Below are 72,089 nucleotides of genomic sequence, written 5' to 3'. Positions count from 1 at the left end.
ACAGTCCAGTTAGACTGATGCAAAGGTCCAATTTAGACAAATAAACCCAAACCAAACTGCAGTTTAGGTAAAGTTTAACTTTGAAAAATGCATAGCGCGTGCTCTTCAGGAGCCGCCGATATATATATATATATATATATATATATATATATATATATATATATATATATATATATATATATATATAAATGAAGTAGGGTGAGTCAGTCACTCGTGCCGTGCCATAAATAAGTGATTTCACATAGATCTCATCAACAGCGGACTTCCAATTAATCCTCCGATATAAATCAGCAGAAAACGAGGATGAGATCTCTGTATGATGCAAAAGTTTTACTTAAAAAAAACATCTTCGTGGAAAGTCAAATAAACTCAAACAATCTGTTGTACAATTTCAAGCATTACAATCCTCTTCATCAAGATATCTCATTCACTCATAAAACAAGACTTTCTTTAACAGAAAGCTGGTAATAATGAGTTCAGTAATCTGTAATGTGAGTCAGTATAAGCCTAGGTTTCCACTATTGCGATTTTTGCTGCGATTTTAAATGCGATTGAACCCATGCCTGTGTATTCTTGAGTTCTATGGACCTCAAGTCGCATCAAAGTCAGACCAAAGTAGTGCAGGGACTACTTTGAAGTTTCTGCTGCTTGAAGTCACACAAACATGAGCAGTGCTTGTTGGAAATCACTGTGTACAACTTGTCCTGCAAAAATCGCACGACAAGTTTCACAAGTGGAAATGGAGCCTTATAGGTTGAAGAGAAGAAAAAGTAAATTGTTATACCTCCAGGGTGTCCACGAGACTCTGCACCTTGCCCTCGTCCAGTTCGGATGGGATGGGTCGGATCAGCACTCTCATAGGAATGCTGTGCACATCGGAGATATTACCCGAGTGTATACTTCTGCTATCCTGCGTAGTATTGCCTGTCGCCATCCTGCGAGCCTGGCCCATTCTCGGTACCCCAGACCCGCTTATCCAGTTCGCAATATGTCTGAGCTGTCTGTGATACATGGATACAAGCTTCAGGGCTGCCCCACTTTTTATCAGGGGCCTACCACCACTATTTCCTCAACGGGGATCAGCAAGACTGCAGAAATAAAATGCCAGAGGGAAAAATGTATTGGGAAACATATATTTTTTTTTATCAACCATGACTGGTAGATGGTAAACAGAGATTATTGCAGCGTCTGTGTGTTCCACACACCCCCTTGTTCACTTGTTATTGGTTTAGCCCGACAGCTCAGTCACAGTGATTCAGCAAAGCAATGTCCGGAATCCTGAGCTCAGTGTGAGCTGACACAGCGACCTGGTGCAGCTTACACAATCCCATTGTGCTTCCTCCAGCCACATGATGGTGTGTGTGTGCCTCGCACTGTGTACACTTGGCTCAGTGCCCCTAATTTGGTTTCCATAAAGAGCCATCAGTGTGCCTCTGCACCCATAGGGTCATGTCAGGCAGGCAATTTATTTGCAGCAATTCTCTTCATTTTTCTTCTCACTAAAAAAATCATAGTTATTATTATACAGGATTTATATAGCGGCAACAGATCGCGTAGCGCTTTACAGCGTAAAGGGGGACACTACGCCAACAGTACAATTCAAAACAAGAGGGTTAGAGGAGCCCTGCTCCTGCGAGTTTACAATCTAAAAGGGAGGGGCTAGTGAAACAAAAGGTAGGGACTGTGAGGGATGAACTGATGAGGGGAGTAGTAGATTCAGTCGTTAGTTGGAGGCAGGATAGGCCTCCCTGAAGAGATGAGTTTTTAGGGATCGCCTAAAAGTGGACAGAAGTAGGAGAAAAACAGACAGATTGGGGTAGTGAGTTCTGGAGGATGAGGAGAGGCTCTGGAGAAGTCCTGGAGACAAGCATGGGAGGAGGAAACAAACGTGCTAGAGAGTGCTGGATGACATTGAGAGATGAGATTGGTGATGAAGCTCGGGGCATAACTGTGAATGGCTTTTACTTTGCATTCACCTCTGGCTACAAATCACTTAAAGGGTAACTCCACTATCATGGAAAAAAAAAAAAGATATAGCAAACAAAAAAAATGTGTGTGTATATATATATATATATATATATATATATATATATATATATATATATATATATAAATAATATAGCAGGGTGGAGCTTAGCGGTTTTCTTAAAAATTACTTTTCCATTTCAATATGCTGCCCTGTAATTTTCTGTAGAATTCAATGCAGTATGGCAACTGTTGGTTGGTGTAGAGAATGCCGAAAAAAATGTAAATTCCTGCTTGTGTGTGTAGCTGGGTCTTGGGTCCCCAGAGGCCTAATGCTGACCTCCAGCGTTAGGGCCAGCTGACAACTTTCTGTGTAGAGTGGGTTACGAGGCATGGTGGGTGCAATGCAAGGTAGATTCGTGGGTGCCAGACACTTCTTGAATGCAAAGAGATTTATTGTCTCTTAAACAGAACTGTGGGAGAGAGGGTTTAGGGCCAGGACACCCTTAAGTGGTTGCAATGTTAATTGGCAGACTCTGAGACTTCTATAGGTAGACAGCCATGCAGGGGAAGGCATCCAGCAAGACACCACATCTGCAGATGTAGGAACGCTGTCTCCTATGGCAACAGCCTTGTAACAGTTCCTAACACAATTTGTAACAGACTTCTTTACCTCCTCTATAATCTCCTCTTGTAGACCTTCGCTCAACCGAGCTCCCAGTCCTTCACTAGACTTGCTGATCCAATGCCACTGGATCCCCTGAGCTCTTGCAACCTTCTCACTCAGTATCTTCCTCAAGCGTCACCCCCATGTCCCTGCTGGGTCCCTAGCTTGGCATTCACAGATACTCCTCAAGCGTCACCCAACTGGTCTGCTCGGTCCCTGGCTTGGCACACAAGACTGCTCTGCAAGCGTCACCTCCGCTGGCTGGGTCCCTGGCTTAACACCTGATGTAGTTTCCCAATTTATCACCGTCCCTGGTTGGTGAAAATACTGCTCTAGTACTGGCTTCATTTACTCACGGTGGTCCCTGGTAACAAGGTGGTTGGTCTCTTAGTGCCGACAGCTTCCCCTCTACCTCCTACCACGACAGGTTCTCCAGGCCGACAGAACCATCACTTCTGGTTGGACTGCAAGCCGCAATCCCAACCCTCCGCTGCTCTCTTGCTTCTGGATAGGCCCTCAGACAGCCTAGCAGCCAGATGTCCCCGGGATAAGCCTCAGGCTCTGGCCTAGCAGCCTGGGGCAGCACAACACAGGTCCACTCAGACAACTGTCCAGGTGGCACAAAACCCTGATCACCTGACGCCACCCAAATAAATAGGCTCTCCCAGCAGGCCAACGGACCCAAGAAAATCTATGCCCATTGGCTGAGACACCCCATCTATTCTTAATCTGTCCTTGCAATGCCCTTGTCTTATCTAATGCCAACAGATACCCGGCCATCTAGTGACAGAAGAGAGGAGTGCAGCAATTCCAGGATTAGGGTGAAATCAATTGACCTCCTATCAATTGGCCAAGGAAACTATCACTTGGCAGATACATTTAAGAGCAACCCTGCCTAAACATCAGGGTGCTACATGTGATTGGCTCAGTGATTTTCCCAGAAGTCTACACTGAGATATAAGTCATATTTGAGACATCCTCTGCAACAGAAATTTAATTGTTAGTGAGATGTTCCTTAGGGGTTTCGCACTTTTAAAGGAATGCAGACACTGCAACTTTTCTCAGCATACGCCAGGTAATTTTAATGAACCAGATCCTCCCATTCAGAATCAATCTACACGGGAAATGATCAAACAAATAACTATTTCTATAGAGCAGAAACAGGTAAGAATCTACAGAGGGGATTGCTTATTTCTCAACAAAAGTGGAGGCACGCTGCCTTAGTCTATATATTGATTCTTTTGTTTTGTGATATATTTATACCTGGGGTTATATGAATGAGAGCTCCTTATTCCCTTGTTTTTGTTTGTTTTTTTATGTACACTTTTATCAAGTTTTGTAATATTTAACAAACAACCTTTTTTGTTAAATGATATAGTGTTCCTAATCCTTTTTATTTTAGCCGTGTGACATTTTCTAATCTCATTGGACTCAAGTAAAAATAAGAAAACTCATATTAGTGTGTTAGCTTAGTGAACTGAGCGGATTGTGTCGTCGATCTGAAGATATGGGACCTGGCTAACAAATAGAAGCATATAGTAAAGCCCCGTACACACAGGCCGAATGTTGGGCGACATTGGTCCTGTGTATGCCAGCCGTTCCGACAGAAGCCGCCATTTGGGAAAACCAGCAGCCGACTGGCCGTCTCTGTCAGAACACAACAGCAGAGGGGGGGGGGGGGTCGCTGTACTAACATCAAAGTTGCCAGTTTATTTTGTTCAACTCGCTGGGTTGAAAAGAAGAAAACGAATAGTGTGTACCAGGCTTCCCCCCTGCATCTCCTCCCACGTCCCAGCGGTTGCTTGATAAGATATATTTAGAAGAGATAGCTAACTAAGGGGATATCACATCCAATGTATGTTCAAAAATTTGTTTTGAACATTTGAGCCAAAGTTTACCAGCACCAGAAAGGATTAGGAACACTATATCATTTAACAAAAAAGGTTGTTTGTTAAATATTACAAAACTTGATAAAAGTGTACATAAAAAAACAAACAAAAACAAGGGAATAAGGAGCTCTCATTCATATAACCCCAGGTATAAATATATCACAAAACAAAAGAATCAATATATAGACTAAGGCAGCGCTCATATAAGATATATCACATATTGTGAGTAATCCTATTTACCACACGTCCATTTCATACAATCCGTACACAATATTAGTGAGGGTTGTAATAAATGATATAAAGAGAGAAAATCTAGTCCTTCAAAAACACTTGATGAGAATTGCTGACACCGAAAGTTAGCACCTTCAAATGTGCACACAGCCAAACGAGGGGGGGGGGGGGGGGTGGAGAATGACCCCCTCTTAAAAAGCCTCTTACCAGATATACGCGTTAACTGTGCATTTCAATCTCAAATGGACTGTCTCCACATAGGTCTTCTCCCCTGTTCCAATCTTTACCAGCGTCTCTGATCACTCAGTTAATTAAGTAAAGGAAGGAAAGATCGGACATAGTGTAATCTTGTTTTAAACAACTTTAATGCTGTAAAAAAAAAAACACCCCTTTAAGTTGTGCACTACAAAAAGGCCATATCTTAAAAACAGTGTTCACAAAAAACAGCCAGCTTCCAGCTCACAGATCGGCGTCTCCTCCGCTCTTGGCTTGTGTCACCAGTGGGGATTCCGGCCATATACCGTCGTCATTTAGCTCCAGCCTGACACGTTTCGTCATCATCTAAATGACAAAATGTGTCCCTGCCGCTCGCTTTCAGAATTCCGCTTCTGGATCAGGGCGTCCCACGCTGCCCGACCGCTACCTAGATGGGTGCCTGCATACCTTTGTCTATATAGTAGGTGTGATGTGATGGTAAGATGTCTAAAAATGTTTACCCATGTAGCGTATATTCAGACACAATACACATAAACAAGAGTTTTAAAACATTAACCCCTTAATGCCTCCCTCTGGCAGCTTTTTAATAGGCTTTATTGCCAAGGAGGTGACATGGCTTCTTCATCATATGACTGCTGTGATTGGCTGTCCCAGAGATCATGTGATTGGGAGCCAATACCTCTTGCTCCCAATCAGAAGTCTTGACCGAGAGCTGTTGGTGACAGCTCGGTTATTGTGCTGGGAGTGCGCTTTCAACACACAGCCTCATGCCATCCTGGACACACGTGTGCAGCAGCTGGGCATTAAAGCCCACCATATACAGTGGTGTGAAAAAGTGTTTGCCTCCTTCCTCATTTCCTGTTCCTTTGCATGTTTGTCACACTTAAGTGTTTCGGAACATCAAACCAATTTAAACAATAGTCAAGGACAACACAAGTAAACACAAAATGCAATTTGTAAATGAAGGTGTTTATTATTAAAGGTGAAAAAAAATCCAAACCATCATGGCCCTGTGTGAAAAAGTGTTTGCCCCCCTTGTTAAAACATACTATAACTGTGGTTGTCCACACCTGAGTTCAATTTCTCTAGCCACACCCAGGCCTGATTATTGCCACACCTGTTCACAATCAAGGCATCACTTAAATAGGAGCTGCTTGACACAGTAAGGTCCACCAGAAGATCCTTAAAAGCTACACATCATGCCGAGACCCAAAGAAATTCAGGAACAATTGAGAAAGAAAGTAATTGAGATATATCAGTCTGGAAAGGGTTATAAAGCCATTTCCAAAGCTTTGGGAATCCAGCGAACCACAGTGAGAGCCATTATCCACAAATGGCGAAGACATGGAACAGTGGGGAACCTTCCCAGGAGTGGCCGGCCGCCCAAAATTACCCCAAGAGCGCAGCGACGACTCATCCAAGAGGTCACAAAAGACCCCACAACAACGTCCAAGGAACTGCAGGGCTCACTTGCCTCAGTTAAGGTCAGCGTTCATGCCTCCACCATCAGGAAAAGACTGGGCAAAAATGGCCTGCATGGCAGAGTTCCAAGGAGAAAACCACTGCTGAGCAAAAAGAACATCAAAGCTCGTCTCAATTTCTCCACAACACATCTTGATGATCCCCAAGACTTTTGGGACAACATTCTGTGGACCGATGAGACAAAAGTGGAACTCTTTGGAAGGTGTGTGTCCAAGTATATCTGGCGTAGAAGGAACACTGCATTTCATAAAAAGAACATTATACCAACAGTAAAATATGGTGGTGGTAGTGTGATGGTCTGGGGCTGTTTTGCTGCTTCAGGACCTGGAAGACTTGCCGTGATAAAAGGAACTATGAATTCTGCTGTCTACCAAGAGATCCTGAAGGAGAATGTCCGACCATCTGTTCGTGTACTCAAGCTGAAACAAACTTGGGTTCTGCAGCAGGACAATGATCCTAAACACACCAGCAAGTCCACCACCGAATGGCTGAAGAAAAACAAAATGAAGACTTTGGAGTGGCCTAGCCAAAGTCCTGACCTGAATCCTATTGAGATGTTGTGGTATGACCTTAAAAAGGCCGTTCATGCTCGAAAACCCTCTAATGTAACTGAATTAGGACAATTCTGCAAAGATGAGTGGGCCAAAATTCCTCCAGGACGCTGTAAAAGCCTCATTGCCTGTTATCGCAAACGCTTGGTTGCAGTTGTTGCTGCTAAGGGTGGCCCAACCAGTTATTAGGTTTAGGGGGCAATCACTTTTTTACACAGGGCCATGATGGTTTTTCACCTTTAATAATAAACACCTTCATTTACAAATTGCATTTTGTGTTTACTTGTGTTGTCCTTGACTATTGTTTAAATTGGTTTGATGTTCCGAAACACTTAATGCCCCGTACACACGAGAGGACTTATGTCCGACAGACTTCCAAAGGAGTTCCGCCGGAGTTCCGACGGAGTTCTGACAGACTTTTCGGCCGAACGGACTTGGCCACACACGATCACACTAAACTCCGACGGATTCGAACGTGATGACGTACGACCCGACTCGAATAAGGAAGTTCATAGCCAGTAGCCAATAGCTGCCCTAGCGTCGGTTTTAGTCCGTCGGAGTAGCATACACACGAGCGGAGTTTTCAAAGGGGACCGGGTCCGGCGGAGTTCCGTCGGGAAAATTTGAAGCATGCTTCATTTCTAAAGTCCGTCAGACTTTTGCGAAGCTAAAGTCCGTTGCAGCCCACACACGATCGGATAGTCTGACGGACTCGGTCTGACGGACTTTGGATGTTGAAAAGTCCGCTCGTGTGTACGGGGCATAAGTGTGACAAACATGCAAAGGAACAGGAAATGAGGAAGGGGGCAAACACTTTTTCACACCACTGTATGTGTCATGTGGACAGCAAGAGGGTAACATTCACAGAAAAGATAGGTTGCACTAAAGTGGTTCTAAAAGTTCAAGTTTTTGTTTACCCTGATGCATTCTATGCATTAAGGTAAAAAACCTTCTTGGTGCAGCTCCTGCAGCCATCCCTTATACTCACCTGAGCCCCATCTTGAGCAAAGTGCACAAGAGGAGCGGCTCTCCCAGATCTCTCTCTCCTCATTGGCTCACACAGCTCCGGGAGCCTTTGGCTCTTGCTGCTTTTAATCACAGCCAGTGAGCCAATGAGGAGAGATTTGGGCCTAGCTGTGCTCTATGTGTGAATGAACACACAGATCATGGCTCGGTAGTGCCCCCATAGCAAGAGGCTTGCAATTGTGGGCACTCAGCAGGGGGAGGAGCCAGGAGTGCCGGCGGGGGGCCCAAAAAGGATCAGAGCTGCTCTGTGCAAAACCATTGTACAGAGCAGGTAAATATAAAGCGTTTGTAATTTAAAAAATGTAAAACGATTCTAGTTCCCCTTTAACTTCACGCCAACGTAATGCAAATATGCAGCCTTCGTCTTTGCATCACCCCGGTACGGATTTTAGAGCCCACGGTTGGCTTTCTTGTGATGACAACCGATGCGGCTAAGCAGCCGCTCAGCTGTTATCCCAAGTAGCAGGAGGGGACTCCCCCCCCCCCCCCCCATGCTGCCTTCCATGGCTCTCCCGTCCCACCGGGAGGCCCGAGCGACCAGCCAGCATGTCCACCGTCTGGCCGGAGACCCGTAGGTCTCGGATCTAGTAACCCGGAAGCGATGTCATGACCTCACTTCCGGTTTACGAAAAACTTAAAGGTGCCAAATTTTTTTAAAAAATGACAGTATTAAAAAAAAAAAACTGCCAAACTTGGCGTTTTTGAATGCTTTTAAGTGCAAAAGAGGGATTTGGAGTGTTCTAGACCTCAGCTCTCTCCATAAAGAGTACCTGTCACTGCCCTTTACTGTGACAAGGGAAGTTTACATTCCATCTGACAGCAATAAAAGTGATCAGAAATTTTTTTTTTGTAATAGAGGGACAGTGTATAAGTGCCCCATCCCTCCGTGCTTGTGGACAGAAGCGAACGCATACATAAGTCGCGCCCGCAAATGTACACGGTGTTAAAACCACATAAGTGAGGTATCGCCTCAATCGTTAGAGCAATAATTCTAGTACAGGACCTCCTCTGTAACTCAAAACCAGTAACCTGTAGACATTTGTAAAACTTCACCTATGGAGATTTTGAGGTACCTTAATTTGTCACCATTCCACAAGTGTGCACAATTTTATAGCTTGGCATGTTAGGTACCTATTTACTCGGCGTAACATCATCTTTCACATTATATAAAAAAATTGGGCTAACTTTACTGTTTTTTATTTATTTTTTAATTCATGAAAGTGTATTTCCTCCAAAGAAAATTGCATTTGAAAGACCGCTGCGCAAATACAGTATGACAAAAAATATTGCAACGATCTATATATATATATATATATATATATATATATATATATTTATTTATATATATTTATTTATATATATATATAATGTTTGGGGGTTCTAAGTAAGCTGAGTTACAATTCTTTTTTTTTTTTTCAGATCCTCCTCAGAGAGTTTTTTGCCATGAGGTGCCATGTTGAACTTCCAATGACCAGTATGAGAGAGTGTTAACACACCTGCTCCCCATTCACGCCTGAGACCTTGTAAGCCCTTGTACACACGGTCGGACATTCCGACAACAAAATCCGTCGGATTTTGTCTGACGAATTTTGTCCGAAACTGGTGTTGCATACACGCGGTCGGACAAAGTTGACGGAAAATCCGATTGTTCAGAACGTGATGACGTCATTTCGTTACGACGAGACTACGTTCAGGCTAGTAGCCAATAGCTTTGGTCTCGTAATTTGATCTGAGCATGCGTGGCACTTTGTCCGATCGGAATTCTCTACAAACAATCGGACAAAGTCCGATCGTATCATGTTGTCGGAAAATTTTATAGCCCAGCTTTAAAACTTTGTCGGTCGGATATTCCGATGGAAACAGTCCGATGGAGCCCACACATGGTCGGCTTATCCAACAACGCGGTCCGATCAGACATTGTCCATCGGAATGTCCGACCGTGTGTACAAGGGCTAACACTAACGAGTCCCATGACACTGGGGAGGGAAAATGGCTAATTGGGCCCAATTTGGCTTTTGTTGCCAGCGGTTTAGACATGAATGGCTGTGTGTTGAGTTATTTTGAGGGGACAGAAAATTTACACTGTTATACAAGCTGTACACTCACTACTTTACATTGTAGCAAAGTGTCATTTCTTCAGTGTTGTCACATGAAAAGGTAGAAGAAAATATTTACAAAAATGTGAGGGGTGTACTCACTTTTGTGAGATGCTGTGTATATATACTTACTTTTGTACATTCATTCCACAGTTTATTTTTCTTTGAATGACATTGTGTTCATGTTGTGTTCATTTGATTTATGTACGTTCCCCTTACTTGTCATATTGTTGACTAAGGGCATGGGATGAGTGACTGTTGGCTGACCTGCAGTGATCTGCCCTGGGCCTCATTAACCCCCCTGGCTGCGATGTGATATACAGAACAGCAGCAGCATCTGCAGGCGATGCAAAGTCATCATTTTTATTTCAGCAATTCCTCTCATGTGTGGAGAGGATTCTGGGAAAGGGAAAACAGACAGCAACATTGCATCCACATCGGAATAATCTGCAGCTTGGAAATCATAATCATCTCTCTTGACATGTGAAATCTGGCAGATCTCTTATCTCAGCCTAGAATAAAAGTCAGGGGCCTTTTCATCTCCTCTGGGGTGCTGCATTTTTGATCAGCTTTTTTTTTTTTTTTGTCCTTGCCCAGTGACTGCGCATATTTAGAAATGGATCCCTTGCAGCACTCTTTTGTCCTGTGGGCCCCCCGTTTAATAATCTGCTTGCTTTTGTGCTGCCCGCTCTGCATTTCTCTGCAGAGGGGAACGTACAATTTTATAGGAGCCCATCAAAGCCGGGCTGCTTGTAATGTAATTCAGTCACATCATCACACAAAGGACTGCAGGTGGCACATTCTGTCCTCAGAGCAGCCAATCAGAGCTTGTCAGTCTCCCCCAGCTGCCTCCGTCTGCATCCCTTTTTTTTTTTTCTTCTCCTGCTAGAAATAGCTGCTGCTCCCAGTTCACACAAAGGGCTTTATTCCCAATCGGATTTTTACAGATAGGCCTTAGATATTTTACCCCTCCCTTTGCCCCCCCCCCCCCCCCACCTTCATGACCCCTGGAGCGTGATACAGCAAGCTGGGGGGAAGTCGCCGCAGCTGAGTCGTGCAGAGGCCAATTAGGCAAAGTGGTTGCTTATTACTACAGAGGGGCTCGCACGGAGGACAAGCTGCCCCTAATGTAGACAGGCTACCATATGTGGAGAGCTTTGTTATGGAAATTCAGGTCTTAAAGGAGTCTGTGTGATAAACTGGTCGCTGACTTCATATCATCAGCCCCCTAGATTAAAGAACAGGTGCAGACAGAAAAAAAGGACACTTATTAAAGAGGCACAAGGGAAATATTGGATGTTTTCTGCATTGGTGCAAGTGATATTTGCATTTTTTTTTCATAGTATGTTTGTCATGTCAGCAATGTTTTATTGATGTCATTTCTACTAGTATTTAATCATTTTTTTTTATACATTTTCAGCTTATGTATATCCTCACCCATGCACCTGAGCTTTCCTCACTTGTAAGTTTTCTTTCAGTAAAGAGATAGCAGACATAACATTTGTTCCAGGGGGAGATTTACTAAAAGTGGTGCACTCAGAATCTGGTGCAGCTTTCATAGTGGCCAATCAGCTTCTACCTTCAGCTTGTTCAACTAAGCTCTGGCAATAAAACCTGGAAGCTGATTGGTTTCTTTGCAGAGCTGCACCAGATTTTGCACTCTTCAGTTTTAGTTAATAGCCCCCATTGTCTTAAAGGATAACTTTACCTTTTAAAGCGGTTGTATACCCGCAGGGGGAAAAAAAAACCTGTAAGGCAAAGGCATAATGAGCATAATGCAGCGCATACTAACTTATTATGGAATACTTACCTTAGGTGTCGGTATATAATCCCAGTCCACGCTGAAGGAGCAGACATTTGGCCCTCGCCTTGTCTTCCGGGTTCGCGGCTCCGGCGCTGTGAGTGGCCGGAGCCGGTCCTTCAGCCGGGCATTCACAGTGCATGAGCCACTGACCTCAGCGGCTGCATGCAATGTGAATATCTCCTAAACCGTACCGATTTAGGAGATATTCATTTTACCTACAGGTAAGCCTTGTCTTCCGGGTTCGCGGCTCCGGCGCTGTGAGTGGCCAGAGCCGCGATGAGCGTCTGCTGGTCCTTCAGCCGGGCATTCACAGTGCATGCGCCACTGACATCAGCAGCTGCATGCAATGTGAATATCTCCTAAACTGTACCGATTTAGGAGATATTCATTTTACCTACAGGTAAGCCTTATTATAGGCTTACCTGTAGGTAAAAATTAATAATTAGGTTATAAAACCACTATAAAAGAAATTAATAAATGCACTTTTTTTTCCTGGGTAAAAAAAATGTGCATTTATTATTATTTTTTAGTTTTTTTGTTTTGTTTTTAGGAGCCTGGAAAACATTGCACCAGCTATCAGCAGGACCCCTGCAGACTGTCAGTGTGAATTGTCTGCCCATAGATCGTACAGAGAGGCAGGAACAATGAACTGCCAGAGAGCTCAACAGTGGTAGTTCATTGAGAACTACAAGCCGAAAGCCGCAAAGGATGTCGGTACATGTAGTTGATTAATTCACAGAACTCTGTGAATGAATGATCCAGCCATGTGGGCGGAGCCCCGCATCGCTGCGCTCTTTTCAAAAAGTGACAGCTGGTGTAGGGAACTTCTCCCCCTACTGCTGTCACACAGAGGGCTCGGATCATCGAGCCATTGCAGGAGTGGGAACATGCAACATGTTCCCAGAGGTGAACTTATCCTTTAAAGTATAAGTTCACTTTTTAGAAAAAAATAGTAGGTAAAAAAATGTGTGTTTTTAATTTATTTTTTATCTTTTGAGCCTGTAAAGCATTGCACCAGAGATCAGTAGATTGCTGGTGCAGGTCTGCAGCAGATCTGTCAGTGTATCTGCTTGGCCGTACTTCCAGTAAGCAGATACAATCTGACAGGAAGAGAGAATGCTCCACAGCGCCGTGGTAGTTCAGTGAAAACTGTAAGCCGTCAGCCACAAAAGACGGTTGGACCTTGTATGGACCAGCCCTGTGACGTCAGAGGACAGCTGATTTAAGCCCGCTGTCTGCTGAAAATGGGACACAGGAGAACTGCACTCCTGTGACCCACAGGAGAAGTACAGCCGAGCTTTGGCTATACTTCTCCTTTTTACTTCAGCTTGTTCAATTAAGACGAAAAAAATCTGGAAGCAGATTTTGCCCTCTCCAGTTTTAGTAAATCAACCTCTCTTTAAAGGAGAAGTTTGCCTGAGTCTAAGGCTGGGATTACACCATCTTTGCATGCATCTCACAGCAGGGGTCCCGCGCGTCCCCGTTCACCGTTTCAGGTCCGATTTCAGCCCGAATTTTTGGCTGAATTCGGACCTAAAATGGACCAAAAGATGCACAGGATCCCTCTGCAAATTTGCGCCGGAGCCACAGCGGAGATATGTGAACCGGCTCCATAGAGAGCCCGTCACAATCTCCTGCTATTGGGAATTGGATGCGGCCAACCCGTATCCAATAAGCGATAGTCTGAACCCGGCCTTAAGCCTCGTACACACGATCGGATTTTCGGCAGGGAATCGCGTGATGACAGACTGTTTGCCTAAAATCTGACCGTTAGTACACTCCTTCAGACAGTTGTTGTCCAACTTTCCGCCAACAAATGTTGGATGGCAGGCTAGTGTTGTCAGATTTTCTTATCGTAGGTACACAAGTCCGTCACACAAAACTCCAAAGTACAAACACGCATGCTCGGAATCAATGCTCACCAAACACAATATTAGCAAAAGGTGCCCAAAGGGCGGCGCTCAAGAGCTGAAGTTCCACGTAGTACGTCACTACGTTTGTGTTTGTTGGCCGACAGTTGTGTGCCGTTTGTATGCAAGACAAGTTCCTGGCACATTTCCTTCGGGGGAAAAAAGTATTTTTCCGCTTTGTCTGCCAACAATCCGATCGTGTGTACGAGGCTTTAGTCAACTTCAAAAGGAGAAACCTTCCAAGATGCCATCTTGATGCTGAGTGACTGTCAGATGATTGGCCACATTTTAGTCTGGTGGTTCAGGCTCATTGTAATGCAAAATACAAATCATACCCACATGGATTTAAAGAATTAAGACTCCATCACAACACAGTTCTATTGAATAATAAACTCTTTATTTCCCTGAATTGCATGAGGATTCATACAGTAAAGATGGCCTGTACAACTGGCTTTTTCAGCTTCAGTTACAAAACCGTTCAGAATAAAGAAACACCCGACATGCACTTCAAATTATTGCTGCTCCTTTCTATTTACATTATAAATATCAAACTGGGGAAGAACTACTACAGCTATATATAAAAAAGCCGCATACAGTATTGTATGGAGATAACAAGGCAGTCAAAAGGGCCACACACACTGGCCATCTCTTGTCAGTTTGCGAAAAAACATGAAAGGGAATTATGCAAGCAAAAAGGTATTTTTTATTTTATTTTTATGTTAGTATTGTATGTTGTCATATAAGGAGTCAACCCGCTCACGTGCCAGCACTCGGGGGTCCGATGAATTGCCGCTTCATGCTGAAACTTTTGTGTTTGTGCTAACAGGAAAAAGATGCTACAAATCAAACTCTATGGCAGTTCGCTGCAGTGAAACGAAGTCATGTCAGTCGGGGAGGGGACTGGAAGAGAAATACTTCCCTACTACTTGTTCGATACCGGTGATTGCAGGCATTTTCTACACTCGGATTGCATATGTAAAGAGCAGATCAAAGCACGGTAATTGAATGAGAGGCTAGTCAAGCTAGCTGCAAATGTTAAATTCTCATCCTTGGTGTACAGAGATGTCTGGTCATTATTGGGCTGCTTGCTATAGTGCACTCAGGGAGATTAAAGGAAAACAATATTCTGGTCATGTTTGCAACTATTGATCAAAAGATTAACTATAAAGTCTATCCAATGCCAAAACTCTTTCTGATTTTGGATAGAGTAGGGGAGGGTTAAACGCTGTCAGCATTTTTTATTTATTTTTGTCTTTTATGATCTCTGTTGCTCATTAGGGAGATTTTCCTTTACCTCTTGCCCTGTAGATGCAACAAAAAAATGGATACCTTTCCAATGTGAGGGAAATCTCCTTTTAGGCCCCTTTCACAGGTCTTTCTGCATATCTTCCAACTGTATCTTCCAACTTCCAACTGTCCCTGATTTCAAGGGACTGTCCCTCATTTGGAGGGACTGTGCCTGATTTAAAGGGACTGCCCCTGGTTTCAAGGGACTGTCCCTCATTTGGAGGGACTGTGTCTGATTTCAAGGGACTGCCCCTCGTTTCAAGGGACTGTCCCTCATTTGGAGGGACTGTGCCTGATTTCAAGGGACTGCCCCTGGTTTCAAGGGACTGTCCCTCATTTGGAGGGACTGTGCCTGATTTTGAGGGACTGCCCCTGGTTTCAAGGGACTGTTCCTCATGTGGAGCAATGTCCCTCTGTCCCTCATTCCTCCTCATTTATATAGATATATATAAAAATGCACTTTTTACTTATCAAAAAGTGTTTCCCAGCGCTAAACCTTTCATCTGACGTCTAAATTGTTGCATTTGTAAATTCCAAAAGCCAATATAAAGGAATAGTAGTGGCATAAAAAGCACTTGTGGGTTTAATCAACCCTGTTTTTTTGTACAATTCTCCTTTAAAGGGGCGTGGCAAGGGGTGTGTCCTATGACTGCATACTTTTGCTGATAGGTGTCCCTCATTCCCATCTCAAAATGTTGGGAGGTGTGATGTCTGTCATTTTTTTCAGGCAGACCCAATAGGACCCTCCATTATCCTCCACATTGGAGATTTCTCTCACATTGGAAAGGTATCAATTTTGTGTTGCATCTACAGGGCAAGAAGTAAAGGGAAATCTCCCTAATGAGCAACAGAGGGCATAAAAAAAACAAAAAAACAAACAAACGCTGACAGCAGTCTTAACCCTCCCCTACTCTATCCAAAATCAGAAAGCGTTTTGGCTTTGTATAGACTTTCCCTCCGATCCACCTCCATGGAGCTGTGGATGTGAACAGACATGGGTCCGCTTAAACCCGCCGATGTCCAATCCAATCTGATCCAGTAAATAAAACTGTTGGATGGGGATCCATTCCATCTATCAGATCGGATGGCAGTCGGGTGTAAACGGACAAACTGCGCATTTACATCTGTCCACCCGTAGAGGACAGCGGTCTGTGTCCGCTCTGCATATGCCCCGCTGACTCCTTTGCCGAGTCCTCCCCGTGTGAAAGGGGCCTTAAGCCAGCCATAGATTTGTCAAAAACCGAATGTTCTGTCGATCAAAAAACTGAAATAGCTCATACGATTGTGCCATCATCTATATTGTTTTTCCAAAATAAGAAAAACAAAAAAAACAGCACGTTGGATCAGGTATTTTCGATTGCGGCATGAAAATCCCATGTTGCAGCTGGCACAGAAATGATGCGAAAAATTAACAATTCAATGATCAACACAAATTTTGTTCTGTTTTCCACTCATCTATGGGCAGCTTTAGACAGCTGTCATAGGGAACATGTGTCCCCTGTTGGAAGATTTTCCCTCTATTGCTGTGCTGGTGGCATCTAAAAATATTTTGATTTTACCCTCACTTTTATTTCCCCTGACAATGGTGATCAAGGCAATTAGAGAGAGTTGAAGTAGAATTCCAGCCTTAACCTAACTAGTCCTAAAAATATTCCTTCCCCCTCCTCCTAATGCCTATTCCGACTAGCCTGTGTAAAACAAAAAAAAAAAAAAAGATGATCTGTCCTCGGCCAGCTCTGGTCCAATCATGTTATCCCCTGGGCAGTGGCAGCTGCAGGGTAGAAAGCGCATGACAATGGCTGGGAAAGCCTAGGAACGGTGATGTCACCCATAGGTTCCCATGTCCCAACCGTTCTCCTCTCCCCTGAAGCTACTGCTGGCTGACACAGGGGAGCCGGATCATATGACCGAACTGGAGTGTGATGAAAATTGTTCATTTTTTTATTTTTTTTACACAAGTTAGTCAGCATAGCTTTTAGGTTTAAAATGGAATTCTACTTTATAAGCTAAGGTCACCTTTTGGAACATGTTCCATGCCTATTCCAGCTCCTGCCCCCATTTCCCCAGATCCACTGCTCGGTGTGACAGCGAAGTGGAATCTTCTCCCCGCACTTGCTGTCACAATTGGAAAACAGGGCGGCCATGCAGGGTTCCACCCACACAGTCGTTGCATTCATTCAGAGTTTCCAATGAATGATTGAACTGCAACTACTTTCAGCCCCCCCGTGGCTGATGTCTTGTAGTTCTGAATGAACTGCAAGGGTGCTGATGAGCACACACATAGTTCATTCTAGACATGTGCAGAACGAAAAAAAATTGCTTTGTTTTGATTTGTTATCTATATAAATTTGTTTAGTTAAATTTGTTTAATTCGTTTTGAAAAAAGTTTTCAAATCGTTTTTGGATTCGAATAGTTTTCCAATTTCCAAAAATAATAAAATAGAATAGAAAATAAAGGAACGATTTTTTTTTCTATTCTATACCTTTATTTTTCATTCTATTTTATTCATTTTGGAAATTAGAAAACTATTCAAGATCGAAAAGTTTTCGAAGTTGAAAACTATTTGTATTTGAAAAGTATTTTAAAATGATTCAAATGTCATCCGAAATGTTTTTTCGTTATTTCGGATTTGTTTAAATTCGGTACTATTCTACTTCGGCAATTCGGATACATCAGACTTTTCGAATAATGAAAATCTGCCTGAATTTATCATTTGGAACGAAACGAACCGCACATGTCTAGTTCATTCACAAGCCCTGCACCTTTCAACAGACAGGCCATATGAAGGTATGGGCAGAAAGCTGCAGAAGCCTGACCATTGCACCCCTCACCACATTTCCTGCAAAAAATAAAAAAGGCCATTTATTATTTTTTTCTTGAAAGGTGAACGTATCCTTTAATCTCAATAATGGGAACACAGACAGCAGCCTTTAGTTATATTTTAAGCTCTGATGTAAATTTCTAGATGTAGATGATCAATCTCAGAAAATTGTCTTCCTTTTACAGCATTTCCTTACTTTTAATATACGCAATGCAAGCTTAGATTGGTTGTCCTCAGAAGGAAGCTAAAGTAAACCTGTCGGGAAACAAATATGGAGCAACCATTGCTGACCTCTCAATATAAAATATAAATGTCTGGCTGAGTCCAGCTTTGTGATTTTAGTTTCCATGACCCAGAACAAGCATGCAATGAATCAAAGCCAGAGATTACGGTAGTTGCTTTCTTTTTTTTAACTTGGTGGTGAATCAAATAGTATTGAAATCGAAGCCCATATCATGACAGCTAGGGAACTAACATTTCAGACATTGGGGTCAGTAATTGCAGCCTTTATATTTCTCCCATGAAAGGTATCCTTTAAATTTGAAAGAATACAGGCCAGCCAATTGATTATTGCTAATCATGGAAAACAAACATATTCAGGAAGAAGTTGCATATTGTGTTTTTAACTGTAACCTTTTTTTACACAAATTTAATATTTCCTGATCACCCAGTGAACATGGGTCCTCTGGGTGGCCAATAAATGTTTCGTTAAAGGAATCCCTCAAAGTAGTTTTTTTTTTTTTTTTTTTTTTGCAGCTACCTTAAAGAACAGAGGCCATGATTGCTGACCTCCACTGAAAATACTAGTGCTGTAGTGGCTTTAGTGGTTTAAGGCTGGGCTCACACTATGAGGTTGATTTACTAAAGGCAAACCTTGCAAAGCACAGTTGCATTCTGCAAAGTGCAGTTACTCCATAGTTTAGTAAATGAGGTAAAGCTTCACTTTGAAAAGAATACCCAATCACATGCAGGGAAAATTAGAAAAAAAAAGGCATTTTTGCTTGCACATGATTGGATGATGGAAGTCAGCAGAGCTTCTGCTCATTTACTAAGCTCTGGAGTAACTGCTCTTGCAGAGTACAGCTGCAATTTGCAAAGTTTGTTCAGGGGCGAATTAGGTCTGAATTTTTGCCTGAATTCTGAGCCACAGGGCCGGTGCAAGGATTGTTGACACCCTAGGAGAAATCTCATTTTGCCACCCCCCGGCTCCACCCCTGACCCCACCCCCTTTCCCCTACCCATGTATATCCCACCTTTTTAATGAAACACTCATCAAATGTAGCCTACCAGTGCACATTAAATGCAGCCTACCAGCGCACATCAAATGCAGCCCACCAGCGCCCATCAAATGCAGCCTACCAGCACCCATCAAAAGCAGCCTACCAACGGCCATCAATGGAGCCCACCAGAGTACATCAAATGCAGCCCACCAGAGCCCATCAAAAGCAGCCCACCAGAGCCCATCAATGAATGTTTGCGTGCTTCCATTCATTCGGGAGTCAGGACACAGACACAGTCCTCTGCCGCTGCTGCTACTTTGACACTATGGGGGTTATTTACTAAAGACCAATCCATTTTGCACTACAAGTGCACTGCAAGTGCTCCTGGAAGTGCACTTGCTGTAGATCTGAGGGGGGACATGCTAGGGGAAAAAAAACAGCATTTTAGCTTGCACATGATTGGAGGAAAAAATCAGCAGAGCTTCCCCTCATTTCAGATCTTCCCTTCAGATCTACAGCGACTGCACTTCCAATGCACTTTCAGTGTACTATCGAAGTTCACTCGCTGTGCACTTGTAGTGCAAAGTGGATTTGCCTTTAGTAAATGAAACCCTCTGTGCGATTGGAGCGGCAGCTGCCTGCTGATGCTGAGACTTAGTTGCTTTCTGCAGAGAGAAGAGAGTAGGAACGCCAGTGGCCAGGCACCCTATGCAGCAGTGCTCCCTAGGCGGCTTCCTAGTTTGCCTAGTGGCAGCACCGGCCCTGACAGGAACCTTCTGCTGTGCTCTTCGCGGCCACCCCGGAGCTGTGTGAACTGGCAGTTTTCTGCCATGCAAATTTGTTGGGAGGGAAACCCACATCCAATTCACATCAGTGTGAACCCAGCCTCAGAGTCCCAAATTCAGAATAGATATTCAGATTTCTGATTCTACTTTCACTTTTCTGATCTGATTTCTGTGAAGCTTTTGAAGAAAGAAATGTCCGGGGGGACTTGCAATTTCAGACCGGACCGAGGTTAGCATTGCCAGCCCCATATTTCTCTACTTACAGGTTTCTTTAAGTAATATGTGCTTGTTTGTCCACAAAAGACTAGTAACATTAATGCATATAACTATACCACAGTTTTTTATTTATTTTTTAATTGACAACCTAACCCGTGATGGCTTTCAGAATGCATGTGTAACAGGTGCACATTTGAAAGCTGATATTTGGGTAATGGAGAGACTCTGGCTGAAATCTTAACGTTTGGGAAGTCTGCTGGTGAGAATTCCTTGCAGGAATAAGGCTGGGTTCACACTATTGCAAATTGGATGCGGATTTCCCACAGTCTTGTTAGCATAAGTTTCGGCCCTGCTAGATGGAGATATGACACTAGATCTTGAGTCTTCTAAAGACCAGCCCATGCAGTGTCTAAACAAAGCTAAGGTATTGGTTTTGGATGAACTAACCTTGGTTAAACTAGATGGACTTGTGTTTTTTTTTCAACCTAACTATGTAACCTTTTTAAAAAAACTGTATGATTTATAATCATGTCTCCATTTCTCAGATCCTGGTCTGAAAATGTGCTCAGCATTTCTAAGAGATCGTAATTTGGAGATGCAGCTAAACTTAATTGGATATTGTTACTATTTGCATTTCATACTACCGTAGCTGCAAAGCATAGAGTTGCTTCTTAGTTTTTTGTCATTGGTCAATATGACCAGGGCCGGGGCAAGGGCTGGGCAGAAAGGGAGGCTGCCTGGGGCACAGCGTGTATTTGTAGGGATGGTTCGACGTAAGGTCCTTCTACTATAAGGCTGACAGGAGTAGTGACAGCGGCATCATTACTTCTGCCAGCCCAGCGCTAGAAGCAGCAAGGAGAGGAGGAGAGAGCCGGAAGTAGGTGCGGGCTGTGCTCACTCTCCCCCTCCTTCTCATAAGCGTGCAATTTTGAATCTTTGCCCTGGGCACTGGATGATCTTGTACCGGCGCTGATTATGACACAAGGTAGACAAGCAAAAAAAATGGGAAGAGCATCCAAAAGTAATACCTGCATTATGGCTTTGAGGTACGGGTGAAGATGCAAACTACTGGAGGAATATCTCATGATTGGAGAGAATTATAACCAATGGGTGATGCAGCCGACCAGTGTCCACCCAAACTGCAATATTTAATTTGCTTGCTGCTCGCAGCTAGAGACTGACTTGCTTCTGAATTCTGCATTATTATGTTTTGATTTCCCTATATCACTAGTCATTCTTGAACAACTCTAGACTTCACCATAGCACAAAACTGTCTGTGTTGCCTATGTCAGTAAGGAAGCAAATTGACAACTTGCATAAAATATTGCTACACTCCCCATCTGTAGGTGTGGGACAAGTTTAGTACAAAAAAAAGAATCCTGTATATAGAACGTGAATGTTACATAAGTGCCAGTATTGCTTGGATTGTATTGCCAGATAGTCAGGGACAGAGGGCCTATTAGGCTGGCCATACTGATATGCTAGAAGAATTTCATTTGAAAGTTTTTGATTCAAGAACATTCATTCGTTACTGTCTGCCATGGATCAAAGTTATGCATTGCCATCGTGCAGGCAAGCTGCCCGCCATAGCTACAAATTACACTGCGTCCTGGCCCTAGAGCAGTGATGGCAAACCTTGGCAACCTCAGATGTTTTGGAACTACCTTTCCCATGATGCTCTCGCACTCTGCAGTGTAGGTGAGCATCATGGGAAATGTAATTTCAAAACATCTGGAGTGCCAAGGTTCGCCGTCACTGCCCTCGAGCATCATTGGTTGTAATGGTGCAGGTGGGCCTGTCCTGATCCAGGGCAAACTGGGTCCCATGTTCACGGGAAACCCAGTTGGCACTGTGGTTAAGAAACACTGCTCTAAATGTTAGTGGAGCCAAACTGATGTTCGTTTTTAATCCGCAGTGATGAGAAAATTCAAAGGAACAGGATGAAAAATTATTGTTGACTGGTAGTTTTGGTTCAGGAAAGTTAATTTGTTCCAAAATTGACTGTTAATAGCAAATTGAGCTTTGAAGTACTTTCGAACAACAGCATTCATTAAAGTGGACCTTCGCCCACCTGCGGCATTCTCCATCCTCCTCCCCCTCCACAGCGCTGATATCAGTTTTGGGTTTTTATTTTATTTACTTGTTTATCTTTACATCAAAGGCTCGGCCTGCCCCCCCCCCCCCCCCCAGTTTCTGGAATTTGCCTAGGCGTATAACGCAGTGCCCCCAGTGCCTCCTGGAATGCATGACACGCAGTCCCATTCAGCAGAGAGGAGGGGGGCAGGCCTAGCAGCGTCAGCACTGCGGGAGAGCCGCCAGCTGTCACAGCCAACATGGCGCCGCCAGAATCATGCAGCAGCTGCAGAGAAGAGGATCCCAGCAGCTCAACGCTGGACCCCTCTGGCTAGGTGAGTGTCCTTACTGTGAAAAAGTGAGCAGAGGAAAAATATTGGGGGGTCGGAAGGCTGCAATTTCTCTTTTAAGTCATCGAATGTACTTTTGTTTGAAAATCTACTAGCGTATGGCCGGCTTTACTGTTTAAATATACAGTCATTTATATTATAGTCGTTTATCTAGGAAGCAATAGCATCTGGAAAATAAATTTGAGATAACATGAGTACACACTAAGAACCTCTGTCAGACTGCTATATGATCAATTAAAACAATACTTTTGGAATGGCACAGCCCTTATTAGTGGCATGGCTTTTAAGTTGGGGTTTAGAGATAAGGGAGGCACCACAATGATTATGCAATGGGACCCCCCACATATAGGTGTTTTGTCATTTAATAGACATATATCTTTGTTGCATTAGACATCGTCTCTCTTTGTTAACACTATCACGGCTTGTCTTCAATTCGACTTCTAATTTCACCATTTTGGGAACTTTACTAAATTTTACTAATACATTCTCTGCTGCAATTTTCTAACACTGATGCAAAGAAGGATCCTACGATCTATAAACGCAAGGCTTGCTTCATTCAGGCATGCAGTAATACTGAGCATTATTTTTTTTATTTTTTTTTTCCCCCAAATATATTAGGTAACAATTGCAATTTAAAGCGGCCCTTGCACCTTAAAGATCGGTATGACTTTTCAGTCACCTAAAAAGCATGGCGAGACTTGTAGCATGTAATAATAATGCAATGTAAATAACATTGGGATTACCCAAAACGCTGCTGCTGCAAGTGCTGTCAGTATACAAAGAAGTTGCAAGAAATAAAAAAAAAATAATAATAATAATAATACTCTTGCACTGAGAATCTCAGTGCCATCATTCATGTGATCACTGAATAAATTGCTGTTGGATCATCATGTGAGGCTCTGAACCTGTTCTTGCCTGCAAGCCCAGGGTGTCTTGGCATGTCCAGAGACCCAAACCCTGGGCCGTGCATGGCTTTGTAAGTGAATGTTGCTCACAAACGAATAAGCTGTCCCTCACTTTGACAAGTGCAGGAGAGGCTGATGAAGGGCTATAGCGCTTCCTCTGTTTTGCCATGAGGTAAAGAACTCATTGAAAAATTGCATAGGCTTTTCCCGATTTTATTCTTGAATCGTGTTCGGAAACATAGGCCTGGAAAAAAAAAAGTCACTTTTTTTTTTTTGCTTTTTTAAAGTCTGTTGCACTCAGGAGGAAGACAATTTACCACAACAGACAAGGCTTGTCCCGCCATCTGCTGCAACGTATTCCTGTTAATGCCATAAAATTAACCACGATCTGTACGTTCTTTTCCATCCTCAAAAAAAAATAAAAATGTTAAATTATTAATAAAAAGTGTAATAAATATAATAAATAAATCATATAAATTACATAACATTATTAAATAAGCAGGTTAAAAAAAAAAAAAATAGGCACAAATGTCTTGGCTCCAGATGGTCACATTTAAAAAAAAAAAAAAAAAATCTTCTTAGTATATAATGCAGGTCACGTTGCTTTGTGAACCAACCGCTGACAATACATAATGAATACTGGAAGAATAGTGCATATTCTCATTGCCTTTCAAAATTTTAGAGGTAACACTGTTTTTTTGAACAAAAATTCAACAACTTAATTCTACTGGAGTGCCACAAGCTCTTCTTCTGGTTTAAAACAAGTGTTGGCACAATTTTTTTGCCCTGTTTTTATACTGTACATATGTGCTTCCAAACAAGACGCAGCAAACTCCTCTGTATTTATTACAGTTGAAGTTGGCACAATGCCACTTGCAGATCCTTTCTTGACATTTGTGTATTTTGTTCCTGGCTCGCATGATATTTATTGTGCTGCAAAAAAGAAAAAAAAGAAAAAAGTTCTTTCTCCTTGTCTGCATTATACTAAGCCTTGTTAACCACATGGCACAAATCATAAAGATAAAATAAATAATGCAATTAATGCTTCTTCAGCGACAAAGTCATATAACACACAGTGGGAAAAAAATAAGTAACATTGGATAGAAAATGGCACCTGAGTCTGTGTTAGAGCCCCTCCGTTTAATTTTTTTTCTCCTACTGTTACTCTTATATTATTGTAAGACTTTCACATTTCATGTGTTGCACCACAGAAAGCTTGGCTTTGCATGTAAAGGGTTCTTTAAGAGTGCCAGTAGAGAGGCTTACAAGTTTCTTTTCTTTGTGTGTATGGGTGTTTAAAGAAGAGAGAGGTCACAACTATCCATGATCCATTAAAAAAAAGAAAAAAGTATATTGCACGGTTTAAAATAAAGTTGTCAAGCTTCAAAATAAATAAATAATAAAAATGCAGTATGTTTATATAAAAAAAGATGTTTGCACAGTCTATGGTGAAGTGCAACCAAGGATAATACTGTTTTGATGCCAAGTACCCTGATTTTTGAGTTTCTGGTGTGTTGTGCCATCAATTAAGAGTAGGTTGGCACAATTTTATTAAATTTTTTTGTGCCTCATTTCTTTTGTGTACCGTCTTTCTCCTCAAGTCTGAAATTTAACCTTATGGGGAGCACTCATTATCCGAGCCCTTGAAACAAGCCGACTCGTAATGTTTGTTAAGATATGACTTGAGAGCGAAGGTCTTCTCGCAGCGTTTGCACTTGTAGTGTTTAAAGGCCGAGTGCGTCTGCATGTGGGCGCGAAGGTTGGATCGGTCGGCAAAGGCTTTCCCGCAGTGGGCGCAGCCGAAAGGTTTCTCGCCGGTGTGGGAGCGCATGTGGCCTTGCAGGAGCCATGGGCGGCTGAAGGCCTTGCCACACACATCGCACTTATGTTTTAGATTGTGTGTGAGAAGATGCATGGCCAGGGCTGGCATAGAAACATACATTTTTCCACATGTAGGACATTTCCTTGCCATCTTACTGTCCAGGCTCCGGTGGGTTTGCTTGTGCCGGCTGAGGTTGGAAGAGGTGGCGTAGGTTTTGCCGCACTCACTGCATGTGTGACGCTGGTTTCCGCGACTCTCGACGCTTCTTCTCGAGCGTCCATCTGTGATGAAGAAAGCGTCTATTGAGTAGCTGTCCGTGACGGCTGCTTCGCCGCTGAAATATCCTGCAGATAGACTGGACTGGGGGCTGTCGGGCTCACTGTAGTCATCGTGGTTTGGTGTGTATTCAGCATCTGAGGATGAAAACTTGTCTCCGCTCTTCTTCCCATCTTCGTAGTCAGGTGATGCAATGCAGTGCTGTACAAAGTCTGTGGCACAAGAAAAGAAAGATATTGTTTATTAGAATCAATATATATTTTTTTATCTAGCGTGAGGGTTGTATTGCATTTTCACAGTGAAAAAAACTCAATAAAAAGAATTTACAAAAAAAAAACTTGAGGGTTAAAAGAAAACGGCTGTGTTTCAGGGTTGTGAATTTGCAAACCTATGGATTTTGATCTCTTCTATTTGGTTTAAGAATCCTTAACTTATTTGTGTCCTAGAACAATGGCTCACCAACACTGGATCTAAAAACTATGACCAATCATCACATAAGGTCCCAGAACATTGACACAATGACACTTTGAATGCCACAACAATGATACACTGATGCTTGAGATCTCTAAACAACCTCACAGTGACAATCTGTATCTCTCAGTAACATTTGGGATCTAAAAAAAATGACATGCCAAATCTTGGGGAGTCCCAGAACAATGATAGAGTGATGCTTGGGGGGGGGGGGGGGGGGTGTACAGAAATGTCACACTGACTTATAGGATCCTACGACAATATCACTTGAATTTTACAAACAATCACACACTGTCGCCCTGGTCTCCATTATAAGCTCGCACTGCCACATGGGGCTGCTTATCAATAACGTGTCTACACCCAGAGTCCCAGAATAGTGACATACAGACACTTTGATCCTGGAACAATGACACGCTGACTCTTGGATCTTGGAACAATGACATGCTGACACTTGGATCCTGAAACAATGACACACTGAAACCAGGGCCATCTTTAATATTAATTGGACCCTGGGCAAAACTTTTCTCGGGCCCCCCTCCCCCCATGCGGTTTTGCTCTCCACCTGCTCTGAGACATACAATAATTAGCAGCTAGATTCAAAATAAGTTTACTGAATCAGATCGGGCGGCTATTGCAATTGGTTGCCAGAGGGTACCGTGTATCATTACCGCTCACTGACTGGTTGCTAGAGGTTACAGCACATATTATGGCTCACTGATTAGTTGCTAGAGGTTAGAGCACATGATTTCTGCTTGTTGATTGGTTGCTAGAGATTACTGTGGATATGACCTCAGGGGGGCATGATATACATATCAATGCTGCCGACCGCCGCTATTTACATATGAATGCTGGCAATTTACATGTAAACACAGGGGCTGCAGGTGAGTCATCTGTACACAACAATAAGGCAGAGCTGGGCAGCATTAATACTTAGACTTGGACCCAGAAACAATGTGACACACTGACAACTGGGGCACTTGGACCCAGGAACAATGTGACACACTGGCACTTGGGGCACTTGGACCCAGGAACAATGTGACACACTGGCACTTGGGACACTTGGACCCAGGAACAATGTGACACACTGGCACTTGGGACACTTGGACCCAGGAACAATGTAACACACTGACACTTGGACCCAGGAACAATATGACACACTGACACTTGGACTCAGGAACAATGTGACACACTGGCACTTGGGGCACTTGGACCCAGGAACAATGTGACACACTGGCACTTGGGACACTTGGACCCAGGAACAATGTGACACACTGGCACTTGGGACACTTGGACCCAGGAACAATGTGACACACTGGCACTTGGGGCACTTGGACCCAGGAACAATGTGACACACTGGCACTTGGGACACTTGGACCCAGGAACAATGTGACACACTGGCACTTGGGACACTTGGACCCAGGAACAATGTGACACACTGGCACTTGGGGCACTTGGACCCAGGAACAATGTGACACACTGGCACTTGGGGCACTTGGACCCAGGAACAATGTGACACACTGACACTTGGACCCAGGAACAATATGACACACTGACACTTGGACTCAGGAACAATGTGACACACTGGCACTTGGGGCACTTGGACCCAGGAACAATGTGACACACTGGCACTTGGGACACTTGGACCCAGGAACAATGTGACACACTGGCACTTGGGACACTTGGACCCAGGAACAATGTGACACACTGGCACTTGGGGCACTTGGACCCAGGAACAATGTGACACACTGACACTTGGACCCAGGAAAAATATGACACACTGACACTTGGACTCAGGAACAATGTGACACACTGGCACTTGGGGCACTTGGACCCAGGAACAATGTGACACACTGGCACTTGGACTCAGGAACAATGTGACACACTGCCACTTGGGGCACTTGGACCCAGGAACAATGTGACACACTGGCACTTGGGGCACATGGACCCAGGAACAATGTGACACACTGACACTTGGACCCAGAAACAACGTGATACACTGACACTTGGGGCACTTGGACCCAGGAACAATGTGACACACTGGCACTTGGGGCACTTGGACCCAGGAACAATGTGACACACTGACACTTGGACCCAGGAACAATGTGACACACTGGCACTTGGGGCACTTGGACCCAGGAACTATGTGACACACTGCACTTGGACCCAGGAACAATGTCAAAGTGACACTTGAGACACCAATAATACATTGACACTTGGTTTCACAGAACAGTGACACATTGACACTTGGATCTTGGAATAATCATGCACATCACTTGAGAATGGGACAATATTACACTGACACTTTTGGATCTTGGAACAATGACATACTGACACTTGTAGTGCTGAAACAAATCACACTGGCATATTTGATCACAGGACACTTGCACACTGACACTTTTGATCCAAAGAGAGTTGTATCCAAGAACAGTAAAGATTAAAAAAGCATGCAAAAAGGGAAACTAATACAATATTTCACATTTTTTAGTTTTGGGTTTAGATATACTTTAACATCTTCAATGCCAGGTACTTTCACCCCTTTCCTGCCCAGGCTAATTTTCAGCTTTTAGCATTGTCACACTTTGAATGACAATTGCGCGGTCATGCACCGCTGTACCCAAATTACATTTTTATAATTATTTTGAGGAAAATAGAGCTTTCTTTTGGTGGTATTTAATCACCACTGGATTTTTAAAGAAAAAAAGAGACCAAACATTTAAAAAAAAAATGTTGTTTTGGTTTGTGTTAGAAAAAAATTGAAATACAGTAAGTCATTTTTCTCCTTCATTGATGAGCAATGGTAGGCTCCACTGATGGGCACTGATGAGGAGGCACTAACATGCAGCACTGAGCACTGGTAGGCTGCACTGATGAGGAGGCACTAATATGCAGCACTGATAGGCGGCACCAATGGGTACTGATGAGCTGCACTGATGGGCACTCATGAGGCAGCACTACTGGGCACTGATAGGCAACACTGATATGCAGCACTGATGATCACTGGTAGGTAGCACTGATGGGCACTGACAGGTGGCACTGATAGGCACTGATTGGCAGCACTAATGAGCAGGCACTGAAAGGCAGCACTGACGGGCATCACTGGGCACTGATTGGCATCGCTTTTGGGCACCGTTGGAGCGGCACTGAAAATCAGTGCCCTGATTATATGTGCAGATCTCCCCTGTCAGGAAATGCAACTTTTTGGCCCTCCTCTCCTCACACGCTATCAGTGTGAGGAGAGGGGGATCCTATAACCAGCATTTCCTTGTTTACATGTGATCAGCTGTGATTGGACATATGGCTAAAGAGCCTTGTCATTGGAACACCGTCCCAGAAGGACAGAGCCACCTTCTGCCCGTCATTTTACTTTATGGCGGGCGGGCGGTTAAAAAAAGAGAGATTCGCTCTATGCTTTATGCCCTATATTCAGAAAAGTATGCAACAGTGTGTATTTATTTGCCCCTGTAGACTTCAGTGGATGTACTTTTGTTTTCTTTTTTTTTACAGAACTGCTCTCCTCTCCTTGACCAGCCCAGGAAACAAACACTTAAAGCTTGATTCATGTGCAAAAATACTGGTAAAATGCCCCAAAATTGGCTAAAATTACTAGGAATATACTCTACTTTATGCCAGTGGTTGTCAACTTATGAGCTAAAAGGGGGCACAAATGGGGCGCTAATCATTTATAATATATGTAATGGCCGAGAGGACTGTCAGAGACTGGAGACCTAATAGAGGAGATGAGGGTCAGAGAGTGAGGACAGGATACATTGTTGGCTGGGGGATATGCTGCAGAAGACAGTACGAAACTGGGAGCATGTTACATGAGGCTAGGAGAGATCAATTCCATTACTCTAATGAATGTTCCCACTACAGACTGCTGAGGTCTGAGGAGCAAATCATATTCCAAAGGGCCGCATGCAGCCCTTGGGCGCCACAGGTTGGTCACCAGGGGTTTATACTCTGCTCAGGTATGAGCCAAAGTGGAAGAAAGTTTAGAAGCTTTGGATAGTGTTTATTGTTCATGTATACGAATTCTCCTGGCTTCCTGTTTTGTCTAGAAGCTTTAACTTGTATAGGAACTATCTAAAAATCTCCCCCAGTAGTTGGGTTTTAGGGGGCATTTAGCACATAATCATTATGTTGTGTTTTTGTTTGTCCAACAATAAGGAATTAAATGCCATTATTGTTGAACAGCATACATGTTCATCCTCTCTAGTTTTATACATGTTGCTGTTGTTCAGCATCACGCCGCCTTTTTGGTCTACAGAAGTAATTTATAGACTAGAAGTCCATTTCACCCTGGGGCTAGGAATGTGTATATAAAGAGACGTGGCATTTAAGGAAACACCAAGAAAAAGCTGTACTATTGAGCTACCATACGTTTTTTCCTTTCTTCATCTATGTCTTGAAAGACCAGCAACATTTTACTATACCATCTCCTTTGATGACCCATCTGTGACAACATTTACTGGACTGCTCTGTCGATAGCAGTGACCTATTGATTGGGGAAGATGAAACCCTCTCAAGACAAGCGCAAAATAATGATGTGTGCATGGACAGCAGCTCATTCCTTCCTTGTATTTATTCGTCTTCTAGATCGGTGGGCCTTTGGGGTGCTGCGAAGGCACGACTGGGAAAGTAAAAAATAGGGCCATAATGCTGAACTATAGTTGCTTTTCTCTCCTATTTCGATGCCATTTGGTCAAATTACAGAGTATAGCAGCATATCCTCCATTGGATGGGATACAGTGGATAACTGTTATCTGTGCACTGTGCTAAGCAATATATACCCTGAAGTGCTACTATTTCTACACTGTGCTATACGTTAACATCCTCCAGCCTGCTGAGCTTTTTATTTTAGGTTCATGCATTTGATGGGGCACAGTGAGGCTGCATATGATGGGGCATACTGAGTCTGCATATGATGGAGCACACTGTGGCTGCATATGATGGGGCACACTGTGGCTGCATATGATGGGGCACACTGAGGCTGCATATGATGGGGCACACTGAGGCTGCATATGATGGGGCACAGTGAGGCTGCATATGATGGGGCACAGTGAGGCTGCATATGATGGGGCACAGTGAGGCTGCATGTGATGAGGCACAGTGAGGCTGCATATGATGGGGCACACTGAGGCTGCATATGATAGGGCACACTGAGGCTGCATATGATGGGGCACAGTGAGGCTGCATGTGATGGGGCACAGTGAGGCTGCATGTGATGGGCACGTGGCTGCATTCGATGCTGCAGAGTGGCAGCATTTGATGGGGCACAGTGGCTGCATAAGATGAGCACAGTAGCTGTATTTGATGGGGCACAGTGGCAGCATTTGATATGGCACATTGTCTGCGTTTGACGGGCACAGTGGCTACGTTTGATGGGGTTGTTTTTTCAGAATTTTTCAGTTTGTGGGCACCCCCCCCCCCCCCAAAGCACCAGCCACCACTGCTATGTTGCACACACATACCACTAGTAACGTGACATTTCAGGTTGTTCAATGAACGGCACACTGTTGCTGGTTACACACTAAAGCAGCATCTTGCTTCACATCTGAGCCTCTAGTAATCTTATATAAACAATGGAAATGATGCTGTGTTTTGCTAAACCCTGCCATCCGCAGGGCTGAATGAAACAATGCACCAAGTAGCTTTTGTAAGAGGGGACCTCTCTTAAAGCTGAACTCCAGCCTTACCTTCTTGCACAGCTGCAGTCTCCTCTCCTATACTACAAATTGCTTACTTTGATGCCACTGCACACTGTGAGCATCTCACAATATGCATTTAGAAGTCAGATATATCATTTCTAATTTCCTGGCTGGAGGACATCCACAATCTTCTAGTTCTTTTCATCACAGCCCATCTGTCCCTGGCCTGCACCTTTCATTCCTTGTATGTTACTTCTTTCGATCATGGAGGTTTCGGCATCACAGATGGTCATTAGCTTTGGTTTGCATGCATATGCAGTCTGCCTAGGTCCTCCCACTCCTTCAGACTGACATCCACCCATCAAGGTGTTTTGATATTTTGCATAACTCCTCTCAAGAGCCATCTCACTACTTGCATCGGGGCTGGGGGTACTTGAGGGAAATACTGAGGAACGGTGCTTTATTGTTTTTCAGGAAGCTATGTGCAGCACCCTTCTAGCTCCTCCCACCAGCCATAATCTGCCTGCATTGTATTGCTAAGCACAAAGACCTACCGACAACATAAATAAGCTCCCAGAATTAGCGTAGATTCACCCATGTGCGGTGCGGGAAACGCAGCCATCCCAGCATTTTTCTTGCATCGCATTGAAAACACACAGTATTTTTTATCCACTGTGGGTGTCAGTACAAACTTAACGAAAAGGATTGCAGATGCAGTGTGTTTTGCCCATACCGGATCTCATGGTTACAAAATTAATATTGTAAATATGTGACAATATTTATTTACTGTGGATGTGGGAACACATTTGGTGATAGCAGCAGCCGTACATACTTATTACTATCACTAGGTGGCAGCACTCTACAACTTCACTTACATGCTACAAAATGCCCATGCGGTGTGGCTCCAGAAAAGGTGCCCGCACTTTGTGGATGCGATGCAGTGTGATTTGAGCCCATTCAAAATGAATAGGGCTCAAATCACACCACACTGAAATGCATGTGAATTGCACGGGAATGTGGCACGGTTCCTGTGCGATTCACATGTGAATTATAGTGTGAATCAGGGCTTAAAGGTCAGCCATGACCCAAACAGGGTCAGTTGCAGGCGTAAGTATTTATTTATTTATTTATTTGTTAAGCTCACTGTGCAAGTTATAATTCAGTCCTGTGTGGACGGCAACACGTTGATATGCTATGATATGGTCCTATGCTGGTTTCTTATATCTTTGTGGAATTCCATTTCTGAGATTTCCCTTCCAGATGTAAAGGAATCACCCAACCGCCTCAGTATTACTCCAAATCAATGTGATGTGTCATACTCCCTTGAATGATTTAGTGTAGAATAAAAAAAAAAAAAAGAATACAAGTAAATAGAAATTTCCTGCCCAGCTATGAAAGAACACCACCATAATAACAACATTATGGAAAGGGGTGAAAACACAAACTGCAATGAGGACATCTCTGGTCTTTCGTATATCTACCCAGCAAACCAGGTACTAAATTTAAAGTGGTTGTAAACCCTTACAACACACTTTGACCTACAGGTAAGCCTAGATTAAGGCTTACCTGTAGGTCCAAGAAATATCTCCTAAACCTACACGGTTTAGGAGATATTTGCCGAAAGACAGGCACTGCATGCGCCGAGCGTGGCGGCTCCCGTGCACATGTGCGGGAGTGACGTCACGCGGCTTCGCCGAATGACAGCGGCGGAGCGGCGAGACCCACCGAGAAGATGGATGCGCCGGACTACAGGGGACAGCGGTGACTTCGCTGGCTCTTGTGTCAGGTAAGTGACACATAATGGACTACTATGCGATGCATAGTAGTCCATTATGCTTTACCTTTGCAGGGAATCAAAGAGGAAGTAAACCCACCTATCAGTTTTCAGCCAAGGAAGCTGCCATCTTGGCTTCTGTTTAATCTACAACTACCATGATGCTGCACATGTGATCAGTTATGACACCAGCCATTGGATGGTTTGACAGTCTGGGTGAGAGCACAACCAATGAAAGGGTTACATTCCCGGTACATGCCGGAAATGTAAATGTTATTTGAAACGGTTAAATGGATGGGCTTACTTCTGCTTTATTAGCCATAAGGCCTAGAATGTCAAGACATATTGGGAAATTATAATTCCACATTTGCTTTTCCAGATCCAAAAAAAAAAAACCTCTGTTGCTGTCTGTTTCCAGTTCACAGAGCAATGCAGTTCACTCCCCTTTGCAGTGGATCATTTCAGCAACGGCCAATGTGACCCCATAGCTCCTTGCATCTCTTAAACCATTAGTGTGTAATCAATACTCCATTTTAATGCAAGCATTAGCTGGGGTCAGGCAATTTAAATGTGCTGTCCACTCAGTTTTGCCTCTCCGGCTGTAGTCTCTGTTATGTAGACACAGTATGCTCCTGTGATTCACGCTTCAGCGTACAAAAAAAAAAACATAGGTGAACTTCATCTCTTCATTTGAAAATGAAATAAACCCTTTTCCTCCTGATGAACGGACTCAGCACTTCTCTTTCAGTTATGCACACATCAGCCTGTACCACTCCGAACGCCACATGTTGATGCTGTGTGACGTGCGGTGTGTGTGTGTATATGTGTCATTGGCCCCGATCCCAGCCCTCCTCTGCAGTTTTAGTGCATGTGGCTGTGTAGTCAGCAGATGATGCCGAATTCTTGCTGTCAAGGTGACACTAGACGGCACGTGGACAGGCAAGCCTTTTCCTTCCTGTCCTGCAGCGGTGAGGGGAAGACAGGATGTTACTGTATTCAAATCTGCTGCCCTAGCCATAATAGATCAGGATTGCAGATGACTAGACCACTCTCCGGTAAAGCAGTCTGCATTAATGCTCTTAAAAGAATGGTAGCTTGGTGCTATTGCAGGAGTGGCACAATAAGTGTAAAAATCTGCATCCAGTGAGTCTGATTTAGAAGCCATCAAGCACTTAGGAGACAAGGGATTTTATCATTCATCAACCACAGGCGTACAGCAATTGGCTGCCATTTTTGTTTTTAGGTGTATGTTCTTCTTAGACCCTAGATTTGTCCAGTTCTGTGTTATTGAGCTCAACAGGAAATGAAAGCAGAACTCTTGTTTTTAAAAATTCCCTTCATGTGTATCTTTTTTCCCAGTGATCCCTTGGCTAATCAAATGACTTGATATAGAAGCCAGCAAGCACTTATGAGCTGAGTCTTTCATCAATAACAGGCGTACAACAATTGGCTGCCGTTTTTCAGGTGCATTTGCTACCTGGTCCCTAGACCCCTTGTCCAGTTCTGTGTTAATGGTCTCAACAGGAAATGAAAGCAGAACAGTTTTTTTTTAATTCCCTTCATTATTATTATTATTATTATTATTATTATTATTATAATACACAACTTATATAGCGCCAGCAGTTTACGCTGCGCTTTTTCTAAATTGGAGTAACTGGAAGAAGAATTTCATGCTTATTGTGCCACTATGGACTTTATAGGCATAACACAAGTCTATATTAAAAATATATTTATTACAAAAATAAAACCAAAAACAATTACATAAAATTTCATAAATGATTCACAAAATGTGCCTAGGAGCATAGATAACACACCACCTACATATATAAAGAGTATTGATAAAAAATTTGAAGGACCAAACAAATCACTCTACAGTGTTGGCTCTACAGTATTCATACTGTAGAGTGATTTGTTTGGTCTTCCGAATTTTTTATCAATACTCTTTATGTATGTAGGTGGTGTGTTATTTATGCTCCTAGGCACATTTTGTGAATAATTTATGACATTTTATGTAATTGTTTTTGATTTTATTTTTGTAATAAATGTATTTTTAATATAGACTTGTGTGTGTTATGCCTATAAAGTCCATCATCCAAAAATTAATCTTTTAATAATCCAAATTATCGGGACGTGGCATTATATACAAAAGTGTCGTATCCACAGCACCACTCTGTGGTGATACGAATCTTTAATAACTCCTGCAATAACACCAATCTACCATACTTCATGCATACCTTTTTTATTTTATTTTTTTCCTGCAATCCTCTGGCTGATAACATGACTTGATTTAGATGCCAGAAAGCACTTATAAGCCAAGGAATATTATCTTTAATCAATGACAGGCGTACAACAATTGGCTACCATTTTTTTTAGGTGCATGTGCTACCTTGTCCTTCATATGTACTTTTTTTTCCTGCGATCCTCTGGCTAATCAAATGACTTGATTAATGCCCCGTACACACGAGCGGACTTTTCGACATCCAAACTCCGACGGACTGAGTCCGGCGGACTATCCGATCGTGTGTGGGCTGCAACGGACTTTAGCAAAGCTAAAGTCTGACGGACTTTAGAAACGAAGCATGCTTTAAATTTTCCCGACGGAACTCCGCCGGACCCGGTCCCCTTTGAAAAATCCGCTCGTGTGTGTGCTACTCCGACGGACTAAAACCGACGCTAGGGCAGCTATTGGCTACTGTCTAGGAACTTCCTACGTCGAATCCAGTCGTACGTCATCACGTTCGACTCCGTCGGAGTTTGGTGTGATGGTGTGTGGTCAAGTCCGTTCGGTCGAAAAGTCCGCCAGAACTCCGTCGGAACTCCGGCGGAACTCCTTTGGAGGTCTGTCAGACTTAATCCCTCTCGTGTGTACGGGGCATTAGAAGCACTTATGAGCTGAGTCTTTCATCAATAACAGGTGTACAACAACTGGCTGCCATTTTTTAGATGCATGCGCTACCTGGCCCCTAGATTTGTCCAGTTCTTTGTTAATGGTCTCAACAGGTAATTAAAGCCGAACTGTTTTTTAAATTCCCTTCATACATACCTTTTTTTTTTTCCTGGAATCCTTTCCTGGAATCCTCTGGCTTGATAACATGACTTGATTTAAAAGCTAGCAAGCCCTTATGAGCCAAGGAATATTATCTTTAATCAATGACAGGCGTACAACAATTGGCTACCGTTTTTTTAGGTACATGTGCTACCAGGCCCTTCATATGTACCTTTTTTTCCTGCGATCCTCTGGCTAATCACATGACTTGATTTAGGAGCCAGCAAGCACTGAGTCTTTCAACAATAACAGGAGTACAACAATTGGCTGCCATTTTTTTAGATGCATGTGCTACCTGGCCCTTTTCCAGTTCTGTGTTTTTGATCTCAACAGGAAATTAAATCAGAACTCCTGTTTTCAAAAACTCCCTAACTACATTCATTTCATTTCCTGGGATCCTCTGGCTGATCAGATGACTTCCTAGGGACTTCTTCTTCTTCTCCGTGCTGTGGTCGTGTGCGGTCTTCAGCACCACTGACGTTATGATGTCAGCGCAGCTGTTTGCAGTATTGTACTATAAACCCAGGCTGACAAGGTGACGTTCTCCCATGGGGTGTGTCGATGACAGCCAGAGCTCATGGGAAGTGGGTTGAATGATGCCAGCCATCCAGAAGAGGACTGCAGCAGGGTTTCCTTGGTACAGCACTAGAGATGAGCTGCATTTTTTATTTTTTTTTCCAAGTGGCTGGGCATGTTATAATATCAAAATATGAAAAACTGAAGATGTGCCTTGATGTAATCTATGCAATGGGTTTTATAAAAGCAAATCCACTTTTCACTACAAGTGCACTTGAACGTGCAGTCGCTGTAGATCTGAAGGGGACATGCAAGGATGTTCATTTTTGCTTGCACATGATGATAAATAATAAAATTAGCAGAGCTTCCCCTAATTTCAGATCTTACCCCTTAGCCCTTGTACACACGGTCGGACATTCTGGCGGAAAATGTCCGATCGGACCGTGTTGTCGGATAATCTGACTGTGTGTGGGCTCCATCGGACTGTTTCTGTCGGAATATCCGACGGACAAAGTTTTAGAGCTGGGCTATAAAACTTTCCAACAACATGATCCGATCGGACTTTGTCCGATTGTGTGTAGAGAATTTCCGATCGGAAAAAGGGCCACGCATGCTCAGTTCAAATTCCTAGACCAAAGCTATTGGCTACTAACCTGAACGTAGTCCCATCATAACGAAATAACGTCATCACGTTACGTACGATCGGATTTTCCGACAACTTTGTCCGACCGTGTGTATGCAACACAAGTTTCGGACAAAATCCGACAGATTTTGTTGTCGGAATGTCCGACCATGTGTACAAGGGCTAAGATCTACAGCGACTGCACTTCCAAGTGCACTTGTAGTGCAAAGTGGATTTGCCTTTAGTAAATCAACCCCAATATCATGTATTATTTTCTAAACAGGATCCATACTCGTCTTTACATCTTCCCTCTTCCTTTTATCTTATCCTTATCATATACTGAGCTTAGGGGAGACTGCTCGGTGAGCTTGGCTGGGTATGTGGCATCGTTAATGACCAGCAATCATGCTTTGGGTAAAAATGGTTCATTTAACAGATTCCACATGTTAATTAGGACATTGTGGAACTTGCTTGCTTAGGGCACAGGACACCGATAGTGTACAAATACAGTAGCTCAGAATAGCCAATTACTTTTATACCTTTCATAAGTTCAGAATAATCAGAACAATGAAAGAGGGTGTTTGATTGGGTATATAAGTCAGTTTGCATTTCAACATTTCCTTTGCCATTGTAATATAATGCCTGTGTGTAAATGGTAAGTAGTAATCTTATAAATCTCTAGAAATGTTGTAGACTTTATCCCAGCCATTCTCAACCAGGGTTTAGTGGAACCCTAGGCTTCCCCCAAGAGTTACCAGGGGATCCCTGGGCTGTGGCCAATTTACCTTCCATTTGAAGGTGCATACACGCTGGGCAGGCGAATGGCTTGTCCGTGTCCGCTCCGCTTATGCACAGTGGACACAGACACAGCCCACTGTCCTCTATTGGTGGTCGGATGTAAACATACTTCCTGTCCCTTTACACTCGATGGCCATTTGATCCGCTAGACAGATGGGGAACAGATCCCAATCCATCTGTTTTTATTGAATAGCTGACACCCGCAGCTCCATAGAGGTCAATATATGGCCCGATCAGGTCCCCCTTAAAAAACTGACAGGCAGTCCCGATCGGTCTGCCCATGTTGAAAAGGGGCCTAGGAGTGTCAGTCTCCTAGCTGCCCACCAATGTAGGTGGCATTTTCCCCATTGACCCGCAATGACTTGGTTTAGTAAGCATTCCCCAGAGACCAAAAATGTATTTTGGGGGGGGGGTTCCTCTGGGGGAAAAATGTTGAGAAAGGCTGCCTTAAACCGCGTACACACGGGCGGACTGTATGGCCAACTTAGTCCGTCAGACAATCCGACGGACAGTCAGTCCTACTTTCGAATGAACGGACTTGACCACACACGGATGCACAAACAGTCCGTCGAAAGTTTGCGCGATGACGTGTACAGCACGTACGACGGGACTAGAAATAGGAAGTCCAATACACAGCAATGCAACCTTTCGCCGTGTAAATCCTTTCTGAGCATGCGCCATACTTAGTCCGTCGAACTAGCCTACTCACGAGCGGATTGTCCGCTGAAACCAAAGTACGACGGACAATATTACGGAAATTCCGAAATACTTAGTCCGCCAGACTGCACGCTGAAAAAGTCAGCTGAAGCCCACACACGAGCGGACTGTCCGCTGAAATGTGTTTCGACGGACTAAGTTGGCCAGACAGTCCGCCCGTGTGTACGCGGCTTTAGCCTAACTTAACTAGCAATATATGTTTTGCCCTGCATAACTATGAAAACAATCCAACAATATCTCAACTAGACACAGACATCTTTCAATATTGGCCCAGGCACAAACAAAAGAAAAACTGGAACACAACAAAAAAACAAATGTAAAACCACGGAAACTCAACAACATACTCAAAGCTTGAAGATACCGAAGCGTGGGACAATACCATAAAAACAAGAACACAAAACAAATACTTATTCAATTTTTCACAACAGCGGTTGATTAGTAATATGTCCATAAAGTAGCCAGCTAACAGTACTGAGCTGTCATGCTGGGATTTGTGGTTTCTAAACATTCGAAGGCCAGAACGTTTGGAGACTACTACCTTAGGAGACTACTGGTTCCAGCATGGAGTTTCAGCATGCTAGGATTTGTGGTTTCTAAACAGAGGAAGGACAGAAGGTTTGGAGACTGCTACCTTAGTAGACTACTAGTCCCAGCATGGAGTTTAAGCATGCTGGGATTTGTGGTTTCCAAACAGATGAAGGCCAGAAGGTTTGGAGACTGCTACCTTTTTAAAGCATGCAAGAGTAAAATTTAGAATGTCCTCCTAATGGAGCTGGTCCCATTGTTTCTGCACAAATTGTTCTATAGATGGTTTATGGACCGTGACTGAAGCAGTAGCTCTCCCTTTCTGTGGCAGAGGCCGTGTGTTGTAATAATGGGATTGGTCACATGTAGCTCTGAATCTGTTGCTGAACTACTAGTTCCAGCTCGCTGGGATTTGGGGTTTCTAAACAGATGAAGGCTGGAAGGTTTGGAGGCTGCTACCTTAGGAGACTACTAGTTCCAGCATGGAGTTTCGGCATGCTGGGATTTGTGGTTTCTAAACAGATGAAGGCCAGAAGGTTTGGAGGCTGCTGCCTTTTTAAAGCATGCAAGAGTACATTTTAGAATGTCCTCCTAATGGAGCTGGGCCCATTGTTTCTGCACAAATTGCTCTATAGATGGTTTATGGACCGTGACTGAAGCAGTAGCTCTCCCTTTCTGTGGCAGGGGCCGTGTGTTGTAACAGGGACCTTAAGCTCTGTTCTCATTCTTACACTTAGGCTTATTTATTAAGGTGTTTCACAGAGCAACAATGTGCAAAGTGCAGTACTCCATAACAGCCGGACTGTTTCAAGCAATTTAGAGCAGTCAGAACAATTGGTTGTTTCATATATTATTTAGCGCCTTAGTAAAACAGGGCCCATTTAGTGTATATAGCACTTTAATGATGGGAAGTAGAATTGGACAGAATGTGGACTTTGCCCTACTCTCGTAAAGCAGGATATAGTTGGTATAGGATTCTACACTTTGAACATAATCATTGAGTCTTTTTTCAAGACTGTAGGGCTAGCAGACGTATCGCCATAAAACACAAAATTGTCTGGCGCTATGTTCAGTGGCAGAAGCTAGAAGGGCCACAATATTGGAAACATAGGTGTGCTCACAGGGTGTGCCGGGTGTGCGTGGGCACACCCTAATCACCCTGTGTGAAGATGATTCCTCCGATTTAGAACCCTGACATTTCACCAAAGCCCCCTAACGTGGGGCTCCTAAAAAAAGGATTTACAAAATAAAATTGTAAAAAATAAAATAATAAAAATAAAAACTACTGACACCGTCCACTGCCCTACTGGCACCGATCTCTGAACTAATAGCACGTCCATTGCTCTACTTGTACCATCAGTATATATACACATGCACACATGTGTGTTTGAGCTTTGGGATGCACACCTATGATTGGAAATAATGTCCACACACATTTCCCCACGCCAATGCATAGTCTTACAATATTATTAAAACCCATTCCCCAGTGTAACTTTATCCTAGCAATTTGCATGCTATGCCTTCTTGAGGCTCTATGTTTCAAAATTGCCTGGCAGATTCACCAACGAATGTGTGCCATAGACTCAGAATGAGGCTCCTCTATCTACACCACCCCCCTCCCCCCCTTGTCTGGCACTCTATTTCTGCAGCTTGCTAAAGTCATCTCTCTTCCCTCCTTGTTTGCAGTATGTGCGGTCACGTGCCTCAGGTACAAAAAAGCTTTCCTCAGCAATATTTCACACCTCTCTCTAAAGAACGGAGCAAGGTTATTTTCAAGAGCATGACTTTGAAAGACATCACCCTTTGTCTCCCAGCTACATTATCTCTGTCGGTGCTCTGATACAAGTGCACCATCCTCGGGGGACACCTGTTTGAACGTACATTGTTCCTTTAGCTCTTAACAGCTGTGCCTGGAACATTGAATTAATAAGGAGCAATATGTAACAAATAATGAACCGCAAAGCTTTAGGTAACAGGTAGAAGCCAAGTAGATCTACAGTACGTTGCTATTTTAATTATACTATGTGTTAGGGTATTTGAGGAGAACATCTTGAGCATATCTCTGAAAGTTTCTTTGTAAACTACATTTTTAATTTCTGGTTTGGGGGGATTTTGAAAGACTATATTGTAAATTAAGGGTAAACTCTGTAAAGGACTTTGGCATGGTGTAGATCAGTGGTCTCCAAACTGCGGCCCATGGACCGAATGTGGCCCATTGCTTGCCTTTATCTGGCCTTTACGGAGGCACCATTTATTTTCACTGACACCAGAGATGGGGTACTATTCCTCCCACTGACAGCAGCAATGGGGCACTATTCTTCCTATTGACACCAGCAACGAGGTACTATTCCTCCCACTGACACCAACAAGGAGGCACAATCCTTTCCACTGACACCGCCAGTGGGTATCCATTCTCCTTACTGCCACCAACAATGGGACATTTTTCCTTCCACTGACACCAACGATGGGGCATTTTTCCTCCCACTGACACCAGCAATGGGTCATTTTTCCTTTCACTGACACCAAGGATGGGGCATTTTTCCTTCCACTGAAACCAACGATGGGGCATTTTTCCTTCCACTGACACCAACGATGGGGCATTTTTCCTTCCACTTACACCAACAATGGGGCATTTTTCCTTCCACTGACACCAACGATGGGATATTTTTTCTTCCACTGACAACAACGATGGGGGACTATTCCTCCCACTGATGCCAGCAATTGGGCATTTTTTCCTTCCACTGGCACCAACAATGGGGAATTTTTCCTTGCAATGACAACAACAATGGGGCACTATTCCTCCCACTGACACCAGCAATGGGGCATAATTCTTCCCACTAATATAAACAATTATGCACTATTGTTCGTACTAATACCAGTGATGGGGCACTATTCATCCTTCTACTGACTACAGGCGCTATGTAATTTTTTTTTACTCGCACAGATGCTGGGACATTTTCTACTTCTACTGGCCACAGTCCAGCCTCCCTAAAGTATTAAGGACAGTAAACCAGCCCTTTGTTTGGAAAGTTGGTGTAGATCAGTGATGGTGAACCTCTGCACCCCAGATGTTTTGGAACTACATTTCCCATGATGTTCAACTACACTGCAGAGTGCATGAGAATCATGGGAAATGTAGTTCCAAAACATCTGGGGTGGCCAAGGTTCCCCATCACTGGTCTAGATCATACAGGATCATCCTGCTATGGAATTATGGCAGTTGCAGTCCAAGGGTTCCTCAATTATGGAAAATTATCCAATAAGCAGTTAACGTGAGAATGCAATAACCCATTGCAACAGGATACTTTTTTGTTTCCTGCAATCAGATATAATACCCAGTTAGGGATTACTGCACTTTTATACATCATTGTTGTGATTTGCAAGCCTTTTTTGAATGAACTGTTTCAGTTTCAAGCCACATATGGTGCAGAAGTGTGCAACTACATGGAGGCCCACAATCATTTTTTGGATCCTCAAATTTTTTTTAAACATTGCTCATTTTGTATGTTCTTAGGACCATTGTCAATTTGGGGGTCCAAGAACAATGGGAAATTAGCTAGCATTGCCAGAAAAAAATATAAAAAAAAATAAAAATTTCCCCTGATGCTTGATCATGAAGTAAAAATTGAGGCTCTCTTAGAGAGATACCTGGTAGATTACCAGGCAACGTGTTCCCTGAGCAGGCTGCTTGTCAGTGCATCTTGCTACACTAAGGAGACATCCGCTCTGACAGCAGTTCCGATAGAATTGTATTTTAGATTCCAGTCTTAGAGGAAGATGTGCTTAGCTTGCAAATTCACAGCTTCGGGACGGCAAGTTCCATCTCTGGATCAGAAGTACAAGCTCTCCCTGTAACTGTCACTGAGAAACCCACTGCAATGACACATGTCAGCCTTACTGGCTAATCATAGTACTATGCACTAATAGAAAAGAAGAAAAAAAAAAGAGAAAAGAAAAAATAACAAGACGCATCAAAAATACATTGTGGTTCAAAGCCACCTAGCCATATATCAAATAAATGAGCTTCTCCCGGGATGGTGCCTCTTAAAGGGCTTTAGAGAGAGTCTTTTGCCTGCCGCGTGAACAATGAGGTCCCCAAGGAGGCTTCACTCCCCTCCCCCCCCCCACCCTTTCTGTTCTCCCCTATGTAAACTACTGGCATTCGTTCTTCTAAAAGGCATCAAGGGCTCAATAGTACAGGAATTAAAGCAGTGTTCTTTGAAGAGAGTATCTTATAGCACAGCAAGAAACCCTTAACGAATCTAGTGCTATTCTACAGGTGATAGCGGCCGAACATGCCTCAGTGCATGTGGAAAGGGGTCTGCGTGTCTTATTATGCTGCAGTCACCAAAATCTTCTGCGCTGTGTTAACACGGGCTGTATGCAGACAGCTCAATCTTCAACTTTAACTTAGTTTTTGTTGTTAACTCCACGTTAGGAAAAGTGTAGCAGTTATTTTGGATGGTGGTGGTGGTGGTCAGATCTTCCTTCATTCCTCTACATCAGGGATCTCCTGGAGGGCCATAGTTTGGAGATCCCCTGGCTCTACATCTTGGCTGAAAATTTTGCAAAGAAAAGCCAGGAAAAAATGCACGATTTTAGGACCAGCATTAGCAACTTGTATTATCACCAGCTGTTAAGGAGCTGCAAGTCCTAGGGCATGCCGATTCTTGTCGATTTCCTAACAGTTGACAGGCTCCAAGTGGCTCCACCACAAAGCACCCAAATGGCTGGTGGCTGTCACAAGTCAACAGAACACAAAGGTTGTCTTATCAGTCCTGTCCCAGCTATTGCAAAACATAGCAATGCCTAAACTCTTCTCTTGGATAAGTAACCGTAAAGCGTAAAAGTCAACAATGCCATAAATATTCAATCTTTCCAAAGCATTAACAGTCTATAATGTTCTTCCATAGATTAAAAAGTCCTACAATGTCATTCTCTAAATAATAAACAGGTCACTTGTTCAATTCATATTATAAAAAAAAAAAAAAGCATTGGCGGACCACATCTAATTTTTGCACCCAGTGGTGCACACTTACCATTTTCAGCAACAGGGACTCCCAAGGTGCCCACGGTGCTGGTGAGCGACTGGCCCAAGACGCAGGGGTCGTCAAAGTGGTGGTAACTAGAGGCCGAAATCCCACTGGAAAAGTCATCTAATTTTATCTTCTTGACTAAGAAGGAGCGGGGCATGTTGAGCTGTACAAGGTGGGGGGTCTTTCCCTTTTTTGTGCGGTGACAGTCACGGTGCGGACCCAGGGATGGTGCCTCACATTCAGCACTGGACAGCTCACACTTTCTGCAGTGTGTAGAGAGAGAGAGAGAGAGAGAGAGTGAGAGAAAGGGAGACTGAGGGAGCTGGGAAGGAGGGGAGGGGGAGATCTGGCAGCAAGAGCTGAGCTCAGCACTCACGCTGTCTTTATATGGGATGCAGGCCTGAGATCAGGTGGTGCTTTGCAATGGAGCTGTTTAGCTCTCTAATCCATCAAATGTCCCCCAGGACAATCATCACATTACCAATGAACCGGCTGTGCAGACACAGAGAAAAGAGACAGCCTCCTGCCTACTTACTACTTCTAGACAATGCAGGGGGAAGCAAGTAATGCAGAGAGCAGCATGGCAGGGAAAAAAAAAAGGGGGGGGTACAGATATTTCCTCCCTGCTACATGCAGGCGCACCGCAACTTAGTTATGGCATCTCCGCCGCCAATGAGCGCAGCTCACAATGCATTGCCATCAAGCTTTTGAAGGTGAGAGTTGTCGTAGCTGCCAAGAGGCTCTCAGTGAGTGGATTATAGCCTGTGAAGTGATGCTGTTATTGTACAACCAGCATCCTTTCTTTTCTTTCTTTTTTTTTTTTTGTGTGTGTTTTTTGCATTCCTGCTAAAGTTCAACAGTCACAGATAAAAACACGTGGAGAGGTGAGGGGAAGGAGGAGGGGGGGTACTACAGAATAACATCAGGAAGATTCCCATTGTGTAGATGAACTACGATTCCTTTGTCTTGAAGCAACCAGTGTGTTTTAACAGCCTGTGAATCGCACAGGGAAAGTCCATATGGTGGCGGGGGGAGGGAGCATCTTAACATCCCACATCCACCAAGGTGGGCAATAAACAGTGACCCTTGTAGCTCTGTAACAAAAGAAAAGAGCCTTTCCATCTCTATATTATACAAAAAGGGATAGCGAAGATCTGACAGCTCAGTCTGAAGTCTCTCACGAGCAACACTTGATGTATTCTTTTTACGTTTCCTATTACGCATAATTTTTGTATGCACTTTTTTGTGTTTTTTTTCATTTATGTTTTTTTTGTTGGCATTTATTTATAAATGTATTATTATAATTCTTTGATTAAGAGACCAGGGCTTACAAAATACTATTCAAGTAGTGACAAAGTAAAGTCAATGACTGCTCTTGTTTTCCAAGAAGCGTTGACTGTGCTGAGATCAGAAGGTCCAGTTACTTAATTTCGATTTTGTATAAAATGCAATGTAACCAGGTTAAACAGGCTTTTTTTTTAAGTTTTGTTAAGTCTGAAGCCTCTTGTCACAGTCTATAGGTTACATAGTTGGTAAGGCTGAAAAAATTTCCCAGTCCATCCATTTAAACCTGTGGTGTGTGAGTGTGCTTTTGTTTGTGTCAATAGTAAATCGCATATCCCTGTATGTTGTGATCGTTAAGGTGCCCATCTAATAGTTTTTTGAAACAATCGATGCTCCCCTACTGATACCACCACTTGTGGAAAAGAATTCCACATTCCAATGAATGACCGTGTGTCTTTTTTAAACTCCCTTTCACCGAAAAGTTTTTTCCCTATGCTAGGGTCGCCAGTACGGTATTTGTACATTGCTATCATATCCCCTCTTAAGCATCTCCTCTCCAGATAGAATAAGTTCAATGATTGTAGTCTTCCCCCATAGTTGAGATCCTCTAGTCCCTTCATTAGCTTTGTTGCCCTTCTCTAGACTCTCTCTAGTTCCAACACATCCTACCTGAGGACTGGTGCCCAGAACTGGACAGCATACTCCAAGATGCTGCCGGTGTAGTGTCACATAGTGTCCGCCCTGTACTGCGCTTGCACAGTACGGTGGACAAGGAGAAGCCAAACATCTCGGAAGATAAACTGCGCCTGTGCAGTGAGTCCAGGTTCAAGCCCCACCATCCAAGTGGACATAGAGTTAGAATATAAAATAGCCAAGCGAAGCGAGGCCGTGCCCGAAGCGTGGCGAGCGAAGCGTGGCGAGTGAAGCGAGCCCGCAAGGGGACCTGTTACTATGAGCAACCGTATGTCCACTTGGATGGTGGGGCTTCAACCTGGACTTCTTCTTCGGAGACTTTCAGAGTCTCCTTGTCCTCCGTACTGTGCAAACGCTGCGCCTGCACAGTACGGGCCGCACACTATTCAATAGGCGGACACTTTTTGTCAGAACACCGGACTAAAGTATTGCAGAGTGGGAGAATTGTTTTATCTCTAGAGGGAATCACCTGTTTAATGCATGCCAATATTCTGTTGGCTTTGCTTGCAGCAGCTTGGCATGTTTTTGCTGAGCCTATCATCTTCTAGGACCCCCAGGTCCTTTTCCATCCTAGATTCCCCTAGAGGTTCTCCCCCTGGCGAGTAACTTGCACTCATATTTTTAGCACCTAAATGCATTACTTTGCATTTTTCAACAAAACCTCATTTGCCATGTAGCTGCCCAACCCATTATTTTATTTAGGTCTTCTTGTAAGGTTTCCACATCCTGCGCAGAAGTTATTACCCTGCTTAACTTTGTATCATCTGCAAATATTCAGATTGAGCTCTCTATTCCATCCTCTATATCGTTTATGAATAAGTTAAGCAGAATTGGTCCCAGGCCAATTTCTTGGGGGACCCAACTTACTACACTGGACCATTCCGAGTATTCACTATTTATCACCACCTTTTGGACCCGCCCCTGTAGCCAGTTTTCAATCCAGGTACTAACCCTATGGTCTGTGCCGACATACCTCAGTTTGTAAAGTAAACGTTTGTGGGGAACGTTTGTGTGCTGCGCATCTTTTTTCCTATGATCCATTTGTTCATGGATGAGGCTACAATGGCCTTGGAGGGAGCAGCAGTGGTCTTAGAGGGAGCCTAAAATACAATGCTGCCAACAAAAATTCTTCGAAATTTGTAAATCATGTACACTATAAGGCCAAAGGTGTATGACCACCTGACATTACACCTCCTTGAACTTTTTGGACATCCCATTCCTAAACCATTGAAATTAATATGGAGGGTCTCTGCCACCCCTCTTTGTAGTATAACAACCCCCATTCTTCTGGGAAGGTCTTTCACAAGATTTTGGACTGTGTCTGTGGGAATTTGTTCCCATTCAGCCAAAAGAGCACTTGTGAGGTTAGGTACTGAGGTGGGATGAGAAGACCTGCCTTGAAATCAGCATACTAGTTCAGGTGCTCAATATGTTTGCATCAGGGCTGTGTGATGGCCACTTGAGTTCCTCCACACTAAACTGGTTAAACCGTGTCTTTGTGGAGCTGACTTTGAACAAAGGGACACAGTCATGCTGAAAAAAAGGAAAGGGCCTTCCTCAAACTGTTGTCACAAGTTTGGTAACACACAATTGTTGAGAATATTTTTGCATTAACTGCATGCTAAAGTCCTTAAGATCTGGGAACCATGGTTGATGTATGCCTTCCCTGATCTTCCCCTTACTAGCGTGGGCCCACTCTAATTGGTGTCTCAGATGACCCAGGTCCCTACCCTTCTTCTCTCTTCCTCACGTTACTTTTACCTTTTTCTCTTGTCTTGCTTTCTGCTCTCTTTTTTTTGATGGGCTCTTCAGCCCACCGTAGCTGTCTATTGGTGTCCAGGACTGCCTATTAAGGAGTCATTGACATACATGCCCTGGTTACTTTGGCAAATATGGCTTTTCCCAAAAAACACGTTTTGTTTAGGCTAGATGTACCTGTTTGAGAAAGAGGCCTTCCCTTCCTTCATCTATGCTGTGTATGTACATTTATGTTTTCTAAGTCGCCAGTCATAGCCCCTTCAAGGGCGGATTAGGTGCGTTTATATTACTGCATGATTTTTGATATACCTGCAATAAAAATTATTGAACAAGAAAATATTTTTGCATTAACAATACTCTCGACTCTTCGTTTTACTCATAGGGAAGAAACTTTTGATTTTGACCTTTAGTGCCGCATACACACGACCGGACTTTTCGATGGACTTGGTCCGGCGGACAATCCGACGGACTTTGTAGCTGAGGTCCACCGGACTTTCAAACGAACGGACTTGGCCACACACGATCACTCCAAAAGTCTGACGGATTCGAACGTGATGACGTCGAATAAGGAAATTCATAGCCAATAGCTGCCCTAGCGTCGGTTTTAGTCCGTCAGACTAGCACACGGACAACCGCATTTTTCGACCAGATTCGAGTCCATCGGAAATATTTGAAGCAAGTTTTATTTCTAGGTCCGCTGGACTTTTGGGAAGAAAAAGTCCGCTGGAGCCCACACACGATCAAATTGTCCGACGGGTTCCAGTCCACTGGACCAAGTCCGTCAAAATCCAGTCGTGTGTACGCGCCATTAGACTGCATCTTTTGACAAATTACATTTTGTACTTCAAAGTTTTTCACAGATCTGCAATATAAGCCGGAAGCAAGAACAGGCATACATACAGTAAATGCTCACGCTGTTATCTTCCAATTATTAAGCAAGCAGGGAACAAATCCTGATATTAGTGTGCAATTTTATCCAATCTGATAAAAAAGCCTCCAAACTTTTTCTTTAGTCCTTGCAAGTGGTTATTATCTGCCCACTTCTGCCTTTCATCTCTCCTATACACAGGTCTGCTGTAAATGTGCATGTCAGTTCTATTCCCCCTCTAATGCAGGCACTTGTACAGCAGAAATGAATATAACAATATAAAGGAGGAGGGTAGACATATACTGTCCTTTTATTTAGTTTATTTAGGTAACGTGTTTTAAGGAAGGGTGTCGAGAAATATGTAGGCTGTCATTACTGACCTCTACTTCTCAGAAAGCTTGTTGACTGGCCACCATGGCGATTCAATGGCCTCAGTACTTTGTAAGTCCTTGGCCTGGAACATGCCAATCACGAGTCTTGATTTCAAGGGACACAGGGTAAGGAAAGAAGAATAAGAAAATAAGAATTGAAACCAAAAATGGCAGTCCTTATATTTCCCATGGACCCAATCACACTGTTTGCCTCAGGAGTCTTGAGCACATCCCTGTTGGTCTGTGTTGGAGCTTACAAGGAGTGAATTACCTTCTCCCCTCCCTTATGTGACTGTGTTTGGGCCTTTCAATAGCACTACATCGTGGGAAAAAGCAGAGAGGGTCATCTGCTTCCCTTAAACTTACAATTGACACCACACTCTTCCACTGATTTCACATTTCCCCCATATCCAGAATTGGCGAAACATATTGATAAGTAGAGATCAGAGTTAGTATGGCATGGCTTGAAATGACCCCAACCAAAATATCAAAACAGAAAAAAAAACTAGTATGGACCTTCCCTACTAGCATGCTTTACCACATGTTGTCTTTAGGAGCACCTGTAAGCCTTTGACATTTTCTAGTAACAACAACCTAACCTGACCTCTTGGAGTTAAAACTGACCCACTGCTGTCACAAAACTTTTGACATTGAACCAATCCTATTCAGTTTTGGCCCGATTGACTGAAAGCAGGAAAGGTTTGGGCTGAGGCGAGTATGGTTTATTCTTCGAACATAGCCTAATTTAAAAAAGCAAGCACATTGTGGCTTTGGGGTGAATATACTTTTGTGGCTTATGCTTTTCCCCAATGAGTAGTACCAGTCCAAACATGTATTTTTGGACATGGCAGCTCACTTTTATTGAACAAAACGGAAAGTTCACAGGAACATTGGTTGCCCACACAGAGGTTCTTCCATGCGAATAGTCAACTGAAAATGCTGAGCCACATGGCTCCCTTGTTAGCAGCACCATTGCTCTTCTTACCAGTCCCTCTGACTGTTGCCCAGCTCTCCTGGTTCACTTAGCTCTCTTAGCCTTTAATCACAGTGTACTGTCTCTGTATAGGGGTTCTTCTGACACTCCGATAGGAGCCGACCTGACTCCTGAAACGAGACCTCCTGGCTGTTGTCTGAGGTACCTCTGACTCCTGGTTGATACCTTCTGTCCCCCAACTCCTGGCTGGGACTCCTCTGGTGAGACCTTCTTTCTCCAAAATTAGAGCTGTCTCCAAACTGAAGCTCTGAGGAAGGGGGTTTGTCCCCAGAAATGTGTAAGATTTTCCACCATGTGACAGTAGTCACCCACCTCACCAGCTGGAGCGCCTTAGATGACAAGATTTATTTTATTCCTACTTTGTGAGTATAACACTGTTGTGTGTTTTCAATAAATGGTTTTGGTGGTAATTCACTAGGCGTTTGCACCCTCCTGTGTAAGTTTATGCAGTGTTTGGAGGATCACCCAGTCTGAGGAGGGCTGCATTGCTAAAACTATTGCCTGCCATAGACCTGGACCTTGAGTGCTGGATGGTGTTTTATGGTTTGTCTCCAAACTGGGAGCCCTGAGCTATCCTCAGGCTTGAGTATATAACCACCCTGCACACCTGTGTACTCACACAGGCTGCAGTCAAGGAGATAAATCCAGACACAGGGTTGAATGTTCTTTCCCATCCAAAACTCTTTGCAATCTTCAAACTCCGGGGCCCAATCCAAGACTACAGAATCTGGAAAAATCAAAAACACAGCTTTCTTCACTCAGAAACAATAGTCTGGAACCTCACATCAAGCCTTAATTCGAATCCTGTGTCATTTTCTCCTACATTTCCACAGTGGCAGGGCCTCGCACTGTCACAACATATACTATCGCCATATTTCATTCGCTTTTGTTTTCTGTGTGTCCATCAATCAGTCTCCGTCCATCAGTAGCAGTCAGCCTGCTTGACAGCTTTAGTGTAGTATAAAGAAAAATGTACCGCTTTCAATAAATCATTACAGATATCAGAATTCACCTTGTAGAACCTTGACCTTTCCGTGTCCACTCACGCCACTGTCTTGCCTATTTATGTGGGTACTGAACTCTGTGTGAATCCTAATATCATTATATTTTCCTGTGGGTGGTACATTATCCTGTGTATTGTGCATGCTGTTCCTGGATAGTAATATTCTGTGATTCCGTGCGCTGCAAATGTAGGTCAGGGACAGAAGGATGATAAACTAAATCACCATCAGCAACGCACAAGTAAAATGTTCAGTCTGATCTCAAGTTGTGCACTTGATTTGTAGAGCTGGCCTTGTTGTTTTCCAGAATCACAACAGGTTTACAAGGCTGGCAGGGCCCATCTCTCCCTGTCAGTATGTGCGTGTGCCTGGGAATATTCCTTTTCTTGCAGGCATTAGCAAGATAAGACATTACTCACGCCCTAGTTGTGAAGGGTTTGCTAGCCCTGTGCTCTCTCTCTTTCTCTCTCTCCCTCTCGTTTCTCTGTCTCCCAACAAGCAGCAAGCTGCCATGTTGCAATAAGTGAGGTAATTAAGTGCTTGGGTCCCTGGGAAAAAAAAACAGAATGGAGGAAAAATGGACAGAAGACTGGAGACTCTTTTAGCAGACATGTGGGTGAGATAATGCATGATAATAACCCGCAATCATTCCCACTAAGCTGGCCTAATAATGTTGACTAAAGTGTTTTTACTACACCCACCAAAAAAAAACTCTCAGCCCTCTTTTTACAGTCCGGGGTGTTTAAAGGTCTGTCTCCATGCAGCTGTATGGAAATAGATTCTCCTTTCTATTGGTTGTTACCAGGCTGGTGGATGCGGCCCCCCCCCCCCCCCCCCCCCCCCACGAGGATGAAATGCTCCACCGCAGCACACAAGTAGTTGTGTCTTCCACTTCCAGACATGGGCAAACCTGATTTCCTTTAGGTATTAAAAAAAAAAGAAAAAAACAACAAACAAATAGGGACATGAATTCTTGTCCTGTGCAGGCAATTCTGCCAATTAGTTGGTAATGTAAATTTTCAGGCCACTGTATGTTCCCATATTGAAATACAAGCCTTTTTATTATTTAATTATGTTTTATTGGGTCCAAGAGAAACGGTACAACAGGTAGTCTAACATAACATGGACTAATTGATTTTCAAATAATATATATATATATATATATATATATATATATATATATATATATATATATATATATATGTATATATATATATATATATATATATATATATATATATACAGTAAGTATTTGGGGCATTTCCTGAACATCAGACAGTATAAGCATAACCAAAATATTGTGGGATAACATCTTCGGATGGATATTCTTCTAAATTAATTTACATGGTATTGTCAACTGTTCTATTTTCCTTTTTAAATCCAATTCTCTCGCATTACTATCCAATTGTCCTTTGATAATAAAATTGATTTATGGTTCAGAGCCCTATGGCCGGTACGGATAAGGATAACAAACAGGGTTAACACAAACTTACCACTTGAAATGGACCTGAAAGTGTGCCTTGGTCTAACGTACGGTATACCAAAATAAGGGGGCAAAAACATTCAGGTAGGGATTGTTCTTTATTGACTTAACTTAGTTACTGAGTGAGTTTGATGAAGGCCTGGGCCATCTCTACTTGTGGATTGGGAATATAGGGGGCAAAGCAGGTGTACTTCCATCTGCCCAGTTTCCTGATTACATGGTCCGGGACCCCTTGGCGGGAGGCTGTTGAGGCTGCCCCGATATGGAACGGGTGTCCGGAGTACTGAGCAGGGTTGAGCTGAAGGATACGTAGAAGTACCCTAATATGTTCCATGAACCGAGCAGCGTTTAGGGGCTTGGTATGGAACGGCAGGAGTGGACTAGCGTCTGGTTGATTGGCCAGTAGGGACAACAGGCGGGTGAGAGTGGAGACTGGACACCAGCTGTTGTTGGTCTTATAATAATGGATGTCCGTACCAGAGCCAACCTGTTGTGTTTTGGAGACTGCTAGATGCAAGATCAAATGGTCTTCGTAACAGACCAGGTGGCGTTTGCGAAACATATGCTCTGCGGGGTTGTTACAGGTGAATTCTCCTGGCCGTAAGAAGCCATAGAAGGCCAGATGCATGGCCGCTTGTAAGACCACGCTAGGGTGAAGACCGAAGGGTGACGTGGCCAGGATATCTGACATGCTCCTGAAGATATCTCCTGTAATAGGAAGGCGTTTGGTGCTGATCACTGGCTGGCGCCTCTGGACACCACGCAAGACAGTCCGTACGGCATGGTAAGAAAACAACGAGGGTTCAGTAGGGTCCTGGAGGGACGTGAAATGTTGGACGCCGGCTAGATACAGCCGGATTGTATTGTGGGATAATGCGAGTTCCGAGTGGCAGTAGGAGATAAAGGCCAGGACTTGTTTGACACGGGATGTCTCTGTACCGTGGCGTGTTGTGAAATGGTTGAAGGCCCTCCAGGCCGATTGGTAGGCCCTGAGGGTGTTGCGTGAGAGAGAAGAGTTGATGAGTTGAATTGCTGCTGCAAGGTGTGGGGCTAGTCCAGGGTCAGCTGAGACCAGGCCGGGATAGCTGCTGACATTGGTTCGGCTTCGGGCACCTGTTCAAAAAACGAGATAAAATTAAAGCGAGAGAGGGCATCTGCTGCCAGATTGCGTTTACCGGGGATAAAGGAGCAGTAGACATTGAACTGAAACAGTAACGAGAGCTGAACCAGCCGACGCAGGAAGGACATCACCACTAGAGACCTGGACCTGCCTTTATTAATGATTTCTTCAGTGGCTAAGTTATCTGTCGAAAAGGCCATGGTTTGGCCCGACCAGCTGTGGCCCCAGATGTGTGGTTCTGCATACGATGGGGTACAAGTCAAAAAGGGAGGACGTTTCAGAAAAGCCGGGTATTGCCAGTATCTGGGGAGGCCAGGGAGCTGCGAACCAGAGGTGGCCAAAAATTGACGCGAAGCCTGAGGCAGCAGCGTCGGTCACCACCTGGGGTGAAAGGGAAGATACAGAGGGAATGAACAAGGATATGCCATTCCAGGATGACAGAAATTCCTCCCACATAGAGAGGTCCACTATCGCCATGGAATCGAGGCTGAGGACCTGTTCGGGATCAGGTAGGGAGTGGGGTGCGAAACAAGGTAGAAGCTGAGCCACGAGACGTCGACCCGGCTCAGTCACGATTTCTTGAGCTGCTTAACCTCGCACATGAGCCTGGGGTGAGCCCTTTTGCACAGGGTGCAAATATGGAGCAGTCGGCATTGGCTAAAGTTACATGAGCCGTAGTTATAATTATTGCAGATTGCTGCTCCTCCTATGGTCTTGACCGGGCGCCCAAATTTATCTAACTGAGGCAGGCGTGCGGGGGCCTGTTGGCCCTGAGCTGTACCCGAGGTAGAAGGGTTTTCTGAGGGGCAAGCTGCTATCGAGTTGGCGCACCAGGTGGTGGTGTGGGTGGCAGACTGGCAAATCGCGCAGAGGGGAGAACGTAGTGACGCTCCAGTCAGTAGGCGTCTGGAATTGTAGGAGCCTGGCAGGCCGCTTTAGCAGAGAAAGAGCGGTGATAGTCATAAAAACCAAAACCCCCATATTTGTAGCCCAGGTCTACGACAGTGTGGAGGTATTGATCCAGCTCCTCTCTCCTGCTGGGGGAGACTGAGCGGATGACATCCCTCAACATGCCAAAGGCCAATGTAAACTCTGTGACTGAAAGCTTCCTGTCCAGCCTGGGATCTTTGGCCTTGAGGACCACTGACACATCCCCCCATGTGTATGCCTTATTCTCCGCAAGATCATGGACGGAGATGAGCAGGGAGGCGAGATTGACGTCCTTGCCCTCTAGGATGTCCTTCCTGACATTGGCCGGGACCAGATGAGAAGGGTACACCACGGTACTGCACCCTGTGGTACCTGTGAGAGGAATAGCCACTGCCTGGGCTACTGCTGGTGCGGGAGAAGAAACGGGCGGGCGTGTCTCCAGGAGGGCCACCCTATTCTGGACCTCAGAAACTGAGGTAGCCAGGGAAGACACCAGGGTATGAAGTTGAGTGATAGAGGAGGCGATAGAATCCAGGGAGGCCTGCTGGGTACTGGATCCTGCAATGGCTGGAGGAGGGAAGAGGAGCTTGAAGAGCTCAGCCTTCCTGGCTGTCGCAGGAAAGGGCACACCTCTATGCCTCAACTCTGATGTCAGTTTTGGAATGGTCCATGCTCTGGGGGACCGCAGGCTGCCATTCTCTGAGACTGGAGAGGGGGACAACGGGGCCGTGAGATCCTCACTGCCGGCTAGGGACATGGTGGTGTAGTCCAAGCCTGGGCGAGCCAACTTATCCTCGGGGTTGGATTTTCTCTGAACGGAACCTATTTAGGGTGACATGGATTGCAAGACTCGCTGGTGATCTCTGATGGTATACATACCTAATGAAAAGGGGCACTCCTGCTTACGTGCGCCTTCTCCATTTTTTTTTTTCTTACCTAAGGAGGCACCGTCCGAACAGGTGCAGGGTGGACCTACTGAAACTCGACTGACCTAAGAATATGAAGGCAAAACTTGTTGAGAGTTCTACACCTGTTTACAGACAACTAGCTGAAACAGTGACTTCAGTGGGGTGGTGAGTTTTGAAATGAAATGAAATGAGACAAACAAACAAAATGAAATGTTGCCTTTAAATTAAACGTCTCCCATGACAGAGGCACGACTCCGTCGTGTTGCAGACGCAACTGACAGCGAACCGGACTCTGGAGCATGTACTGAAATGAGGCAATTAGTGAAATGAGGCCAATGAGCAAGGCCCCCGGCAGGAATCGGAACATTGTAGAACAACTGGATTCGAACCGGGGTGCAGTACGTGACAGTGAAATGAGTGAGTCCGCCATGGCAGAGGCCCGGATCGCCATGCCGTAATCTTGCGACTGAGCACGAAACGGACTCTGGAGCATGTACTGAAATGAGGCCTGTCCTGGGGCACGCCGAGACGAATTTAGTGCACAGGTGTGACTATTCATATCGGAGCGTGATAGATGAAACGAAATGATACCCATGACAAAGACAAGAATCAGAGGGTGAGCCCATGATTGACAAATGAATCCTGTCTCTGGAACATGTACAGAAATGAGGCCAAACAACTGGGCACACCGGAACGAATCGGTGCATCTGAAAAATGTGACAGGATTCCAATCGGAGCGTAATAAGTGACCAGAAATGATACGCCATGACAGAGACAAGAATCAATGACTGGACCAATGATTTGACAAAGAATCCATCTCTGGAGCATGTACAGAAATGAGGCCAAACATCTGGGCGCATCGGGGCGAATCGGTGCATTCCTGAAATGCGACTGGATTCGTAACGGAGCGTAATACGTGACAAGAAATGATATGTCATGACAAAGACAAGAATCAGAGACTGCGCCTGAACCTGCGAGTGACTCTGTCTCTGGAGCATGTACTGAAATGAGGCCGGAAAAACTGGGGCATACCGAAGCGAATTGGTGCATCGAAGATGTGACTAGATTCGAATCGGAGCGCGGTACGTGACAGAAATGAATGAAATGATTTCGAAATGATTTGAAATGATCCGGACTGATTAGAACATTCTGACTTGACGAGCGACCGCCTGTAACTCTTAGAAATGATTCGAACGAAGAAACTTACCGAATGGTTAGGTGTAGGGATAGCCATAGCGACAAAGATTCGTCGATAGTAGATAAATGGCAAAAATGGGAAAACTTAAAAAAAACGTGGAGTTACGTAGAACACGTTAGAATATAAGATTTGAAAGAGAGGCGGTTTGGATTCTTTGTTTTTTCACCTGCATAGGATGTAGAGAGGGGGGAGGGGGGGGGGGGGAAGGGCGGGGCGGAAAGAAAAAAAATAAAAATATGTAAAGAAGGAGAGCGATAGCTATGACATACTTGACCATAGAGTAGGCTATAGTGCGAATCTGTGTTCCCCTTGATATTTATTTTTTGGCCCAGTAGAAGCTGAATAAAGGCCTTTGTTTGTAATATTAATTTAAAAAAAACGGGAAGCTACAATGATGTGAAAACGAGGAACATTAAATGAACCTTAAGTTGATTGGGGCCTCGCTGAAAAATTTGCTGAAGTAGCAAAAAAAGAAAAAAAAAAAGAAATGATTCGAACGATTCGAAATGTTTAGAAACTACTAGGGACTAGTCCGAATGAATGAAATGTCTGCGAAATGAATGCCTAACGTGGCATGACCGATGTGTCACGAACGGGTGACAACGACTTCTTTCGAGAAGCTAAGGAGCAGCCGATGTTTGAGGTAACGAATGCGTGCGACACGATCGGAAATACGTTAGTGAAATGTTTTTTGAGTGGTTCGTGAGTTCAGGATATCGTGGTTTAGTGACATAGTAAAGCATGAAATGGGAGCCAAAACCCTACCTGCGACAGCCGGACCAGATGCGCTGTACGACAACGGCAATTTCGAGTATTGCGACACTCGGACAACGACAACACACGAACGCTCACGAAGACAAGACGGACTCGTAACACGGACTCACGGAGACGGGACTAACGAACGCGGGAACTCACGAACACTGAACTCACAACGTATGGTCTCGAATAGTCGGCCCTAGATCTCTGACGTAGCAGATATCGTGCACAGGAACCGACAAGGAACACAGCCGAACGGGCTGATTAAATACCCCTCCGGGCTCCTCCCATAAATTCAGGCCACCATACTGGCCCTCATACTTGCTGCTATAAAAACCCATGGGGAACTCGCCCTTTTTTTTTTTTTTTTATTTGTAAACTCCTTATATGTGTCAGCCAATGTTATCGTTTTTTTTTTTATATACAGTAAAGCCTTGGTTTGTGAGTAACTTGGTTTGAGAGTGTTTTGCAAGACAAGCTATTTTTTTTTTATAAATTTTGACTTGATATACAAGCGATGTCTTGATATACAAGTAGCGTCATGTCACTTAACCACTTCCCGACCGGCGCACGACGATGTACGTCGGCAGGCAAATTGGCATACAGGTACGTCCATTTGTATTTGCCGCCCTGCCATCGCGTGCCGGTCAGGACCCCCATGAGTCCGGTCGTGGGTCCAGTGGACTCGATCGCCGTGGGGATAACCGCAATCGCCTCACGGGAAAGCTGCCTAGCAACAAGTGACACTGATCTCTGCTCCATGTGATTGGAGCAGAGATCAGTGTTCACTAACACACAGCCCAGCCCCCCACAGTTAGTAACACTCCCCTAGGACACACTTAACCCCTACGCTGCCACCCCCTGGTTAACCCCGTCACTGCCAGTGTCATTTACACAGGAATCAGTGCATTTGTATAGCACTGATTGCTGTATAAATGACAATGGTCCAAAAAATGTCCGATGTGTCCGCCATAATGTCGCAGTCACAATAAAATTCGCTGATCGCCGCCATTACTAGTAAAAAAAAAAGTTATTAATAAAATTGCCACAAAACTATCCCCTATTTTGTAAACGCTATAAATTTTGCGCAAACCAATCAATAATCGCTTATTGCGATTTTTTTTAACAAAAATATGTAGAAGAATGCGTATCGGCCTAAGCTGAGGAAAAAAAAATGTTTTTTTATATATTTTTGGGGGATATTTATTATAGCAAAAAGTAAAAAATAATGTGTTTTTTTTTCAAAATTGTTGCTCTATTTTTGTTTATAGCGCAAAAAATTAAAAACGCAGGGGTGATCAAATATCACCAAAAGAAAGCTCTATTTGTGGGAAAAAAAGGTGTCAATTTTGTTTGGGAACCACGACGCACGACCGCGCAATTGTCAGTTAAAGCGACGCAGTGCCGAATCGCAAAAAGTGGTCTGGTCTTAAGCCAGCAAAATGGTCCGGTCTGAAAGTGGATAATTATAATAAGTATAAAAGTATAAGTAAAAATAATAATAAAATAGAAGAGAGGCGCCTCTAATGCCGCGTACACACAACCGGATTTTCCGGCAGACTAGGTCCGACGGAATCAGTCCCTTGGACAATCCGATCGTGTGTGGGCTAATCCAATCGTTTTTCATTAAAGAAAATCAGACGGACCTAGAAATAGAACGTGTTTCAAATCTGTCCCACGGACTCAATTCCTATTGGGAAAACCGTTTGTCTGTGTGTGGGTCCGACGGACCTAATACGACGCAAGGGAAGCCATTGGCTACTGGCTATTGAACTCCCTTTTTTAGTCCCGTCTTACGTCATCACGTTCAAAACGAACAGACTTTTGCACGGACTTAGTCCGTCGATGTGTGTGCAAGTCCGTTCCTTCGAAAAGATCCGTCGGAACTCCGCCGAAAGTCCATCGGGAAGACCGTCTGACCTAGTCTGCCGGAAAGTCCAGTCGTGTGTACGTGGCATAAATATAGCAATATGGTTACATTTAATTAAGTTACAACATTTAGCAACATATTTCTACACTTAGAGGCGCCTCTCTTCTATTTTATACTCTGGAGCTCCTGCTGGATTTTGCTTCTAATCCCCTTGTGGAGTCTTCCATTTGTGGATGGACATTTTATGGTTACACAACCTGGTCACATTGCTATAATCTTTTTATATGGACTATAAACTGAAAGACCTATGAATAAATGGTTGTGGAACGAATCATTTGAGTTTCCATTATTTCTTATGGGGAAATTCGCTTTGATATACAAGTGCTTTGGATTACAAGCATGTTTCTGGAATGAATTATGCTCGCAATCCAAGGTTTTACTGTTACCATAGATTGTATATGATCTATACACTTTCACACAGACTCTGTACTCTGACTTGGGTTATTTTTCCCAAAGAAGTATAGCGTTTTGGCCTCAGTTTGAATAAAGTTTTTTTTATTTGCATAACAGAAACTAAGAAAAACCTTTTTCTTTCAAATTTGTGGGTCTTTTTTTGTTTATATAGCAAAAAATAAAAAAACTGTGTTGAATAAATACTACCAAAAGAAAGCTCTATCTGTCTCAAAAAAAGATAAACATTTCATTTGGGTACAGTGTCGCATGACTGAGTAATTGTCATTCAAAGTGTGACAGTGCTGAAAATTGAAAATTGGCCTGGCAGGAAGGGGGTGAAAATTACCAGACTTCAGGTCCTTATGCTGTATAGCATTAGTAAATAGATAGGGAAATATACCTTGTATATATACCATTGTATATATACAGCTTCCTTGTTTCTGGCCTAGGCCAAAATTATGTCATACATCCCTGGAGATGGAGGGGAGGAGGGGCTTTGTCACTAAATACACTTTCCTGCTTGCATGCCTGAGCTAAAGGAAGAAGGATTTCAGGAAGTAAATGCTACATGAATCATCTGCCTTTATTCAAGATGTCTGCAGCTAGAAATGCAAGGGCATGTTTTTCATAGTGATTTCTCAACAAACTAAAGCATGGAGACATGGATGGATGGGGGAGTTGGCTTTGGATATAAAAAATGAATTAAATAGCATTTTCAGTTCATGGTGCTCAGATGCAGTTTAGTTCTGCTTTAGGACGGGTTAGGATGCCAGCACTGGGGGACCCAAAGACGATTGAAGAACCGGCCCAGGTGAGGACAGTGCTGGATCCCTGGACAGGTAAGTATCCTTATATTAAAAGTCAGCAACTACAGTATTTGTCCCACCACACCTGGCATGAAGAAGCCCTTCCATACAGACCAGCTTTCCAGCAAAAGTGACAGTAAGTGCCAGACCACACCAGGAATCACACAGGAACACATGATGCGTTCCTGTGTGATTCAGTGTGATGTGATTTTTCAGCCCATTCTCTTGAATGGGCTGAAATTGCACTGGATCACACCAAAGGTAGTGCATGCTATACTGATGTATCATGTGAACCGCTGCAGGCAAATGCACTGTGCTTGCAATCTGCATTTGGGGTGTCGTTAGGAATCTATTGACACCTGCAGTAGATCGCATACTATTGCATTTGGAATGCAGTGCAGAAAATACACATAGAAAGCGTGTTTCCTGTACCACGTTTCCGATATGAACCAGTATTTACAGGGCAAGGCACAGAGCATATAACACTGCTGGGATGCTTGCAATGGTGTGCTTATCTATGTGGTTCAAAGTGCTGCTTCTCCACGGCCTGGCCGAAAAACTACCATTGTGAGCGGTGAACCTTGAATAGGGTCCCTGGGCGCGGCTTACATTGAGTCCCAATTAAAAGGACATGGCAATCTAAGATTACACCGTCCACAGGATGGCAACTCTGCCATGTGAGTTCATGTGAAACTAACAGTGTTGTCACCCTGTTAAAGGAAGTGGAAAAATAATGGAACTACTGGCAGGATCAACAGGTAATAAAACCACACAGGGGCAGGGCTGGACTGGTACAAAAATTTGGCCCTGGACTTCATCCACTTTACTCCAATCAACTGGTGTTGGTGCTTCAAACATCACGGCCCCATGGTCATTATGGTGTCAGGATGATTGAAGCGCATTATTTCTATTATTACATTGTAATATAACATGAAATTGTTTAACTCACCATAATGCAGAATCAGTGGGAGCTCTGAGTGTGTCACTTGCCACATTGCCTGCCACCAGATGCCGTATATCACTTGCCACGTTGCCTGCCACCAGATTCTGCATGTCACTTGCCACGTTGCCTGCCACCAGATTCTGCATGTCACTTGCCATGTTGCCTGCCACCAGATTCTGCTTGTCACTTGCCATGTTGCCTGCCACCAGGTGCTGCATGTCACTTGCCACTTCACCTCCCACCAGATGCTGCATGTCACTTGCCACATCGCCTGCCACCAGGTGCCGCATGTCACTTGCCACGTTGCCTACCACCAAATGCCACATGTCACTTGCCACATCGCCTGCCACCAAATGCAGAACGTCACTTGCCCCGTCACCTGTCATCTGCCAAGTCGCTTGTCACGAGATGCAGTGCTACTACAGGACTTGATGAGCACCTCCAACCCAGCTCTGTATCCCCCCAACACACAACGTGTCAGTATTAAAACAACTTGTATTCCACTTAAAGAGCGTTACTGACAAAGTTAGTAGGGTGAAAGGCATTGAGACACTGTGCAAGAGTCCAGGCTTGTCATCAATCTGAATTAGGAGCCGCCACCGGGAACCGATCAGGCCCGTAGATGCAGAGTATAGGTGTGTACTACTTCCTGGTAGAGGTGGAACGCATGATGGGGCAGACGTGATGTCATCAGCCGGAAATGATGCAAGATGTGGGCAGTGATGCATCCTTCAGGCCATCATTCCTCCGCCACCAGGAAGTACACACCGATGCTCTATCTACTGGCCCGATCGGTTCCCAGTGGCGGCTCCTAATTCAGATCGATGACAAGCCTGGACTCTTGCACAGTGTCTCAATGCTTTTCACCCTACTAACTTTGTAATGTTCTTTAAGTGAAATAAAAGTTGTTTTAATGCTACATTTCGTGCTGTGTATCTCTTTCTCCTCCCCTGTCTCTGAAACTGGCCCACTGAGCCATCGGCCCACCAGGACTTAGAAAGCCACAAAGCACTGTTAGTGACAGACTGTATCATAGATGTCATTTTCTTAATTTGTGATAGATAGTACACTGGAGAATAGCTCTGTGATTAACAGCGCTTGCTACTGTATATGCAACAAATTTGTATTAAAGTGACAGTGTGCAAACAAAGAATCTAAAAACCATTAATTACTGTGACAAAATTGAATAAACGTATAAGATATAGTCCATGTGACAAACGATGGAGGATCCGTGATCCCATGTAGACAATTCTCCCAAGTATGCAGATAGCCTTAACCTCCCTGGCGGTATGATTATTTCAGATTTTTGGTGCTGAAAGCAGTACCATTATTTTGCATGGAAATTTGGCGTTTTATATTGTAGGCCTGTAATTCTTAGAAATAATTCACTTAAATCCATCCAAACAAGAGTCTAATAGGCATCCCGGGTATGATAAAATGTGAAATATGAAATCATAAATTATAATATTATATATATATATATAAAATAAAATAAATAACTATAAATAATTATAACAAATAATAATATAATAATTATAAAAATGATTCAATAATGTAATAAATCACATCCAAACAAGAGTCTAATAGACATCCCGGGTATGATAAAATGTGAAATATGAAATCATAAAGTATAATATAATATATATATATATATATATATATATATATATATATATATATATATATATATATATATATATATAATAAAATAAAATAAATAACTATAAATAATTATAACAAATAATAATATAATAATAATAAAAATTATTCAATAATGTAATAAAATCAAAAACACTGAAATGTGCTGAGTTGCAGAATTGTCGCTGTCATTATTTTTAGTGTTTGATGACGAATTTCCCCACAAATTATTATCGCTCAATTCTGCGAGTGATTCTAATTTATTATCGCTGTTTTCTAGCTGGTCTATAACCACTTTTGATGTAAACGGACATTTTTTTCGGTTGCTATGGATAGTCTCCAGTTTCCTGGCATAAAGAACAGTATTTATGATATAAAACTGCATGCAGGACACTTTACAAACCACTAGGGACAAAGGGGATGTGTAATTATTTGATACAGTACTGTAATCTTACAGATTACAGTATACTGTATCTATACTGTGTTTTTTACTTTTTGAATTTGACGCCGAACTCCATCCCCGTGCGTCGCAACGCTCGCAGGGAACGGAGCTCGGCACTGTCACAGATCGAGCGAGCCACGGCGGCTCGCTGATCACAGCGGGGAGACATCGCTGGATCCAGGGGACAAGGTAAGTAACCCCCTCCATGGATCCAGAAATGCGATCCCGAGTCTGGCTCGGGAATACCGCTTATGGTAATGAAACCAGGGAGGCTACATGCGTATAGCCCGTAATCTCCAATAATCTACCGAATGTTCCTTCCCGAAGGGTACACAAAAAGACAAAACAAAATTGAATACAAATCCTTACTCACCAGACGTCGTTGACCCCCTTTGCCTTACGACAAGAGGAGTCAAATTGGGCTTGTATGGTCTCTGTGACCGGGTATAAACCACCGACTAGATCACCCGTCCTTTCCGTCTGGCAGTTCGGGATACCACAGGTCTCTCAGTTGGCAGGGTGAACCAGGAAAAAAGAAGAAAAAATTCCCTATAGTGTAAAAAAGTTTCAAAATGTATTTAAAATCCTTCAAGCAGAGTGATATCCATGGAAACATAAAAATATCCTTTACCCAATAGCCGCATGTAGCGATAAGCAGTAAAATTGGTCTAGGGGTCGGCGTTCATTCCACCTAGGACTCAGCTACTTGCACCGTGCGTCTCAACTTTAACGGGTTTCGTCATCGATGTGACATCATCAGAAGCACTAGCATATAACTTTTAGATTTAAAATAAAATTTTTCCCATAGTTTCACCTCTTTAAATAGTCCATGCATACTGGCACTTGTAGTTCAATTGAAGCTGACTCAGCATGTCTTAGTAACCAGTTCTTACTGATTTCTAGCAACAGCTCCAATCCCATTTTTGCTGCTTTATTTTTGTATACTTTCATTCTAAAAAATGCCCACTAGTACTATAAAGTGCCTTAAACTCTTTTTAATAATTAATAACAAAACAAATGTACGATCATTCATGAAAAGGTTTATTTAGGGTGAATGTTTTTGGATCTTTGGGTGGGTAATAATACAGTGGTATACATTACTGCCTAGGCGTTTTTATTTGGTGTGCCACAGATTGGAAGTTTTTTGGAGGGGTGGGTGTGAACAAAAATCATTGCCAGGGAGAAGCCATTGTGGTAGGTGATCATGGTCAATGGAGGGGAGGGTAGAGTGGAAACCGAACAGATGGTCAGGGCTAATCACTGAGATCATAGGAAACAGGATGTGGCTTCACATGGGGATTCCATCGTCCAGTGAATTCAAGAAGCTGCAACCTCTATGTGATATTACACAAGGATACTTAATGCAGAACAACATTTATCCTGTAATACCTGTTTATTTCCCAGTTTAACCACTTCAGCCCCGGAAGATTTGGCTACTGAATGACCGGGCCATTTTTTGCAATTCGGCACTGCGTCGCTTTAACTGACAGTTGCGCGGCCGTGCGACTCTACACCCAAACAAAATTGACATCCTTTTTTCCCCACAAATAGAGCTTTCTTTTGGTGGTATTTGATCATCTCTGGGGTTTTTATTTTTTTCACTATAAACAAAAAAAGAGTGACAATTTTGAGAAAAACATAATATTTTGTACTTTTTGCTATAATAAATATCCCTATTTAAAAAAAAAAAAAGAAAAAAAAAAGAGAATTGTTTCTCAGTTTAGGCCGATATGTATTCTTCTACACATTTTTGGTATAGAAAATCACAATAAGCGTATATTGATTGGTTATGTGCTAAAGTTATAGCATCTACAAAATAGGGATAGATTTATAGCATTTTTTTTATTTATTATTGTTTTTACTAGTATGGCGGCGATCTGCATTTTTTATCGGGACTGTTAGATTATGGCGGACACATCAGAGACATTTTTGGGACCATTGGCATTTATACAGCGATCAGTGCTATAAAAATGCACTGATTACTGTAAAAATTTCACTGGCAGGGAAGGGGTTAACACTAGGGGGCGATCAAGGGGTTAATTGCGTTCCCTGTGTGCGTTTCTAACTGTAGGGGGAGGGGACTGACCTAGAGCAAATGACAGATCATGGTTCCTAGCTATTAGGAACTCATTAAGAACTCACGATCTGTCTCTCCTCACACAACAGAACAGGAGTTTGTGTGTTTACACACACACACGTCCCTGTTCTGCCTCTCATGCCCACGATCACTCGTGACCGGCGGTCATCGCGACCATCGGCCACGAGCATCGGCACCCCCGCAGTGCAGCCTCTGGCCCTGCACCTGCTATCCCGCTTAACGGAGCCGACGTGTAGCTACGACGGCTCGGATCGTGCCAACCTGCCGCAGTATAATGACGGAGGCTTATCGGCAAGCGGTTAATAAATTAATTATGCCGTGATTACCTGCATGCTACCCTGTGGTCCTCTGAGCCAGTATCGTGCAATGTGATAAGATACTTCAGTAGCAAAATATCCCACAAAGTCATTTCAGGCCTCATTTACACATCCAAAAAAGGAGCGGCAGCGGATCCCTGCAGCAAGGATCGGTGTATTCTTGCAGCCTGGAATCATAGGTGTTTGTGGACAGCTGCGGCCAGGAAGCTGGTACAAAGCAATGAAAGGCTGACAGGCGCCCAAACTCTCCGCCGCTGCCTGCCGCTGTATCCACACATTCAATGGTTACTTGCGGCTAGAGACAGAGGACTGGCCCTGCCATGTGTCCCCAAGCACGGGTAACCTCAGGATGTGCAGAAAGCCATGGACATGAACCTGGGCGCAGCTGTCTGCAACCAATTGCGATTCCAGCCGCAAGAAGCGACAGATTTTTGCTGCAGAAATATAATGTCCGCATCTTATAGGAAGGGTTATATCTACAGTATTCCCTGCCAGAGACTGTACTTGAGTCTAACCAAATGCATTAATACCAAAATTAAGCAATAATCTTGATAATAGGACTGCAAAATTTAAAGTGCATCTTTCATGAGACACATACATAGGTTTCCCTGGCATCCTTCTAAAACTTGTAACTGCTTGAGTCAGCGACCTGGAATAAGCAACCAGAAAAAGAAAAGTCAGAATTCCTTATTATTGTACTTGTTGCAGCATAGTGACTGAGTATGGAGCCAAAGCATCAACATAGCAATCAAGACATTAGCTTTTTTCAGTGAGATCAGAAGTGGTATCATATATATTTCTCTCATGGCAGGTGTAATTTAAAGCATATGTTAACCCAACAAAAAAAAATGTTATATGACACAGTGCTTGTCCTGTGTTATTTTGCCACCTGTAACACCTAAAAAAAAACTGGCTGATCCTGCCAGTTTCTCCCCTCCCCTCTGTAAACTGGCTTCTGAGCCCTGACACCGTGGTCAGTTTACCTGCCTCCATCATCCGCCACCTGCTCTTTGTCTCCTCTGTGCACCTGTGTCCTCCTCCCCCTCCCCTCCCTACCTGTCAGCTCATGACAGTGCCCCCCCCCCCTCCTTGCTGCTTGAATAACTGTAACATTTATACGCCATCAGCACTGTCTCCTATTGTAGTATCCCCCTCTGTGTGTGATTTATAAAGCAAAACTCTGTACATACCGGTAACTAATTTCAGAGCCGAGATCTGCGATCACGTGACCAGCTGGCTCTCTCCTCCTCCCCTCCTGACTGACGCCAGCGGGGGAATCTTGGCCCTGCCCGCTGCATCTGTCGTAGGAGGAAAGGAGAAAGCCAGCTGGCCATGTGATCACGGATCTCGGCTCTGAAATTAGATATTTACAGCATTTTTTTTTTATAAATCACACACAAAGGGGAACACTGCAATAGGAGACAGTGCTGATGGTGCATACATGTTAGAGTGGCTTAACAACCACTTTAATCACTTCAAGACCAAGCCTATTTCTGATACTTGTTGCTTACAAGTTGAAATCAGTATTTTTTCCTAGTAAATTAATTAGAATCCCCAAACATTATATATACATTTTTTAGCAGAAACCCTAGAGAATAAAATGGCGATCGTTGCAATTGTTTACTATGGATTGTTTATCAATAGTGAAGTACTTTTGAAATTTATTCCAAACAAAAGTTGTTAAAAACAAATTAAAAAAGTTTTAGGCAAAGCAGAGAGTGATATATTAGCAGCTGACACAAACACGTGTATTGAGGAACGCCACCAGGCTGCATTACAAACAGCGGAGGTAATGTGTCACGTTCAATCCACCCAACATGTTTCATCAACAGGCTCTGACGTCATCAGGGGTCACCTGCTAATGCATCCCTCTCTGCTTTGCCTAAAGCTTTTTTAACTTGTTTTTAACAACTTTTTTTGGAATGAATTTCAAACGTACTTCACTATGGAAGTTCAATTTTAAATTTTTATTTCCTACTAAAACTAATTGGATTCCTGCCGAGGGTATGACATATACCAGCATAGCCTTTGAAATATCCAATGATTCTAACCCATCAAATCCCGTTTGTGGCAATCAGCGGTGAGGTCACTGGGATTTCAGGTTGAAACTGCTGCTTGAGGCTGTATGACCACCTGTAATGGGTGACAGGGGATTCCGTTTGGAGCATACCGATTGATTCATCCAGCGATCAAATATCGATTGAATCCTGTTTGTGGCAACCAGGAGCGAGGTCGTTAAGATTTCTTTCCAGAATTGTCATTTAAGCCTATATGACTACCTGTAATGGGCGTCATGGGATTTTCGGTGAGTAAGATGTGTGGCAGGTGTTGATGGTGGTGGAAATTTTTAACCAAGACCCGGATTATATTATAAATCACTGAATATTGAATTAACTTTTTTCACTATAGTTTTTTCCACTATAGTTTTTTCCACTTGATTATTAATTTGTGTGCATTTTGGTGCATAATTTGGACATTATATATTTAAGATAATTTTTTACGGCTTTATATAATTTTATAGCACTTTAAAATTCTTGCACTTGCTTATGCACAGGGAGCACGGTTTAATTCATTTATTTTAATTATCACTTCTCATTTTATTTACAACGTGCTGCTCTCATTTGTCTTGTATTGATTTCATCATTTGCGCAGGTAGGGTGATTTTCACTTATAGATTTTTTTTCAATTTTTTTGTATATTGTAAAAGATGATCTTACGCTGAGTAAATAGATTCCTAACATGTTACACTTTAAATGTGTGGAACGGTGACAAACTACGGTGCTTAAAGTGGTTGTATAGTCAATTTTGGGACTTTTACCTACAGGAAAGCCTATAATAAGGCTTACCTGTAGGTAAAAAAAATATCTCCTAAACCTGTACGGTTTAGGAGATATTCCCCTCGCAATGCGCCGCTGACTGCAGCGGCGCATGCGCACAGGGGATTCTCGGCTGAAAGTCCGGCAGACGCCGAACCCTGCCGGAGAAAAATCTCCCGCGCGCATCCGTGGGCGTGAGGATATCGTGACTCCGGCCACTCAGTGCCGAAAGCCGCGATACCCGGAAGAGACGCAGAGGGAACATGTCAGCTCCCTCGACGTGGATCGGGCCAGACGTCGGGGCCTCGTTATAAGGTAAGTATTTCATAATGAGCTAGTATGCGGTGCATACTAGCTCATTATGCCATTTCCTTTGCAGGTGAGTAAAAAAAAAAAACTTCAGCGGGTATACAACCGATTTAACTTAACTTAAAGCGGGAGTCCACCGGGACTCCGCGTTTTTTTTTTTTTTTTTAAAAGCCAGCAGCTACAAATACTGCAGCTGCTGACTTTTAAAATAGTGACACTTACCCGCCCAGCGCGCCCGCGATGTCGGCACCCGAAGCCGATCGCTAGGTTGTCTGTCGGGTCCTGCCGCCGCCATCTTGGATATGGGAATCAGGAAATGGAGCCTTTCGGCTTCATTTCCCGGTTCCCTACTGCGCATGCGTGAATTGCGCTGCGCAATAAGGACGCTCCCCGCTGCCTCTGGGAGCTGTGTGTTTCCCAGCAGGCAGCGGGGCACTTGCGGGAAGGGGCGGGCACTTGCGGAAAGGGGCGTAAGTTACGCCCCTTTCCGCAGAGAGCTGTCCCGGAAGTGGGTGCAGTTACCTGGATTATCCAGGTAACTGCACCCCCCTCCCCCCTGAAAGGTGCCGATTGTGGCACCGGAGGGGGGGAGGGTTCCGATGAGCGGAAGGTCCACTTTAGGGTGGACCTCCGCTTTAACTCAAATGACGGCAGGGCGGTGCGGCTCTCGTTCTGGGACATCCACTGGCGCAGCAGTATGGGGGGAGGTTTCCCGTACTAGCTGCCAGTTTTTGAAAGCAGTTCCGCCCACACGCCCGTGTCACTCATACACAGAGCTATATGTGTGGGAATAGCTAGCGGCCCTCGGCTTGAAGTTCTTAATGAACTACCCTGGTGCTGTGGTGCACTGTGGTAGTTCCTTGAGTCTTCCTGATTGCCGGTGCAATGCTTTACAGGCTCCTACTACAAAAAATAATACATGCACATTTTTTTACCTGCAAAAAGATGTGCTTTTATTTATTTTTTTACACAAAGGTGACCTTTAGGTCAGTACAGTTTGGTCACCTCCCTGCCCCCAGCTTGTGCAGTTAATGGAGCAGTAGTGGGCTGGTGTCAAGATTGAGCAGTAGGGAAGGCCAGATCTGCGTGGCTACACTCAGGAGACTGGGATAATACTGTGTATGTTTTAGGTGAGATATATTTATAGTGAAACAAAATCCATCCAAACACCAGAACACAGCAAACATGAAAATATAAGTGAAACTAAAAAACTTTGACAGAATACCTGACTAATAACTAAACAACAGAAGCCTAATACCTAACTATATACAATATATACAAAATGGGCAACACAGAAAAGCAGGGGAAAAGTGGAGGTGCAGGGAGCAGATAGGAAGGGGGAAACGAGGGAGCAGGATACAGGGTACAGTGAGCAGGGCAGGCGCAGGAACAGGATATCAGCTAGCAGTATCTGGCAGCAAGCCAAACACTGGAGCAAGAGGCTCCTAATAGAAGAGGACCTAATACCCTCCTAGCAGCCAGCATCGGGTGGAAACAGATTACTAGGGGCTGCTGGGAGACACCCGCTGGTGGACACTGGAATTACAACCCTCTGCCCAGGGAACTATAAAACCACCAGCAGGTGATTCAGGTCCTGACATCTGATGAACTCATCCCTTTGGCTCTTTCCTTACCTGTCAGCATGTTCATTATCAGCACATGTGCATGCTGCAAAGCTGATTGCCTCCTAGAGCTGCTCCTCTCATCACCAGTCTGAGTTTTACTATAAAAGGGACTACAGGAGGCTGATTCCAAGTAAAATCCAGGTATTTACACTAGTAAGTAAATCTAGTACTTTTGCTTTGAATGATGTAACAGAGTTATTTGTTGCTTTAAGAGCAACTAGTGGAGTCATTCCTTGTGCAGATAATATTATTTAGGAAGCAATGTCTGCTCAATTTGCATTCATCTCATTCACCAGCCTCTAGATTTGGCAGGCTCTTCTTTTTTTAAATGGTAAATATGTATGTCTGGCTGCAGGGTACAGGTATTTAATTTTTAAACAACCCCTCCATTAGCACCTTGGTGATTCATAGCTATTAGGCTGTCTTCTTTTTTATTTTCTTGTTTTTAAAATACGATAGTTTTCCCCCACAACCTGCGTAGTTGACTTGTTATCTTCAATTCAGGTGCCTTTTACTTCGCTTGCCGCAGCAGTGCATGCTGGGACTGCAGCAGTACATCCAGTGAGTACATACTGTATCGTGTTCAGAGGCATGAGGCTGCCTTTGGCAATAACAATGGAAAGAGCAATCCCATCATTAGATGCTTCTCAGAAAGTTCCTCT

The 72,089-nt window shown here is 43.7% G+C and overlaps 2 protein-coding genes across 2 annotated transcripts in view; both read right to left on the bottom strand.

The window, feature by feature from the left end:
* Positions 1-1,090, bottom strand: part of SRXN1 (sulfiredoxin 1) — a 9,198-nt gene extending 8,108 nt beyond the window's left edge. The window contains exon 1 of the mRNA XM_077460448.1: positions 785-1,090. Coding sequence (XP_077316574.1) covers positions 785-1,012 — 228 coding nt within the window. The 5' untranslated portion in view covers positions 1,013-1,090. The remainder of the gene's footprint in view (positions 1-784) is intronic.
* Positions 1,091-14,212: 13,122 nt separating this feature from the next.
* On the bottom strand, positions 14,213-45,249 carry SCRT2 (scratch family transcriptional repressor 2). The gene is made up of 2 exons (XM_077460447.1): positions 44,750-45,249; positions 14,213-25,805 (listed from the first exon to the last, which is right to left on the bottom strand). Exons 1-2 carry the CDS (start codon positions 44,901-44,903, stop codon positions 25,111-25,113), a joined length of 849 nt encoding a protein of 282 aa, XP_077316573.1. The 5' UTR covers positions 44,904-45,249; the 3' UTR covers positions 14,213-25,110.
* Positions 45,250-72,089: the final 26,840 nt, after the last annotated feature.

This window comes from Lithobates pipiens, unplaced genomic scaffold (genome assembly GCF_037356315.1).
Source record: "Lithobates pipiens isolate NorthernLeopardFrog02 unplaced genomic scaffold, aLitPip1_a1.2 Scaffold_28, whole genome shotgun sequence".
NCBI lineage: Eukaryota > Metazoa > Chordata > Amphibia > Anura > Ranidae > Lithobates > Lithobates pipiens.
This window is presented reverse-complemented; position numbering and strand designations above follow the sequence as displayed.

Bases quoted from the DNA above. Each gene is read 5' to 3' on its own strand.
- SCRT2 (XM_077460447.1), bottom strand. From the start codon at position 44,903: ATGCCCCGCTCCTTCTTAGTCAAGAAGATAAAATTAGATGACTTTTCC. The intron at 25,806-44,749 runs GTAAGTGTGCAC...CTTGTGCCACAG, and splicing joins AGTCCCTGTTGCTGAAAATG to ACTTTGTACAGCACTGCATT.